Source organism: Amblyraja radiata, unplaced genomic scaffold, assembly GCF_010909765.2.
Source record: "Amblyraja radiata isolate CabotCenter1 unplaced genomic scaffold, sAmbRad1.1.pri scaffold_792_ctg1, whole genome shotgun sequence".
Lineage (NCBI taxonomy): Eukaryota > Metazoa > Chordata > Chondrichthyes > Rajiformes > Rajidae > Amblyraja > Amblyraja radiata.
In genome coordinates, this window is record NW_022630801.1 from 1 (window position 1) to 54,441 (window position 54,441).

The following is a 54,441-nucleotide window of genomic DNA, read 5'->3' on the forward strand; positions in this document are numbered from 1 at the left end:
TCCTCGAAAAACGCGTAGTATGACGTGTGTGATTGTCGACGCCATTTTATTGAGCATTATTTTGGGCTTCCCCCACACTGTCATGACGTCCTCATGTAAATCTTCATCTCACTGCTCCGCTATCAATTGTTCTAATCGTAAATCTAAACGACCTGTCAATCTTTAGGTTCCCCGATAAAAAAGAAAGGTAAGAAAATATTATTATTATTTTTTGTCGTTATTCTGTCGTGAAAATGTTATTTTCTGTTCTCCCATCAACGGCCATTGGGAAACTGGGTTTGTCGGTACATTAGAAAGTTAGTAGACTTATTTTTAATAGATCTTTACTTACCACTATAATAAAGGCAATTTTAACACTTCTGTACGTTTTTGGTTTTGTACTTGTAAGGGATTGGTCTCCAAAATATGGCCCGCGGGACACATTAGGCCCAGTGACCAGGAGATTTTTCGAGCTCAGATTCGAGTCCGAGAATGCGGCGGCTGTTACCCGTTATATCCCTCGAATTGTCGAGACATCACAAGCAAAGATCACAAGCCCGCCGTGAAGAAGGGTGCAATCAAATATTATACAACTCTGCTCTATCATCTTTGGGTGCAATGGTGGGCCGGGGGGTTCGGCGGCGGTGGCCGCAATCAAAGATACCAGAGTAGCTCTGCTCTATAATCTTTGGTCGGAATCAAGATCTTATCTTTGGTCGGAATGGGACGGCTGAACGTTATAACATGCTATCGTTCCACACCCTCCCTCTCTCCCCCTCTCTCTCCCCTTGCTACCCCCTCTCTCCCTCTCCCTTCTCCCCTCCTCGATCCCCTCTCCCTTCTCTCGAATCCCTCTCTCCCCTCTCTCTCTCGATCCCCTCTCTCCCCTCTCTTCTCTCTCGATGGTCTTTGTAAGAAGATTTTACTAAACTCTTTACACTTTAAGGTAAATTGACATATTAAGGCAAAAAGACATCGTCAATATACAGGTCTCTCCACACAACTGAAAACAATTGCACTTAAGTGATATGTCATCCATTGTGCAGGCATGTAGTTATGATCATTTTTTTTCTTATTAGTTAATCCTAAATGATATTCTCCTGTAATTTCAGATGTCAACGGTGGGTCCAGAATACTCGTCGACAAGATTTCCTGCACCGAACTACGGAGTACTTGTCAGCCAACTGTTGTCTTTGTTCTTTACACTTTGAACTTGACCAGTTTTCCAACAAGCAGACCAAGAACAGGCTAAATTGGAATGCAGTTCCAACGCTCTTCGACATTCCTAACCCGCCGAAACGTCTGTCTTCCCAACGCAGGTTACTCAAGAGGACGAATGAGAACCTCCCATCCTCACCAACGCCTTTAAAACAGCAAAGAGGCAAGTAATTGTCTCCTTTTTAAAATAAATTGTATCCAAACTGATATGATTGCTAATGGTCAATATGTAATAGCATGTATGGTACTTTAATTTTCATTTGTGAAATGTTCACAAAACTATAATCACACATAAGACTACACAGTGTGGCTGGTGGAATGCGTACTAGTATTTAATTCAAGTAAGAACATCCATTTAAAACTTCCTCAAGCATAATTATTACAACATTTAAATTGATTTAATTTATAAAAAATCTACAAAAATATCAAGATCATGATTTTCTTCTGGTAGATTGAAATTGGTGCATCACATATATTTTTAATTATAACTAGACCAAGTGCAGACCCGTTGAGTCTGTTCCCCCAACGTGCGGTTGTGGGGGGGGGGGGCGGCACGCAGCGTCACGCACACTAACTATCCCCCCCCCTCCCCCTCTCGCACTCACGCTAATTACCCCCTTGATATTAAATTAATATGATTAATTTGCTCCTTTTACCCCATAACCACCCTATCTACTGAAGGCATAGCCCCCAACTTGCAGTCACATCTAGAGGGGGCGGGGGGCGGGCGGGGGTAGAGAGTGAGGGCAGAGAGAGAAGGGGCAAAGACAGAGAGAGAGACAGAGACACAGAGAGAGGGGCAAGAGGGATAGGGGGTGGAGAGGAGGATAAGAAGGAGGGTGGGTGAGGGGGAAAGGTGGGGGAGATGGGGAGGAGAGAGAGAGGGGGAGAGAGAGGGGGTGCTGAGAGGGGGGTGATGGTGGGGAGCAGGGAGGGGGGAGGGTGGAGGGTACGGGGTGTGGGAGGGGGTGGGGGTTAGGGGAGGGAGGTGGGAGAGGCGGGGAGAGGACGAGGCAGAGGGGGGTGGAGAGGAATAGGGGGATAGAGGAAAGGGGGGGGAGAACCTCGGCACACATGCGTCGGAGGGGGTCTCTGAGCGAGACGGCCGTAGGTGGCGGCGTTCTCTCGGAAATCGCAGCACAGATGGCAAAAAAACCAGTCAAGAACAGACTTTCAGTAGTAGATGATGATTTATTCACATGTATATGATTAATCTTTTTAATTAGTATGCTTGCCATTTCATTCCCCCTTTTTCTTTTTTTCTTGTATTGGCAGTGCCACACAACATACAGACAGAACATTCTTACTGCTCAGCTGCAGACAAAGTTCCGCGGGAAGAAACCCATCAGTGTCTCTACAACTTCTGAAACACCTGATCTTCAATCACACCAAATGTAAATGACAGCAGAACTCTGAAGAAGGAAAGACAGCGTACTTTCCGCCTCAAAAAAAAAGTACAACTGATCAAATTATCAATGGGAAAGAATACTACAGAAAGTAAGACAATCAGTGACTTGATCAGAGGGGCTGGTGAATTTTTACAAGAACCAGCACTGTCTTTCTTTGCGTCGCAGTTGCGTAATGCGTCTGGACGTAGAAGTGCAAGAGGAAGACGATGGAGTTATTCAGACAAGGTAGTTGCCTTGTCCCTCTACCACCAGAGTCCCCGAGCATATCAGTTCTGCCAGTGCATTTTCACACTTCCATCAATCTCATCACTATGTAGGTGGTTTGTGCAATATTGAAGTGCGGCCTGGGTTTCCCCCTAAGATCTTTAAACTTTTGAAAGACAGGGTTGCGGGGATGTCAGAGAGAGATACATTATGTGTAGTCTCCTTTGACGAAATGAGTTTACGTGCAAGCCTCTCTTACAATATTACTGAGGATTCAGTTGAGGGCTTTGAGGACTTTGGATCTCTAGGGAAGACGTCAAGGCCTGCCAACCATGCTCTTGTTTTCATGGTTAGAGGCTTGATGGGGAAATGGAAGCAACCTGTAGGTTACTTTCTTTCACGGGACTGCACAAAGGCTGACAAACTGAAAACATTACTCAATGAATGTTTACAGAAGGTTAAGGCTATTGGACTATAGCCTAAGGCCGTTGTTTGTGACCAAGGCCCAAGCAATGTTCGACTATACTCCAACTTGGGTGTGACAGAAGACCATCCTTTCTTCGTCCACGGGGGAACCAATATCTATTGCATGCATGACCCACCCCACTTGTTGAAAAACACTCGATCAAACTTGGAGAAATATGTTTTTGAGGTCAAGGGAGAGGATTGCATAAAAAGACATATCAAATGGGCACATATTTACGCATTTTATGAGCATGATTCACAGTTGCCCATTAGAAAAGCCCATAAATTAACCAGAGGCCATTTTGTTTTAAACAGCTTCTCTAAAATGAGAGTCAACAAGGCTGCGCAGGTGCTTAGCCATTCCGTAGCAGCAGGTGTCTACACCTATGCAACTCTTGGAAAGTTACCTGGGGAGGCTGTTTATACGGCAGAGTTTATTGACACGGTTGATGGACTTTTTGACTCCTTTAACAGCAGGTTTTTACACGGACGCCAAAAGTTAAGGAGGCCTATGTCTGAAACGTCTGCACATAAGTCATTCTTTGAATCATGCTTGACTGTACTCAAAAGCCTGACAGTGCTTGGAGCTAAAAATATGTTGTTTGTCAAGGGATGGCGGCTTGCAATTTCTTGCATTTCACAACTGTGGCAGCACATCAAGGAAAGCACAGACGCCCGTTTTATGTTCACATCCAGGATCAATCAGGATGTAGTGGAGAATTTGTTCTCCACTATTCGGCGAAAGGGCGGATTCAGAGAAAATCCATCTGCAAAGGAATTTCGATGTGCTTTTCGGATGGCTGAACTGATCAAGCCATCTGTGAGTGCAAACTGTTCCCCCGACTCAGACACATTTATCCTGACATTGCAAACACTTACAAAAAACAGATTAAAAAAACCATCTCCATCTGTCTCTCATACAAATAAAACTAAACAGCACAATGCAGTCTGCAGCATTTCAATGGATCTCCCTGAAGAAAATACACTAGCTTACATCGCAGGTCACATCTGTCACAGGATCATTACTTCACACGAACTGTCGTCAAAATGCATCACGTGCAGAGAAGTTCTCTTACGAACTGATACCACTTTAGTTGATCCTGCACTCGTATTCATACACCATAAAGCCTATGACACATCAACGTCTGACTTTGGCTCATTGATGGTGCCTTCGGAATACTTTATTGGGTTCTGTGAAGTGTGCGAGCAAGTGTTCCGCACAGAATTTGATGATGTTAACATGACCAGGGATAACATTTCCCATCTAATAAACACAGCAATACATAACACACAGCAATACAAAGACATGAACTTGTGCTGCAATAGAGTCAAGGTTAGAATTGTAGCTATCTTTGTGAGTATCCACATGCACTATGGACTCAAATTCAAGAATAGAAAAATGTATGACGTGACTGTTAAAAGGAAATGTAAAAAACTTCAAAAAGTGGGACATACGTAAAGTGCATAATTTTCGAAAATTATGTATTTGAAGTCATACTATTCAAGTTCAAGTTAGTTTATTGTCATGAGTCCCTGATGGTACAATGAAATTCTTGCTTTGCTTCAGCACAAGAGAACATAGTAGGCATTGAATACAAAACAGATCAGTGTGTCCATATACCATTATATAAATATATACACACATGAATAAATAAACTGATAAAGTGCAAATAACAGACAATGGGCTATTAATGTTCACCGTTGATCTGTTGTGGCGGTAAGCGAACTGCAGTGGGTCTAGGTTTTTGATGCCCTTTTGAAGCAGGTGGGAACCTCAGACCTCGGAAGTGAGAGATTGCAAATGTCCGTAAAAACTCCGGCCAGTTGGTCCGCACAGGTTGTTTATCTACGTAGTTGAAAATTTTGATTGTTACCCATACAAAATCGTGCCAATGACGATTTATTTAACTATATTACTAAGACTAATACCTTGACCGCTCTTGTCTTTCTGTTTCGTGATTTCCGAGTGAACGCCGCCACTTACAGCTGTCATTTTTGGCCAGCTCACTCAGACTCCCAGGGGGAGGGGCTATAAAACCGGGAAGTGTTGTGCCTCACGCAGTCTCTGCAAGACAGAGGAAGCGAGAGGGTCACGGCTCTCTGAGCGGCGAATAACACTGAACGCACGTCTACTCCACGGCGAGCCCCCTTGATGTGGTTGCAAAGTGTTTGCCAAATTGTCTTGGCTTTTAAAGACTCTTCAGAAAATGTGTTTGATGCTTGCAAAGTGTTTGCCAAATTGTCTTGGATTTTAAAGACTCTTCTGAAAATGTGTTGGCTGCTTGCAAAGTGTTGGACTAATTGGCTTGGCTCTTAAAATCGTCGCAACAGTATGCGGATGGATAAGGCGGCAATGTGGTGCTGAGTGCATCATTTCCGGTTCGTGGCAAGATGGCGCTGACTGCAGAAGGCACCGAGTGAAGACACCGCTGAATAATTCAAGAGAGCTGACTACTCTGTCAATGGTGAGTGTGATTGTTGGACGTTATTTAAAGCACGTATTTGCTTCAACAGCAGCAGCCTCTAAAGGAGGCTTTAAACATTTGAGTGAGTCTGTGTGTGTGTGTGTATAGATGTGTGTGTGTATAGATGTGTGTGTGTGTGTATAGATCTCCCCTCTCTTCTCTCGATGGTCTTTGTAAGAAGATTTTAATAAACTCTTCTACATTTAAGGTAAATTGACATATTAGAGGCAAAAAGCATCGTCAATATACAGGTCTCTCCACACAACTGAAAACAATTGCACTTAAGTGATATGTCATCCATTGTGCAGGCATGTAGTTATGATCATTTTTTTTCTTATTAGTTAATCCTAAATGATATCTCCTGTAATTTCAGATGTCAACGGTGGGTCCAGAATACTCGTCGACAAGATTTCCTGCACCGAACTACGGAGTACTTGTCAGCCAACTGTTGTCTTTGTTCTTTACACTTTGAACTTGACCAGTTTTCCAACAAGCAGACCAAGAACAGGCTAAATTGGAATGCAGTTCCAACGCTCTTCGACATTCCTAACCCGCCGAAACGTCTGTCTTCCCAACGCAGGTTACTCAAGAGGACGAATGAGAACCTCCCATCCTCACCAACGCCTTTAAAACAGCAAAGAGGCAAGTAATTGTCTCCTTTTTAAAATAAATTGTATCCAAACTGATATGATTGCTAATGGTCAATATGTAATAGCATGTATGGTACTTTAATTTTCATTTGTGAAATGTTCACAAAACTATAATCACACATAAGACTACACAGTGTGGCTGGTGGAATGCGTACTAGTATTTAATTCAAGTAAGAACATCCATTTAAAACTTCCTCAAGCATAATTATTACAACATTTAAATTGATTTAATTTATAAAAAATCTACAAAAATATCAAGATCATGATTTTCTTCTGGTAGATTGAAATTGGTGCATCACATATATTTTTAATTATAACTAGACCAAGTGCAGACCCGTTGAGTCTGTTCCCCCAACGTGCGGTTGTGGGGGGGGGGGCGGCACGCAGCGTCACGCACACTAACTATCCCCCCCCTCCCCCTCTCGCACTTACGCTAATTACCCCCTTGATATTAAATTAATATGATTAATTTGCTCCTTTTACCCCATAACCACCCTATCTACTGAAGCATAGCCCCCAACTTGCAGTCACATCTAGCGGGGGGCGGGGGGCGGGCGGGGGTAGAGAGTGAGGGCAGAGAGAGAAGGGGCAAAGACAGAGAGAGAGACAGAGACACAGAGAGAGGGGCAAGAGGGATAGGGGGTGGAGAGGAGGATAAGAAGGAGGGTGGGTGAGGGGGGAAAGGTGGGGGAGATGGGGAGGAGAGAGAGAGGGGGAGAGAGAGGGGGTGCTGAGAGGGGGGTGAGGTGGGGAGCAGGGAGGGGGGAGGGTGGAGGGTACGGGGTGTGGAGGGGTTGGGGTTTAGGGGAGGGAGGGTGGGAGAGGGGGGAGAGGCGAGGGGGGTGGAGAGGAAAGGGGGATAGAGGAAAGGGGGGGGAGAACCTCGGCACACATGCGTCGGAGGGGGTCTCTGAGCGAGACGGCCGTAGGTGGCGGCGTTCTCTCGGAAATCGCAGCACAGATGGCAAAAACCAGTCAAGAACAGACTTTCAGTAGTAGATGATGATTTATTCACATGTATATGATTAATCTTTTTAATTAGTATGCTTGCCATTTCATTCCCCCTTTTTCTTTTTTCTTGTATTGGCAGTGCCACACAACATACAGACAGACATACAACATAGACTGACCTACCGGACGTGAACACACAGTTAGCTGCAGACTCCGCCCAGGACAGGAAGGCTCTGCAGGAACGGAAGGGACGTCACGACCGCGGTGCCACAGGTGCTGTCGCCGAGGGAGGACGGACGGAGCCGCGGCTCGAGAGACTCGAGAGACTAACAGAGACTAACAGAGGCAAAGAGGTTTGCCACGCACTGCAAGGGAGCAGTGGACCAGATAGGAAGAGCGGAAGGAATTACCACTAGACAGCCAAACCAGTAGGTAATTTACGGCTGGGGTGAGTACTTTCCCATTTATAGGAGGTAGGATTATATAAATAAGGGGTGTATCAATACAGTAGGGGATTCTTAAATAGGACCAGTTAATTACTTATATAAGATGGGCGGTCAGGAGATGTGCCAATACTGCGAGATGTGGGAATTTGTCGACACCATTGATGTAGAAGATCCCTACAGCTGCAGTAAGTGTTTGAGGCTAGAGGAACTCCAGCTCCGCATTGATGAGCTGGAGACCCAACTTCATACGCTGCGGTACATCAGGGAGGGGGAGTATTACCTGGATGTTTTGTGCCAGGGGATGGTCACACCGACCAGTTTAACTAATTCAGTAGGCAGTGAGCAAGGAAAGGAAGGTGTGGCCATAAGCGAGGCAGGTAGGGGGAACCAGGAGGAGATGCGGCAGGAGCCACAGCCCTTGTCCCTGACGAGCATGACCGAGGCTCTTACTCAATGTAAGGACGGGATCAGGGGCTGTGGGAGGGATGAGCAACCTGGCTGCAGCACCGTGGATCAGGAGGCCATTCAAGAGGGGGGAGTTAGAAGAAATGCCGTAGTGATAGGGGATAGTATTATTCGGGGGGTAGATAAGGTTCTCTGCGGCCAGCAGAACATGTCCCGAAGGCTGTGCTGCCTACCCGGTGCTAGGGTTAAGGATATCTCTGCGATGCTGGAGAGAATTTGCAGTGGGAGGGGGAGGATCCAGTGGTCGTGGTCCATGTGGGGACCAATGACATAGGAAGGACGAGGAAGGAGGATCTGCTGAAGGAGTTTGAGCAGTTAGGGAATAAATTAAAAAGCAGAACCTCGAGGGTACTGATCTCCGGATTGCTACCTGAGCCACGGGCCAAATCGGCGAGGGTACGTAAAATTAAAAAGCTAATGCGTGGCTCAAAGGACTGGTGTGGGAATAATGGGTTTGGTTTCTTGGGCCACTGGCACCAGTACTTGGACAGGGGGGATCTGTTCTGTAAGGACGGACTTCACCTGAACGGTGCTGGGACTGGGGTCCTGGCAAATCATATAACTAGGGCAGTAGAGAGGTCTTTAAACTAAGTAGCGGGGGGAGGTATCAAGGGGGGGTAATAACGGCAGGGGTAGAGGAAATAGAGCAGGGTATCAGTGGGGAAGCGGTAAGTCAAAATGAGACAGGAGACAGAATGTGTGAAGATAAAGCTCTAGATGTAAAAGGGGCAAAAAACGGAAAGGAAGGGTAGTAAAAATCATCTGAAAGTGCTTTATCTAAATGCACGGAGTATTCGTAATAAGATAAATGAATTAACGGTGCAATTAAGTATATATAGTTATGATATCGTGGCCATTACGGAGACATGGCTGCAAGGGGATCAGGACTGGGAGTTAAATATAGAGGGGTACTCGACAATTAGGAAAGATAGACAGGAAAGAAAGGGAGGAGGGGTGGCCCTTTTAATAAGGGAGGGAATAACGGCAATAGAGAGGAAGGATATTGCGTTGAAGGATCAGGATAGTGAAACAGCTTGGGTACAGATAGAGAATATAAGGGGAAAAAAACACTAGTGGGTGTAATTTATAGACCTCCAAATAGCTGTGACGCTGTTAGTCAGAACATAAATCTGCAAATAGTTGACGCATGTAAAAAGGGAACTGCTGTAATCATGGGGGACTTCAATTTTCATATTAATTGGGCAAACCAAACTGGGCAGGGTAGACTAGAGGAAGAGTTTATAGAATGTATTAGAGACGGGTTCCTAGAACAGTATGTCACAGAACCGACAAGGGGGGAGGCAATCTTGGATCTGGTCCTGTGTAATGAAGCAGGATTAATTAAAAATGTCATAGTTAGGGACTCGTTGGGAACAAGTGACCACAATATGGTCGAATTCCATATTCAAATAGAAGGGGAGCAGGTTGAAACTCAGGCTAGGGTGCTTAGTCTAAATAAGGGGGATTATGAAGGTATGAGGACTGAGCTGATCAAAGTTGACTGGGATAGCAGACTCAAGAATAAGACGGTACATGAGCAGTGGTGTACGTTTAAGGGTATACTGTATAACCTTCAAGAAAAATTTATTCCTATGAAGAAAAAAAGGGGTAAGGGTAAGAACAGTCAGCCATGGCTCAGTAAAACTATAAAGGATAGTATTCGGCTGAAGGCAAGGGCATATAAGGTAGCCAGAGATAGTGGGAGGGTAGAGGATTGGGAAGCATTTAAAGGTCAGCAAAAATAACTAAGAGATTAATTAAGACGGGGAAAATAGACTATGAAAGGAATTTAGCGAACAACATAAAAACTAATAGTAAGAGTTTTTATAGCTATATAAAAAGAAAAAGGGTGGCTAAGGTGAACGTTGGTCCATTGGAGGGTGAGACTGGAGAGTTGTTGGTGGGGAACATGGAAATGGCAAAGGCATTAAACGAGTATTTTGTATCAGTCTTCACCATAGAAGACACAAAAAATATTCCAACGCTGGATAAACAGGGGGCGGTAGGAATGGAGGAGCTAAATACTATTAAGATCACCAAGGAGGTGGTATTAGGGAAATTAATGAGACTGAAGGAGGATAAATCCCCTGGGCCTGATGGATTACATCCAAGGGTCTTGAGGGAGATAGCGGTGGGGATTGTGGATGCATTGGTGATAATTTTCCAAACTCCCTGGAGGCAGGAACGGTCCCAGTGGATTGGAAAATGGCCAATGTAACACCTATATTTAAAAAAGGAAGTAAACAGAAGGCGGGTAACTATAGACCGGTTAGTCTAACATCGGTGGTGGGTAAAATGTTAGAGACAATTATTAAAGAAATACTAACGGGGCACTTGGATAAACATGACTTCATCGGACAGAACCAGCATGGTTTTGTGAAGGGGAAGTCCTGTTTAACGAATCTGCTCGAATTCTTTGAGGAAGTAACAACCCGGGTGGATAAAGGGGAACCGGTGGATGTGGTATACTTGGACTTCCAAAGGCTTTTGACAAGGTGCCACATAAGAGACTATTGCTAAAAATAAAAAATTATGGGATTGGGGGTAATATATTAGCATGGGTAGAGGATTGGCTAACAAATAGGAAGCAGAGAGTGGGGATAAATGGTTCATACTCGGGATGGCAACCGGTAACTAGCGGGGTTCCGCAAGGGTCGGTGCTGGGACCCCAGTTGTTCACAATTTATATAAATGATTTGGAGGAGGGAACCAAGTGTAATAAATCAAAATTTGCGGACGATACAAAAATGGGAGGAAAAGTAGGGGATGAGGAGGATAGGAAGAGTCTGCAAAAGGATATAGATAAGCTAGGTGAGTGGGCAACAACTTGGCAGATGAAATTTAATACTAATAAATGTGAAGTCATTCACTTTGGGGAAAAAAATGATAGGGCAAGTTATTTTCTAAATGAGGAGGAGCTGCGTTGTAATGCAACGCAAAGGGATCTAGGGGTATTAGTACATGAATCACTAAAAGTTAGTATGCAGGTGCAGCAAGCAATCAGGAAGGCCAATGGAGTTTGGCCTTTATTGCTAGGGGGATTGAGTATAAAAACACGGAGGTCTTGCTGCAGCTGTACACAGTATTAGTGAGACCACATTTGGAATACTGTGTACAGTTCTGGGGTCCATACTTAAGAAAGGATGTACTAGCCCTGGAGGCAGTGCAGCGAAGGTTTACAAGATTAATTCCTGCAATGAGGGGATTGACATATGAGGAAAGGTTAAGTGGGCTGGAACTCTACTCTTTGGAGTTTAGAAGAATGAGAGGCGATCTCATTGAAACATATAAGATCGTGAGGGGCCTTGATCGGGTGGATGCACCGAGGATGTTCCCAATGATCGGGGAAACTAGAACTAGAGGACATAGTTGCAGAATAAGGGGGGGCTCTTTTAAAACTGAGATGAGGAAGAACTTCTTTACCCAGAGGGTGGTTAATTTATGGAATTCACTGCCCCAGGGAGCAGTGGAAGCAGAAACTTTAAATATATTTAAGACTAAAATAGATGGTTTTTTAGCTGCCAAGGGGATAAGGGGCTACGGGGAGAGGGCAGGGATATGGACCTAGGTATGGTTAGTATAGTAAGACCTGAGTGATCTCCTGGACAAGTGTCGATCGCCTGGATTGGGGTCGGAGAGGAATTTCCCGGATTTTTTTCCCGAATTGGACCTGGGTTTTTTTCCGGTTTTTTGCGTCCCCCAGGAGATCACGAGGTTCTTGGGGTGGAGAGGGGTGATAGCGGTATAAAGGGGAGGGTAGTGTCTTGTGTTCTGTGTCTTGTGTCTACTGTTTGTGGGTAAGTGTGTCTGTTTAGTGTTCAGCCATGAGCGAATGGTGGTGCGGGCTCGACGGACCTGGTGGTCTACTCTCGCACCTACTTTCTATGTTTCTAGAACATTCTTACTGCTCAGCTGCAGACAAAGTTCCGCGGGAAGAACCCATCAGTGTCTCTACAACTTCTGAAACACCTGATCTTCAAATCACACCAAATGTAAATGACAGCAGAGCTCTGAAGAAGGAAAGACAGCGTACTTTCCGCCTCAAAAAAAAAGTACAACTGATCAAATTATCAATGGGAAAGAATACTACAGAAAGTAAGACAATCAGTGACTTGATCAGAGGGGCTGGTGAATTTTTACAAGAACCAGCACTGTCTTTCTTTGCGTCGCAGTTGCGTAATGCGTCTGGACGTAGAAGTGCAAGAGGAAGACGATGGAGTTATTCAGACAAGGTAGTTGCCTTGTCCCTCTACCACCAGAGTCCCCGAGCATATCAGTTCTGCCAGTGCATTTTCACACTTCCATCAATCTCATCACTATGTAGGTGGTTGTGCAATATTGAAGTGCGGCCTGGGTTTCCCCCTAAGATCTTTAAACTTTTGAAAGACAGGGTTGCGGGGATGTCAGAGAGAGATACATTATGTGCAGTCTCCTTTGACGAAATGAGTTTACGTGCAAGCCTCTCTTACAATATTACTGAGGATTCAGTTGAGGGCTTTGAGGACTTTGGATCTCTAGGGAAGACGTCAAGGCCTGCCAACCATGCTCTTGTTTTCATGGTTAGAGGCTTGATGGGGAAATGGAAGCAACCTGTAGGTTACTTTCTTTCACGGGACTGCACAAAGGCTGACAAACTGAAAACATTACTCAATGAATGTTTACAGAAGGTTAAGGCTATTGGACTATAGCCTAAGGCCGTTGTTTGTGACCAAGGCCCAAGCAATGTTCGACTATACTCCAACTTGGGTGTGACAGAAGACCATCCTTTCTTCGTCCACGGGGGAACCAATATCTATTGCATGCATGACCCACCCCACTTGTTGAAAAACACTCGATCAAACTTGGAGAAATATGTTTTTGAGGTCAAGGGAGAGGATTGCATAAAAAGACATATCAAATGGGCACATATTTACGCATTTTATGAGCATGATTCACAGTTGCCCATTAGAAAAGCCCATAAATTAACCAGAGGCCATTTTGTTTTAAACAGCTTCTCTAAAATGAGAGTCAACAAGGCTGCGCAGGTGCTTAGCCATTCCGTAGCAGCAGGTGTCTACACCTATGCAACTCTTGGAAAGTTACCTGGGGAGGCTGTTTATACGGCAGAGTTTATTGACACGGTTGATGGACTTTTTGACTCCTTTAACAGCAGGTTTTACACGGACGCCAAAAAGTTAAGGAGGCCTATGTCTGAAACGTCTGCACATAAGTCATTCTTTGAATCATGCTTGACTGTACTCAACAGCCTGACAGTGCTTGGAGCTAAAAATATGTTGTTTGTCAAGGGATGGCGGCTTGCAATTTCTTGCATTTCACAACTGTGGCAGCACATCAAGGAAAGCACAGACGCCCGTTTTATGTTCACATCCAGGATCAATCAGGATGTAGTGGAGAATTTGTTCTCCACTATTCGGCGAAAGGGCGGATTCAGAGAAAATCCATCTGCAAAGGAATTTCGATGTGCTTTTCGGATGGTTATGGTGGCTGAACTGATCAAGCCATCTGTGAGTGCAAACTGTTCCCCCGACTCAGACACATTTATCCTGACATTGCAAACACTTACAAAAAACAGATTAAAAAAACCATCTCCATCTGTCTCTCATACAAATAAAACTAAACAGCACAATGCAGTCTGCAGCATTTCAATGGATCTCCCTGAAGAAAATACACTAGCTTACATCGCAGGTCACATCTGTCACAGGATCATTACTTCACACGAACTGTCGTCAAAATGCATCACGTGCAGAGAAGTTCTCTTACGAACTGATACCACTTTAGTTGATCCTGCACTCGTATTCATACACCATAAAGCCTATGACACATCAACGTCTGACTTTGGCTCATTGATGGTGCCTTCGGAATGCTTTATTGGGTTCTGTGAAGTGTGCGAGCAAGTGTTCCGCACAGAATTTGATGATGTTAACATGACCAGGGATAACATTTCCCATCTAATAAACACAGCAATACATAACACACAGCAATACAAAGACATGAACTTGTGCTGCAATAGAGTCAAGGTTAGAATTGTAGCTATCTTTGTGAGTATCCACATGCACTATGGACTCAAATTCAAGAATAGAAAAATGTATGACGTGACTGTTAAAAGGAGATATAAAAAACTTCAAAAAGTGGGACATACGTAAAGTGCATAATTTTCGAAAATTATGTATTTGAAGTCATACTATTCAAGTTCAAGTTAGTTTATTGTCATGAGTCCCTGATGGTACAATGAAATTCTTGCTTTGCTTCAGCACAAGAGAACATAGTAGGCATTGAATACAAAACAGATCAGTGTGTCCATATACCATTATATAAATATATACACACATGAATAAATAAACTGATAAAGTGCAAATAACAGACAATGGGCTATTAATGTTCACCGTTGATCTGTTGTGGCGGTAAGCGAACTGCAGTGGGTCTAGGTTTTTGATGCCCTTTTGAAGCAGGTGGGAACCTCAGACCTCGGAAGTGAGAGATTGCAAATGTCCGTAAAAACTCCGGCCAGTTGGTCCGCACAGGTTGTTTATCTACGTAGTTGAAAATTTTGATTGTTACCCATACAAAATCGTGCCAATGACGATTTATTTAACTATATTACTAAGACTAATATCTTGACCGCTCTTGTCTTTCTGTTTCGTGATTTCCGAGTGAACGCCGCCACTTACAGCTGTCATTTTTGGCCAGCTCACTCAGACTCCCAGGGGGAGGGCTATAAAACCGGGAAGTGTTGTGCCTCACGCAGTCTCTGCAAGACAGAGGAAGCGAGAGGGTCACGGCTCTCTGAGCGGCGAATAACACTGAACGCACGTCTACTCCACGGCGAGCCCCCTTGATGTGGTTGCAAAGTGTTTGCCAAATTGTCTTGGCTTTTAGACTCTTCAGAAAATGTGTTTGATGCTTGCAAAGTGTTTGCCAAATTGTCTTGGCTTTTAAAGACTCTTCTGAAAATGTGTTGGCTGCTTGCAAAGTGTTGGACTAATTGGCTTGGCTCTTAAAATCGTCGCAACAGTATGCGGATGGATAAGGCGGCAATGTGGTGCTGAGTGCATCATTTCCGGTTCGTGGCAAGATGGCGCTGACTGCAGAAGGCACCGAGTGAAGACACCGCTGAATAATTCAAGAGAGCTGACTACTCTGTCAATGGTGAGTGTGATTGTTGGACGTTATTTAAAGCACGTATTTGCTTCAACAGCAGCAGCCTCTAAAGGAGGCTTTAAACATTTGAGTGAGTCTGTGTGTGTGTGTGTGTGTGTATAGATGTGTGTGTGAGTCTGTGTGTTTGTATATATGCGTGCTTATATAAAAGTGTGCTTCATTGAATGATGACCTGAGATAAATTATCAGATTTTATTGGTTAAAGTCTGACCGCTGAATCTCTCTATATTTAAATTGTCTCTTTTTTTTTTCAACAACAAAGAGACATAAAGACGCAGTGAGCAGCAACAAGAGGCACAGCAAGAAAGAATTATTCTCATCTTTGACATTTAAAATGTTGTTATATTTTAAGCGATTCACATGTTAAACTGTAATAAATCATTTTTCAACTTTTCATGCCTGCGTGTTCTTCATCACAATGGGAACCTAATGGGCAGGAATGGATACTCTGTGGGAGTATCTTGCTTCTGCCCAAAGATAGGATCTTCGCTTCGGCCTCTGCAGGGAATTCCATAAATTCACAAATTTCTCTGGGTGAAAAAGTTTCTTCTCACCTTAGTCTTAAATTACATGCCCTTTATTCTAAGACTGTGGCCCCTGGTTCTGGACTCAGCCAACATTGGGAACATTTTTCCTGCATCTAGCTTGGCCAGTCCTTTAATAATTTAATATGTTTCTATAAGATTCCCCCTCTTCCTTCTAAACTCCAGTGAATACAAGCCTAGTCTTTTCAATCTTTACTCATATACAGTCCCACCAACCCAGGAATCAATCTCGTGAACCTACGCTGCAGAAGAACCTCTTCGCTCTATACTGAAATCCTCTTGTTATGAAGGTCAACATTCCATAGCTTTCTTTACTGCCTGCTGTACCTCTAAGCCAACTTTCAGTGGCCGGTGTACAAGGACGCCCAGGTCTCGCTGCACATCCCCCTTACCTAACCTAACTCTATTGAGATAATAAACTGCCCCCTTGTTTTTGCCTTCAAAGTGGATAACCTCACATTTATCTATAGTATACTGCACATGCCATGCATCTGCCCACTCACTCAAGCTGTCCAGGTCACCCTGCAACCTCCTAACATCCTCTTCACAGTTCACACTGCCACCCAGCTTTGTGTCATTCGCAAACTTGCGAGTGTTGCTCCTAATTCACTCTTCCAAATCATTTATATATATGGTAAACAGTTGTGGCCCCAATGCCAAACCTTACGGCACTCCACTCGACACTGCCTGCCATTCTGAAAAGGACCCGTTCACTCCTTGCTTCCTGTCTACCAACCAATTTTCTATCCATGTGAACACCCTGCCCGCAATACCATGTGCTCAAGATGGACCACTCCTGCGAAAAACAATCGACAATCGGCAATGTAGGCAACACGACTTATCTTTCTTCAGGTTCCCCATTAAGGAGGAAAGGTAAGAAAACATTTATTACCTCTGTGGCACATTGAAAACTTTATTTGGCCTGTTTCATCTCTCACTGTAGTTAGTCACTCTCATTGAGCTCAGATAGTTGAGTCCTCATGGCAACATCCTTGTAAAAATCTTCTCAAAGCATTTTCTTTGTACATCTCTGTTATTTAATGCATATTGACTGCAGATTTTTTCTGTAATTTCAGATGTCGACAGTGGACATGATCTACACCGAACTGCGGAGTATTTGTCAAATAACTGCCCTCTTATGTACATTGTGTGGAATTGTGATTTGTTAACTGCACAAAACTAATGCAAATGGCGAATTATTTATTTTTGTATCTATGTTGGACATTTTGCTCTTTGGTGAAGCAGGGGTGGGGCTATCATTGTGTTACATACGTTAAATTGTACATCACTTTCACTGGTTAGCTGAAATGCAGAACACTGCAATCCTGTATAACTCGCGCACAGAATAATGTGAATTGTGTAAATCTTATCCCAACGGGTCCCACTTAGTCTAGTGATTGTGTATAAGTCGCAAATTTTTTCCTTTGTTTGAAATGTGTAGAATTTGAGATCACTTTTATTGATTATCTGATATTCTAAATACTGCAACCCTGTATATGTCGTGCACAAAATGATGTAAATAAAAATAGTTTTCCTTGTTTAAGAAGTTCAATTGAGAATTATTTGAAAATGTGGGGGTTTGTACAAAATACTGTTGACCCACAAATGTGTTGATATGAGACATTCACATTTAAAAAATCCATGTATCACAAAAAGCAAGAAGGTGCCCATGTTATTTGACCAACTTACCAGATGAATTTAAATATACATAATACACAATACAATTTATTTGTCACTTGAACCTCATAGAGGTTGTTGGAGCCCCCGGCGGGCGCTAGCAAAGTGCCGCAGCCGTTTAAGCCACGCCGGGCGATGATGTAAGGCCCCGCTCCAGGTCATCCTCGACCCCGCTACTCGTGCGGGAGAGGTCGCCGTTGCGGAAGACCCGAAAAGCGGTCTCCCAGCAGGGACCCGCAGGCTCTGATATTACTGTCTGCCAGGCCTGCGGTTGGAGTCTCCGAATCTCCGGGGGTCGGGTCACAGCAGCGCATGGGTACATATGTAGGTATGTATGCATTAGTTTTGCTCCTAATTTCCTTTTCCAAATCATTAATATATATGGTAAACAGTTGCAGCCCCAACACCAAGCCTTGCGGCAAAAAAATCCAGAAGATTAGTCAAACATGATTTCCCTTTCATAAATCCATGTTGACTTGGACAGATCCTTTTACTGCTATCCAAATGCCCCATTATTGCATCTTTAATAATTGACTCCAGCATCTTTCACACCACCAAAGTCGGGCTAACTGGTCTGTAATTTCCCGTTTTCTCTCACGCTCCTTTCTTGAAAAGTGGGATAGCATTAGCTATCCTCCAATCCACAGGAGCTGATCGTAAATCTATTGATGTGTATATATGCATGTATGTGTATATATGCATGTATATGTGTGTATATATATATATGTTTATATATGTATGCATATAAATGTATCAATATGTATGTGCATTTGTATGTGTGCATATGTATGTGTATGTATGTGTGAATATATGTGTGTATAAATATGGTTTATTTATTATATTTAATATTAATAAATATTATATTTATTATCAAAATATAATTATATATATAATTGCCTTTATGGTTTATGTACATCATCTTACTAGACAAATTAATTATTAGTGATGATTTAAATCAAAGTTGCTTCTGATACATGAGAATAAACTTTATTATCTCTAACTTGCCTCTCACACACAGACACACATTCATATAAATATATTAAATATATATACGTTAAATGTAATTTTGTGCAGTGTGTGTTAAAGCAATACAAGGGAAACTGCACAATACAATGCAAGGGAAACTACGCAAAGGAGGGGGCTGTTCCCGCTACAAGATACTCGAGGATCTTTGCTTTGGATCAAAGATTATAGAGGAGCTCTATAACATTTGCTTTGGATCACAGCGGGTGGATTACATACCGGAAGTCGCGTGTCGCATTAAGAAATGGCGGCCGTGACGTTCCGTCACGTACTACACGTCAGTCCATTGGATTTCGGAGGCGTGGTCTATCTTGCTCCGCTATAGGATCTTTGCTCAATGCACCAAAGAACCAACCCGGAACCAAAACCGCGGCGTTTCGCCCTCCACCCGGACGCCTGAGACCCGCCGTCCCACTTTCCCAGCGCCGGTGCGCCGCTCTAAATCGGCCCCCCTCCCGCCGGAAGCGCCTTTGTGGAGGAGAGGTACACAAAATTGCTGGAGAAACTCAGCGGGTGCAGCAGCATCTATGGAGCGAAGGGAATAGGCGACGTTTCGGGCCGAAACCCTTCTTCAGACTGTGGACGAGAGGTTCGTCACCCAACCGGAAGTTGTGCGGGAATGCAGCTGTGAAGCTCAGGTGAGGATAAAAGCTCTGCGAAGCAACGGGAGAGGCAGCAATGCAGCCAGTGATGCATGCATTCCCTTTAATGCAGCAGGGGGAGCATGCACAGGCACTGGCAGGCGGTTCCCCCTCTCTCCATCTCCCCCCCTCTCTCTCCCTCCCTTTCCCTCTCTCTCTCCCCTCTGCCTCTCCCTCCCCTTCTTTCTCCCCTTCTTTCACCCCCTCTCTCTCTCTCCCTTTCTCTCTCCCCCTCTCTCTCCCTAGCTCCCTCTCCCTCTCTCACACACTTTCTCTCTCTCCCTCTCTCCACCTAGCTCCCTCCCCCTCTCTCTCTCCCCTCTCTCTCTCCCTCTCTCTCTCTCCCTCTCTCTGTCTCTCCCTCTCCCACCCATCTGCCCCTCTCTCTCCCTCCCTCCATCCCTGGTGAGACCACACCTGAAGTATTGTGTGCAGTTTTGGCCTGTTGGCCTTCATAACCAGAGGCGTTGAGTATAGGAGCAAACAGGTCCTTCTTCAGTTGTACAGGGCCCTGGTGAGACCACACCTGGAGTATTGTGTACAGTTTTGGTCTCCTAATTTGAGGAAGGACATTCTTACTATTGAGGGAGCCCAGCGTAGGTTCACCAGGTTAATTCCCGGGATGGCGGGACTGTCATGCTGAGAGAATGGAGCGGCTGGGCTTGTACATTCTGGAGGTTAGAAGGATGAGAGGGCATCGTATTGAAACATATAAGATTGTTAAGGGTTTGGACACGCTAGAGGCAGGAAACATGTTCCCGATGTTGGGGGAGTCCAGAACCAGGGGCCACAGTTTAAGAATAAGGCATCGGCCATTTAGAACGGAGATGAGGAGAAACATTTCCACCCAGAGAGTTGTGAGTCTGTGGCCATTTAGGACTGAGATGAGGAGAAACTTTTCCACCCAGAGAGTTGTGAGTCTGTGGCCATTTAGGACTGAGATGAGGAGAAACTTTTCCACCCAGAGAGTTGTGAGTCTGTGGGATTTTCTGCCTCAGAAGGCGGTGGAGGCCGGTTCTCTGGATGTTTTTTCAAGGGAGAGCTTGATAGGGCTCTTAAAGATAGCGGAGTCGGGGGATATGGGGAGAAGGCAGGAACGGGGTACTGATTGGGGATGATCAGCCATTGAATGGCGGTGCTGGCTCGAAGGGCCGAATGGCCTCCTCCTGCACCTGTTGTCTATTGTCCAGTGAAGGTGATTTGACTTGTTGTTAGACAAAAATGCTGGAGAAGCTCAGCGTGTGAGGCAGCATCTATGGAGTGAAGGAAATGGTTCTTGAGTCTGAAGAAGGGTCTCGACCCGAATCGTCACCTATTACCTTCGCTCCATAGATGCTGCCTCACACTCTGAGTTACTCCAGCATTTTGTGTCTACCTTCGATTTTCCAGCATCTGCAGTTCATTCTTAAACATTTAGACGACATTGTTGTCTCGTTTATTCCATTCCATTGCGGTTCTTACAAAGAACAAGTCCTTATAAATATCTGTCCTGGCCAATGGCGTTTCTATTTGCAGATTATTTCTCTTTCTTGTCCTATGTGTTGAGTACGTTATGTATCTGTCTGCAGTTAGGCCCACAGTTGGCAGGAATGGGTCTATGTTCACCTAAATCCTCTGTCCCAGAGAGGGAGAGAGAGAGAGCGAGACCGAGAGAGACAGTGAAGGGGAGAGGGGAAGGGAGAGAGAGACAGAGGGAGAGACAGAGGGAGAGAGAGACAGGGGGAGAGACACATAGAGAGAGATAGGCTGCATCCCAGAGTACTTAAGGAAGTAGCTCCAGAAATAGTGGATGCATTAGTAATAATCTTTCAAAACTCTTTAGATTCTGGAGTAGTTCCTGAGGATTGGCGGGTAGCAAACATAACCCCTCTTTTTAAGAAGGGAGGGAGAGAGAAAACGGGGAATTACAGACCAGTTAGTCTAACATCGGTAGTGGGGAAACTGCTAGAGTCAGTTATTAAAGATGGGATAGCAGCACATTTGGAAAGTGGTGAAATCATTGGACAAAGTCAGCATGGATTTACAAAAGGTAAATCATGTCTGACGAATCTTATAGAATTTTTCGAGGATGTAACTAGTAGCGTGGATAGGGGAGAACCAGTGGATGTGGTGTATCTGGACTTCCAGAAGGCTTTCGACAAGGTCCCACATAAGAGATTAGTTTTACAAACTTAAAGCACACGGCATTCTCCCCATATCCTGAACTTTCTATCACAACGGCAGCAGACAGTCAGGGTGGGCAGTAGGACATCAAAAACCATAGCCGTGAGCACTGGCTCGCCACAAGGCTGTGTCCTAAGCCCCCTGCTGTTTAGTCTGCTTACACACGACTGTACTGCTAGACTCAACAACAACTTCATCAACAAGTTCGCTGATGACACAACAGTGGTGGGTCTCATCAGTGACAATGATGAGTCGGCGTACAGGATGGAGGTGGAGCTGCTCACAGGATGGTGCAAATCCCACAACCTCATTCTCAACGTGGGAAAAACTAAGGAGATGGTGGTTGACTTCAGGAGGGCGGGAAAACAACACCATACACCTCTGCACATCGATGGAGCTGATGTGGAAAGGGTCAGCAGTGTGAAGTTCCTAGGACTCCACCTGTCAGATGACCTGATGTCCACAACCAACACCACAGCACTGGTCAAGAGAGCCCAGCAGCGACTACACCCTCTCCGAAGACTATGTAAAGCAGGTCTCCCCACTACACATCTACGAACTTTTTATAGGGGGACAATCGAGAGCACATTAACCAACGGCATCACTTCCTGGTTCGGGTGCTGCAAAGCGTACGAACGGCACCAACTTGACAGGATTGTGAAGACCGCCAGCAGGATTATTGGTGCTCCACTCCCTTTCTTGCTTGACATATACAGGAAGAGATGTATCAACAGAGCCATCTCCATCATCAAAGACCCCTACCACCCATCCCATCACATATTCTCCATCCTGCCATCTGGGAAGAGGTACAGGAGCATTAGCTGCAAAACCAGCAGGATGCTCCTCAGCTTCTTCCCGCAGGCTATAAGACAGTTAAACGGACTTTGCCCCCTGCCAAAGTATCGCGCACCAACCACCAGCCTGGACAGAGCCACTGTCGTGCCGCTGCCGATCGGAACGCCTGTTGATGTTTAGTTGAGAGTAGTGTTAAACTTGTTCATGATATATGTATTTTTATTTCTATTTATTTTTTACTGCACACTGAATGGACACTGGTTCGAGTAACGTTTTTGTGTTTCCTCTGGCTATGCGAGTACTCAGGAAAATAACAATAAAGATATACAATACAATACAATACAATTGGGGGTTCAGTATTGATGTGGAAAGAGAACTGGCTGGAAAACAGGAAGCAAAGAGTAGGAGTAAACGGGTCCTTTTCACAATGGCAGGCAGTGACTAGTGGGGTACCGCAAGGCTCAGTGCTGGGACCCCAGCTATTTACAATATATATTAATGATCTGGATGAGGGAATTGAAGGCAATATCTCCAAGTTTGCGGATGACACTAAGCTGGGGGGCAGTGTTAGCTGTGAGGAGGATGCTAGGAGACTGCAAGGTGACTTGGATAGGCTGGGTGAGTGGGCAAATGTTTGGCAGATGCAGTATAATGTGGATAAATGTGAGGTTATCCATTTTGGTGGCAAAAACAGGAAAGCAGACTATTATCTAAATGGTGACCGACTAGGAAAAGGGGAGATGCTGCGAGACCTGGGTGTCATGGTACACCAGTCATTGAAAGTGGGCATGCAGGTGCAGCAGGCAGTGAAGAAAGCGAATGGTATGTTAGCTTTCACAGCAAAAGGATTTGAGTATAGGAGCAGGGAGGTTCTACTGCAGTTGTACAGGGTCTTGGTGAGACCACACCTGGAGTATTGCGTACAGTTTTGGTCTACAAATCTGAGGAAGGACATTATTGCCATAGAGGGAGTGCAGAGAAGGTTCACCAGACTGATTCCTGGGATGTCAGGACTGTCTTATGAAGAAAGACTGGATAGACTTGGTTTATACTCTCTAGAATTTAGGAGATTGAGAGGGGATCTTATAGAAACTTACAAAATTCTTAAGGGGTTGGACAGGCTAGATGCAGGAAGATTGCTCCCGATGTTGGGGAAGTCCAGGACAAGGGGTCACAGCTCAAGGATAAGGGGGAAATCTTTTAAAACCGAGATGAGAATAACTTTTTTCACACAGAGAGTGGTGAATCTCTGGAACTCCCTGCCACAGAGGGTAGTCGAGGCCAGTTCATTGGCTATATTTAAGAGGGAGTTAGATGTGGCCCTTGTGGCTAAGGGGATCAGAGGGTATGGAGAGAAGGCAGGTACGGGATACTGAGTTGGATGATCAGCCATGATCATATTGAATGGCGGTGCAGGCTCGAAGGGCCGAATGGCCTACTCCTGCACCTAATTTCTATGTTTCTATGTTTCTATGATACAGAGTGAGAGAGAGAGAGAGAGTGAGAGAGAGAGAGAGAGAGAAACAGACAGAGAGAGAGAGAGAGAGAGAGAGAGAGAGAGAGAGAGAGAGACACACATGAAGAGAGAAAGACAGACAGACAGAGAGAGAGGGTGATATATTGATATAGAGAGGGAGAGATAGAGGGAGAGATTGAGAGAGAGAAAGAGAGAGAGAGACACAGAGAGAGAGACACAGTAAAGGAAACCGGCTGAAAATTAGAAGCTGGTGTGACTTCATTGTGGGGGGAGAGAGAGAGAGAGAGAGACGGACAAACAGAATGAGAGAGAAAGAGACAAGCCCTTCACCCCAACCTGCCCACACCGGCCAAAATGCCCCATCTACACTAGTCCCACCCCAACCAACATGCCCCATCTACACTAGTCCCACCCCGACCAACATGCCCCATCTACACTAGTCCCACCCCGACCAACATGCCCATCTACACTAGTCCCACCTGACCAACATGCCCCATCTACACCAGTCCCACACCGACCAACATGCCCCATCTACACTAGTCCCACCCCGACCAACATGCCCCATCTACACTAGTCCCACCCCGACCAACATGCCCCATCTACACTAGTCCCACCCGACCAACATGCCCCATCTACACTAGTCCCACCCCGACCAACATGCCCCATCTACACTAGTCCCACCCCGACCAACATGCCCCAGCTACAATAGTCCCACCCGACCAACATGCCCCATCTACACTAGTCCCACACCGACCAACATGCCCCATCTACACTAGTCCCACCCTGACCAACATGCCCCATCTATACAAGAACCACCTGCCAGCAGCCCATATCCCTCCAAACTTGTCCTAGCCATGTACCTGTCCAAGTGTTGCGATAGTCCCAGCCTCAACTACCTCCTCCGCAGCTTGTTCCATATACCCACCACCCACTGTGTGGAAAAGTTGCCCCTCAGATTCTTATTCAATTTTTCCCACCCCCGCCTCACTCACCTTGAACACATGTCCTCAGGTCCTCAATTCCCCTACTCGGGGCAAGAGACTCTGTGTGTCTACCCGATCTATTCCTCTGGTGATTTTGTACACCTCTATAAGATCACCCCTCATCCTCCTGTGCTCCAGGGAATAGAGTCCCAGCCCTTTGCCCCAACCTCTCCCTGTTGCTCAGGCCCCTCGAGTCCCGGCAACATCCTTGTAAATCTTCTCTGCGCCCTTTCCAAGCTCAACGACATCTTTCCTGTAACACGGTGCACAGAACTGAATGCAATACTCTAAATGCAACCTCACCAACGTCTTGTACAACAGCAACGTGACCTCCCAACTTCTCAATACAGACTCAATACAGAGAGAGAGAGAGTGAGAGAGGGGGGAGGGAGAGAGAGAGAGACAGAGAGAGATAGAGACAGAGAGAGAGAGAAAGAGAGAGAGAGAGAAAGGGAGAGAGAGACCGATACAAAGAGAGATACAGCGTAACAGACAGACAGAGAGAGAGAGAGACAGTGGGACAGAGACAGACAGAGAGATGGAGAGAGAGATAGAGACAAAGAGAAAGACTGAGATGTAGAGAGGGAGAGACAGAGGGGGGGAGACAGACAGAGAGAGAGAGACTGCAAGAGACAGAGGGAGAGAGAGAGAGAGAGACACACAGAGAGAGAGGGAGACCAAGAGAGAGACAGAGAGAGAGAGAAAGAATGAGAGACAGTTAGAGAAGCAGAGAAATGGAGAGAGAAGAGAGAGAGTCAGCAAGAGAGAGAGACGGGGAGTGAGAGGGAGAGACTGAGGGAGAGAGAGACAGAGCCAGTGAGAGACAGAGAGTGACAGAGACTAAGGCAGACAGAGAGAGTGAGAGAGAAAGAGAGAGAGAGGGTGAAAGAGAGAGAGGGAGAAAGAGAGTGTCAGTGAGAGGGACAGTGGCAGAGAAAAACAGAGAGATAGAGAGGGATAGCGAGAAATAGGGAGAGATGCAGAGAGAGAGAAAGAAAGACAGAGAAACAGACAGAGAGAAACGGAGAGGGAGACAGAGAGAGAGAAACGGTGAGAAACAGAGGGAGTGACAGCGAGAGAGAGAGAGACACAGAGGGAGAGAGGGGGGGAGACATATATAGTCACAGAGAGAGGGGGTGAGAGACAGACAGAGATGGGAGAGAGAATGACAGAGAGAGTGAGAGACAGATAGAGAGGCAGAGAGAAACGGAGAGAGAGACATAGAGAGATACAGAGAGAGAGAGAGAGGAAGCGAGAGAGGGAGAGACTGAGGGAGAGAGAGACAGAGAGGGAGGGGGGGGTGACAGAGAGAGGGAGAGAATGAGGCAGAGAGAAAGAGAGAGAGGGAGTGACAGAGAGAGACAGGGAAGTCCAGGACAAGGGGTCACAGCTTAAGGATAGAGGGTAAATCCTTTAAGACCGAGATGAGAAAAACATTTTTCACACAGAGAGTGGTGAATCTGTGGAACTCTCTGCCACAGAGGGTAGTTGAGGCCAGTTCATTGGCTCTATTTAAGAGGGAGTTAGATGTGGCCCTTGTGGCTAAGGGGATCAGGGGGTATGGAGAGAAGGCAGGTACGGGATACTGAGTTGGATGATCAGCCATGATCATATTGAATGGCGGTGCAGGCTCGAAGGGCCGAATGGCCTCTACTCCTGCACCTATTGTCTATGTATCTATGAGTATGTGAGAGAGAGACAGACAGGGAGAGAGTGAGAGAGAGAGAGTGGGAGAGACGGAGAGAGAGAGACAGACAGACAGAGACAGTGAGAGACAGAGAGAGCGAGAGAGAGAGAGAGACAGAGCGAGGGACAGAGAGAGAGGAGGGAGACAGAGAGAGGAGAAGACAGAGAGAAAGTGAGATAGAGAGAGAGAGATAGAGAGAGTGAGAGAGAGAGACAGAGGGAGGGGGAAAGAGAGAGACAGGAAGACAAGATATTCTGGCAACCAAGGGAAAACAGAATATGCGGCCACTGTTTGACAGATGAGGTTGAAACAGAGATGCACTTCCTCCTAAAATGCAAAAAATTTGACAAAACAAGGAAAGCATACTTTGACAAACTCAGTGTGGCAACCCCTGATTTTAAAGAACTAGATGATACATCAAAACTAAGAATAATAATTGGCGAAGGAAATAAGGCACAATACGTAACAGCATGCCACAACCTGAGAGACAGCGAATGACCAACATGCACATGTGTATGCACACACTAATTGACATTAACTGACACTAAGAAATGAATATTGAATTGCTAAACTTGCTTTTGTGTTGTACTGCTGCAGCTGCAAGAACGTGTAGCATCAATAAAGGGCTATAGGCCTATTGCGAGTTTATGTATAGGGACATATCTATCCATGCACTGTAGACTTGTATTTATACTGATGCATTTTAAATATGTGTGTCATGTTATATACTTTGGCAATATAACAATGTGTTTTTTATCATGCCAATAAAGTTTTTGAATTTAAAAATTGAAAATTAAGCGAGAGAGACACAGTTGGAGAGAAATAGAGAAAGAGAGAGAGAGAGAGACAAAGAGAGACAAAGAGAGAGAGAGGGAGAGAGAAGGAGAGAGACAGACAGAGAAAGAGATGCAGAGACAGATATAGAGAGAGAAAAACAGGGCGAGACGCGTAGGGAGAGATAGGCAGATGGGAAAGAGACAGAGAGAGTGAGAGCGAGAGATAGAGAGAGAGAGAGAGAGAGAGAGAGAGACAGGGAGAAAGAAAGCAGAGAGAGACGGGGAGAGAGAGAGGAGGGACAGGGAGAGAGACAGCGAGAGAGACAGATGGATAGAGAGACAGAATGAGAGACTGAGAGGGAGAGACAGAGAGAGAGAGACAGTGAGATGGAGAGAGGAAGAAAGCGAGCCAGTTACAGAGAGAGAGAGACAAGAGAGGGCCATAGAAACATAGAAAATAGTTGCAGGAGTAGGCCATTCGACCCTTCGAGCCTGCACCACCATTCAATATGATCATGGCTGGTCATCCAACTCGGTATCCTGTACCTGCCTTCTCTCCAAACCCCCTGATCCCTTTAGCCACAAGGGCCACATCTAACTGTGGATAAATGTGAGGTTATCCACTTTGGTGGCAAAAACAGGAAAGTAGACTATTATCTGAATGGTGGCCGATTAGGAAAGGGGGAGATGCAACGAGACCTGGGTGTCATGGTACACCAGTCATTAAAAGTAGGCATGCAGGTGCAGCAGGCAGTGAAGAAGGCGAATGGTATGTTAGCATTCATAGCAAAAGGATTTGAGTAGAGGAGCAGGGAGGTTCTACTGCAGTTGTACAAGGTCTTGGTGAGATCACACCTGGAGTATTGCGTACAGTTTTGGTCTCCGAATCTGAGGAAAGACATTCTTGCCATAGGGAGAGTACAGAGAAGGTTCACCAGACTGATTCCTGGGATGTCAGGACTTTCATATGAAGAAAGACTGGATAGACTCGGCTTGTACTCGCTAGAATTTAGAAGATTGAGGGGGGATCTTATAGAAACTTACAAAATTCTTAAGGGGTTGGACAGTCTAGATGCAGGAAGATTGTTTCTGATGTTGGAGAAGTCCAGAACAAGGGGTCACAGTTTAAGGATAAGGGGGAAATCTTTTAGGACCGAGATGAGGAAAACATTTTTCACACAGAGAGTGGTGAATCTCTGGAATTCTCTGCCACAGAAGGTAGTTGAGGCCAGTTCGTTGGCTATATTTAAGAGGGAGTTAAATGTGGCCCTTTTGGCTAAAGGGATCAGGGGGTATGGACAGAAGGCAGGGAGTGGGATACTGAGTTGGATGATCAGCCATGATCATATTGAATGGCGTTGCAGGTTCGAAGGGCCGAATGGCCAACTCCTTCACCCATTTTCTATGTTTCTATAAAAAAAAAAGAGAGAGAGAGAGAGAGATAGAGGGAGGGAGAGAGAGAAAGAGAGGGGGAGAAAGAGAGAGAATGATAGGGGGTGGGGGGAGAAAGCGAGGGAGAGAGATTTAAAAAATGTTAATATTTTCTTAAGAAATGGATAGATGTTTAGATCTAGTAATTGAATTTTGTAATTAACTACAGTTGGGTAACTAACTAATTATATGCTTTAATTTCTGGTTATCCAAGTAAGATTGTTTCATATTTGTTTCAGAATGTTTCAATCTATAATAACTGAAAATTTCATTCAGTTCTCTTAATTTTTAAGAAAGTTATGGGCTTTTGACTGTCCTCGATCGCAGCTTTTGTGTTATGTCAATGGAAAAGCAATCGGGAACAAGATGCTAATTTCCGAGTATGAAAATGGCCATAACCTTTTTAATATGAAAGTGAATTAGGTGTCAAATTAAACTTCTTTTTATGTTTTATCTGATGGGATAAATTGCAGACTTGATTTTTCAAATCTCGAAATTTTGTAACATTGCTACATAATACCATCAGTTTTAATCAATTATTTGAGAGGGAGGCTCTAGGCTTGTGAAGCCCCTCCCAATCCCCAATGTTTATTAAAGAATTATACGCCTAATGGGAAATATTTCTTAAAGAATTGTTCCTTATTGACAATTATATTGCAAAATCTGAATCAAATCTGCTTCCAAAAACCATTTACAAAACGAGTATTCTTTTTCCTATCCTGAACCATGGGAGTCCAGAACCAGGCAGTAGAGGCCAATTCACTGGATGTTTTCAAGAGAGAGTTAGATTTAGCTCTTAGGGCTAACGGAAACAAGGGATATGGGGGGGGGGGAGCTACCGGGCTAGGTAGTTGAGGCTGGGACTATCCCAATATTTAAGAAACAGTTAAACAGGTCCATGGGTCGGACAGGAGGGATATGGACCAAATGCAGGCAGGTGGGACTAGAGTGGCTGGTAGGGTTTCGAAGAAGGGTTTCGGCCCGAAACGTCGCCTATTTCCTTCGCTCCATAGATGCTGCTGCACCCGCTGAGTTTCCCCAGCAATTTTGTGTACCTTCGATATTCCAGCATCTGCAGTTCCCTTTTGAACACTTTGTCTATTCCACTGCGATATCTCCTCAAGGTATGCCTACTTTGAAGAAGTTCTCCTCCTCTCTCCGGAGACAGTTTCACAACCTCCTCTCTAACTCCACACCCTCTGTGATCCCCCCTGCCCTCCAACTGTACGACCACATCCTTACCTAGACTCGATACCACAGCCACATCTGCTTCCTCGGGGCCTGCCTGCGCCAACATCTCATACCCCATGGCTTCCAGCTCCAGTTCCCTACCTCCCAGTTCGGACCCCAACCGGACCATCGGTACCGACTGGCTATCCACCGGCATACCCAGCAATTCTCCAACTGGGCACTGAGATCCACCCTGGTCGCGATGCGCCGGCACCAACAGGACCTCACATCGACACTCCCTGTACTTCAGGCCTCACTAACCCATACCTGCAACGGACCCCAGCTGTATTTCATCCGCCGGAAGATCCACCTCTTTAATTGGCCTACCTTAATTCCACTAAGGACCTTAAATTATCCCGACTCCAGGCCGCTCCCGACGCCTACACTCCGCGACTCGACCGCCCGCAGACTCCGGGCCCCAACTCTGGCCCGCATCGCCTGCCCGAGTCCCGCGACACCATCTTGGCCACTAGGAGCGACTTCCATACTCACCGGGACGCCGCCTTCACCGACCTCCACATCGATGCCGCCGCCGACCCTCACCTGCCTACCGATGACGCCCAGCCTCGCAGCCTCTACGGGAACTCGGACTTTCTCCCCCTCGCCGATTCCTCCGACATCGCCGCCCGACCCGACCCACCCGACATCGTCACCGAACCGGGGCTCCCCCAACATGGCCGCCGCTACGCACCCGCGCTCTGGCCCCGCCCCACACACACGCGCGCGCGCGCTCTGGCCCCGCCCACACACGCGCTCTGGCCCCGCCCACACACACACACACGCGCTCTGGCCCCGCCCACACACACGCGCTCTGGCCCCGCCCACACACACGCGCTCTGGCCCCGCCCACACACACACGCTCTGGCCCCGCCCACACACACACACACGCGCTCTGGCCCCGCCCACACACACACACACACGCTCTGGCCCCGCCCACACACACACGCTCTGGCCCCGCCCACACACACGCGCTCTGGCCCCGCCCACACACACACACACGCGCTTGGATCCCGGGTGGAGGCGGGAGAACGGGTCGAGCACACGGTGTCAATCAAATGCAGCTGATTTAAATTTATGCTTTTTATCCCTTTACCGTCACTTTCCAGGTGTCCGGAGCGGTTAACGGCGGCGATCAACGGTTGGTGAATGAGTGGGGGGAGGGAGAGGGTGGGGGGGAGAGAGAGTAGGAGTGTGGAAGGAGAGAGGGGGGTGGAGAGAGGAGGAGGGGAAGAGAGGAGGAGGGGAAGATGGGGGGAGGCGAAGATGGGGGGAGGCGGGAGGTTAACCGGCTGGAGAGCTTTGTCGGCGGGGGCGTCGAAAGCTGGAGCCGCCCGGGAGCGAGTGTAATACAGTTGTGGGGCCCGGGAGCGAGTGTAATACAGTTGTGGGGCCCGGGAGCGAGTGTAATACAGTTGTGGGGCCCGGGAGAGAGTGTAATACAGTTGCAGGGCCCGGGAGCAAGCGTATTACAGTTGTGGGACCCGGGAGCGAGTGTAATACAGTTGTGGGGCCCGGGAGCGAGCGTAATACAGTCCTCCTCCCACCACATCCCTCTCCCCCTCCCACACCCTTTCTCCCCCCTCCCACCCCTCTTCACCCCCATCTCCTCCTACCCCCTTCCCCTCTCTCTTGCACCACTCCCCGCTACCTCTCTCCCACCCCCCCTTCCTGCCCTCCCCACACTCTCCTCCCCCTTCCCATCCCCCTACCCCGCTTTGCTCTCCCTCCCAAATCTCTCCCATTTCCTCCTCCCCCTCCCTCCCCACCCCGTCTCCCCCTCCGTCCACCTGTATGTTTGGAGGGTGGTTAGTGTGAGTGTGATGCTGCAGCCCCCCCCGCAAACGCACGTTCTAGTTTGGCCCATAAATCCAGGACAATGAGATTTAAAAATCATGCTATATTGTGAATTCTTGTGTGAATGTAATTTGGACACTTAGGCTAATTAAAAATGTTAAATCTTTTCTAAAGAAATGGATAACAGTTCTGTACTCCCCCAACATGGGGAACATGTTTCCTGCATCTACCCTGTCCAATCTCTCACTCATTTTATACAATTCTATAAGAAATCCGCTCATCCTTCTGAATTCCAGTGAATACAAACCCAGTCGACCCATTCTTTCAACATATGTCAGTCCCGCCATCATCATCATTTCCTGAGAAGGCTGGCATTTTCTTTCGTTCTTGATAACACAACATGAATTCCGAAGAACACAGTCAGGTCAGGAAAAACTTGCTTTATTTGTTAGGCAAGGCACAAATACGTTAAGACTTTCTTTAAAAAAAACACGTTAAAACGTTAAGTGTTTGGCCAAGTGGCAGCCAGCTGGTACTGTGAGCAGTCGGCTGTGTGCAGCTTGGCTCACTTTTGCATTTTCACTTGGGTACAGTATGAATGAGAAGATGCTGGTACTGTTGCTTGTCTGCTCCTCGACAGGGCCAAGGAAGGCTTGTATTAGGAACACTTCTCCATCCGTTTCCCACCACGGATGGCTGACCTGCTGAGTTCTACCGGCACTTTGGAGGGGAATGGCCAGGCAACATGTAAACTGGGCTGTAAACTGTGAGGTGCTGTCCCTCCAGTTTGTGTGTCACCTCACTCTGGCAATGGAGGAGGCCCAGGACAGAAAGATCAGTGTTGGAGTGGGAAGGGGAGTTAAAATGGTTGGCAACCGGGAGATCCAGCAGGCCTTGGCGGACTGAGCTCAAGTGAAGGGTGAAATTTACGCCTAGTCCAGATACAGGAACAGGAGATGCTGGTTTACAAAAAGAGACACAATCTCCTGGAGTAACTTGCACCTCTGGAGAGCATAGACAGGCAACATTCTAGGTCAAGACACTTCTTCAGACTGCTTGTTGTGGGGGGTGGAGAATGTCGGAAAGGAGAGGTGGGAGTGGTCGCCTTAGATTGCCTTCCCTCTACAGATGCCGCCTGACCCACTGAGTTCCTCCGCCGCTTTATACGGAATGGACAGACGACGTTTTGAGTCAGGACCCTTCTTCAGACTGAGTGGAGAGGGTGGGGGGAGGAAGCTGGAAAAGCGAGTTGGGGGCTGGACAAAGCCTGGCAAGTGATAGGTGGATACAAAATGCTGGAGTAACTCAGTGGGACAGGCAGCATCTCTAGAGATAAGGAATAGGTGAAGTTTCAGGCTGAAACCCTTCTTTAGACGTGATAGGTGGATATAGGTGAGGGAGACACAAGAAACTGCAAATGCTGGAATCTTGCATAGAGCACAATTTAGTTACACGCACAGAATCACTTGCCCAGACTGGGGGAATCGAGGACCAGAGGACATGCGTTCAAGGTGAAGGGGAAAAGATTTAACAGGAATCTGAGGGGTAACAGACAGTGGTGGGTGAATGGAACAAGCTGCCAGTGGAGGTAGTTGAGGCTGGGACTATCCCAACATTTAAGAAACAGCTATAGACAGGTACATAGATAGGCAAAGTTTGAAGGGATATGGGCCCCGGGACATGTTGGTTGGTGTGGGCAAGTTGGGCCGAAGGTCCTGTTTCCACACTGTATCCTTCTGTGACTCTCACACAGAGTGCTGGAGTAACCCAGTGGGTCAGGCAGCATCTGTGGAGAAAATTGATAGGTGACATTTCACAGAGTGCTGGAGTAACCCAGTGGATCAGGCAGCATCTGTGGAGAACATGGATAGGTGACATTTCGGGTCAGGACCCTTCTTCAGACTGACACTATGTTGACAGATGAGGGGGTGATCGGCAGATGAGTGAAGTAGACGGGGGAGGGAAAATAAGGAGATAAAAGGATGTGAGATAAGGAGAGAGGAATATATATGTGCAGCTTTAAGGGACATTGGTCAGGTAGCATTTGGAGTATTGCATACAGTTCTGGTCACTCCATTACAGGACTGATGTGGAGGCTTTGGGGAAGGTGCAGAGATGGTTAACCAAAATGGTTTGAAAACAAGGAACTGCAGATGCTGGTTTACAAAAAAGCACACAAAATGCTGGAGTAACTCAGCGGGACAGGCAGCATCTCTGGAGAGAAGGACTGGGTGACATTTCGGGTCAAGACTGAGGAGGGTCTCGACCAGAAACGTTACCCATTCCTTCCAGCATTTTGTGTTTACCTAAACAGCGCCTATCTATCCACGTGGCGGTGTGCCAGCAGGCTGGAGGAGCGGGAAATGGCCTTGCCACAGAGCGGGCAGGTGAAGGGGCGCTGGCCGGTGTGGACTCGCCGGTGCTCCAGCAGGTGGTCAAGGCGGGTGAAGCCGTTACCACAGGACGGGCAGGGGAAGGGACGCTCACTACTGTGGGTACGCCGGTGCTGCCACAGGCTGGACATGCGGGTGAAACCCTTGCCACACTCAGCGCACACCGGCACCCTGGTCGCCATCAATGGCCCCGTCTCTCCGTCCACAGCAATGGCTCCTAAACCCTGCAGGAGGGATACACAGAGGGTCAACAAGCTGGCACACAGGACATTACTAGCACATATTGGGTGTGTTTATGGCGGAGGAAACCGTTATATAATTCTGCGCGGCCCAGCGGTACAGTTGCTGCCTCACCGCCAGAGACCCGGGCTCGATCCTGACTACGGGTGCTGTCTGTGTGGAGTTTGTATATTCTCCCTTTGACCCGCGTGGGTTTTCACTCTGGGTGCTCCGGTTTCTTCCAACATTTCAAAGACGTTCAGGGTTGTAAATTAATCGGCCTCCACAAAATAGCTAAATTGTCCCCAATGTGCGTAGGATAGTGCTAGTGTACGGGGTGATCGCTGGTCGGCGTGGACTCCATGGGCCGAAACATCTGTTGTTTCCGCGCTGCAGCTCTAATCTACACTAAACCAAAGAAGGGTGTCGACCTAAAATGTCACCCCTCCACAGATGCTGACTGACCTGCTGAGTTACTCCAGCACTTTGTGTCTATCTTCTCCACAGATGCTGCCTGACCCGCTGAGTTACTCCAGCACTTTGTCATAAAGTCACGGAGTGATATGGCGTTGGAAAGAGGCCCTTCGGCCCAACTCATACCCTCACTCCTGGATCCGTCGGCTCTACACATTCCGCAAGGCTCAGAGTTCAGATTCCTAATGAGACCACACCTGGAGTATTGTGTGCAGTTTTGGTCCCCTAATTTGAGGAAGGACATTCTTGCTATTGAGGGAGCCCAGCGTAGGTTCACCAGGTTAATTCCCGGGGTGTGGGGGACTGTCATATGTTGAGAGAATGGAGCGGCTGGGCTTGTACAATCTGGAGTTTAGAAGGATGAGATGGGATCTTATTGAACCATATAAGATTGTTAAGGGTTTGGACACACTAGAGGCAGTAAGCATGTTACCGATGTTGGGGGAGTCCAGAACCGGGGGCCACACAGTTTAAGAATAAGGGGTAAGCCATTTAGAACAGAGACAAGGAAACACGTTTTCTCACACAGAGTTGTGAGTCTGTGTAATTCTCAGCCTCAGAGGGCGTTTCTGTGGACACTTTCAAGAGAGAGCTAGATAGGGCTCTTAAAGATCGTGGAGTCAAGGGATATGGGGAGAAGGCAGGAACGGGGAACTGATTGGGGATGTTCAGCCATGATCACATTGAATGGCGGTGCTGGCTCAAAGGGCCGAATGGCCTACTCCTGCACCCATTGTCTCTTGTCTATTGCCCCAGCGCCCCCGCCATTCACAGTGAAGATCCTGCCCTGGTTTGACTTCCTAAACTGCAACAGCCTCTCACCCCCAAACAATGTGACCTCCTCCCTGTGGATCCCTGCCCCTTGCCCCTGCCGCCTCCTGCTCCTTACCCCCCCCTTTCTCCCTCCCCCCTCCTGCTCCTTCCCCCCCAAACATGTGACCCCCACCAGGCTCCCGCCCATTCCATGACTCATTGACCCCCCTCCCCTCCCCCAGTTCCCTGCCTCCCTATTCATCCCTCGGCACCAAACCCACTCCCCTTGAATACCTGCCCCCCCTTTGCTCCCTGCTTCCCCCCGCTACTCACTTCATCCCTTTTTCCCAGTCTCTCACCTCCTCCTCCTCCTCTCCTCTCTCTCTCTCTCTCTCCTCTCTCTGAACCTCTCCCATTATTCCTGCGCCTCTCAGCCCCCGCACCGCTCAGATATTCTCTCTCCCTCTCCTCCAAACTCTCTCTCCACACTCCCCACTCTCTCTCGCCCTCCTCTTCTCTCTCCACCTCTCTCTCTCTCTCTCCTCTCTCTCTCTCTCTCTCTCTCTCTCTGTCTCTCTCTCTCTGTCTCTGTCTCTGTCTCTGTCTCTGTCTCTGTCTCTCTCTCGTTTTCTCGTTTTCTCTCTCTCTCTCCCCCCCCCCTCCATCTTGGGCCGCGGAGCAACGTCATATCCGGGCTGAGAACGACCCCCACTCTCTGTCTCCGGGGCAACGGGTGGGGGCGGGATGGATGAGCCGTGAGTATCCGGGCCGGACAGGACCTGAGTGACAGACAGGCTCCGGTGGATCAGTAAGTGACTGGGGCTGGGGCTGGGGCTGGAGATGGGGCTGGAGCTGGAGCTGGGGCTGGAGATGGGGCTGGAGATGGGGTTGGTGTTGGGGTTGGTGTTGACGCTGGGGTTGGGGTTGGCGCAGCTCGGGGAGCTGGGCCTGGGGTTGAGGTTGGGCCTGGGGTTGGGTCCCGCCGCCGCCGCAACACCACCATCATTAATGTGTGTGTGTGTGTGTGGGGCTGATGGGTGGGAGCGTCGTGCGGCAGCTGGAGGTGCTGGAGGAGTCATGTCGGGGCTGAGGGGGGCGGGGAGTCGGCACATTCACTCACTGATGTCTGTATCTCTATCTCTGTCTGTATCTCTATCAAATTTTCAATTAAAAAAACGTTATTGGCATGATAAAAATACATTGTTATATTGCCAAAGTATAGGGGGTTGCACTTAAGTCACTGGGTGACAGGACTTGACGCACGGAGCCGCTCAATCTATCTGGAGGACATCCGTCACTTCCGGTATATATTATGAATGCAAGAAACGCGTACTTTCCTAACTGTTAAAAACGCGCCAAAATGTTGAATGTTTGCGCTGTCAAAAATTGTGCAAGTCGGGGTAAGTGTGAGAGACACGTACCCAAATTTACAATTCCAAAAGTGAAGCGAAATGAAGGTATAGAGAAGTGAGAACTGAAGGGACAACAGCAGCTAAAGTGCTTGGTGAACATTGGCCGTGCAGATATCGGAATTGAAAATATTGGGAATTATCGCGTTTGCTCACTGCATTTCTGTTGCGCTTGTATAGGTATTGTTGGCCAAAGGGACTAATTTCCAGAGGCCTAGTATGGACATTGTGGGCCGAATGGATTCGTGGGCTGGCAGCTCAGTCACTGAGGCCAGGCAGTACAGTCACTCAGACCTGGCAGGCTGGCAGCGAAGAAACTGCCAGAAATTCTGCCCAAAACAGGTGACAGACTCTGTGAGAGAGAGAAGGGGAGAGGGTGGACTGAATGGACAGTTCAGCCACTTTCACAGGTCACATTGCAGATTTTCTTCCCCGCTGTTAATTATGCTGCAATTGTTATTTATGATCTCTTTAAAAATTATAATGCACGCAGAGACAAAAAGGATAAAATCACCTGCCGGACAAATATTTTCAACATTATTTCAGACGGGTACACAGTGGGGGTGGGGCGTGGGCAGGCACGTCCAGGTTTTATCAGTGTTCTCGACAAACCAAAATATAGCTCGTGATGCCGAGTGAAATATCAATAACCGGGCCCAGATCTGGTCTTTGGTTTGCACCTTGTTTACGCTTCAGCTCCTGTCCTGTTGTCTCTCCCTGTTTTATTGTCAGCCACTTTGACATTGTTTCTTTTCAGGGATTTGAATGGGAACAACATCACAAGAATCACCAAATCAACCTATTCAGGATTAAGACATGTGTGAGTTCTGTAAATCCAGATTTTGCATTTTGCACAATTTGGATATATTTCTGCTGCTGTTTCGTGCTTCCAGCTGTTCACTTTCTGCCATCAGTGTTTCTGTTTGTAAATTGCAGCTTGTTATTTAATACAACTTTTCACAGACCCTTGTGAATGAAGTAAGTGCAGGAGTGAGGTGTTGTTGGGATTAGTACACGGCCAAGTCAGCAAAGACTATATTCCACATTATTGTCCCTCACATATTTACCCCTGAGTACTGTGAATTATGATGGGATGTACAGTGCCCTCCATAATGTTTGGGACAAAGACCCATCATTTATTTATTTGCCTCTGTATTCCACAATTTGAAATTTGCAATAGAAAAAATCCCATGTGGCTAAAGTGCACACTGTCAGATTTTAATGAAGGCCATTTTTATACATTTTGGTTTCACCATGTACAGTAGAAAGTAAAGCAGTGTTTACACATAGTCCCCCATTTCAGAGCACCATAATGTTTGGGGCACAGCAATGTCATGTCAATGAAGGTAGACACGCTTAGTATTTTGTTGCATATCCTTTGCCTGCAATGATTGCTTGAAGTCTGTGATTCATGGACATCACCAGTTGCTGGGTGTCTTCTCTGGTGATGCTCTGCCAGGCCTGTATTGCAGCCATCTTTAGCTGATGATTTTTGGGGGCTAGTCCCCTTCAGATTTCTCTTCAGCATTTAAAAGGCATGGGTTCAGATCGGGTGAATGACTTGGCCACTCAAGAATTTACCATTTTTGTTGCTTTAGCAGCGTGTTTGGGATCATTGTCTTCCTGTAGAATGAACCACCAGCCAATGAGTTTTGAGGCATTTGTTTGAACTTGAGCAGATAGGATGTGTCTATATGCTTCAGAATTCATTATGCTACTACCACCAGCAGTTGTATCAACAATGAAGATAAGTGAGCCAGTACCTTCAGCAGCCACACATGCCCAGGCCATAACACCCCCACCACCGTGTTTCACAGAGGAGGTGGTATGCTTCCTATCTTGAGCAGTTCCTTCTCTTCTCCATATTTGGCTCTTGGCATCACTCTGATATGTGAATCTTCATCTCATCTGTCCACAACACCTTTTTCCAGAACTGTGGTTGCTCTTTTAGGTACTTCTTGGCAAACTGTAACCCGGCCATCCTATTTTTGTGGCTACCCAGTGGTTTGCATCTTGCAGTGTAGCCTCTGTATTTCTGTTCATGAAGTCTTCTGCGGACAGTGGTCATTGAGAAATCCACACCTGACTCCTGAAGAGTGTTTCTGATCTGTCGGACAGGTGTTTGGGGGTTTTCTTTATTATAGAGATAATTCTTCTGTCATCAGCTGTGGGGGTCTTCCTTGTCCTGCCAGTCCCTTTGCGATTAGTGAGCTCATCAGTGCTCTCTTTCTTCTTAATGATGTTCCACACAGTTGATTTTGGTAAGCCTAAGGTTTGACTGATGTCTCTAACAGTTTTATTCTTGTTTCTCAGTCTCATAATGGCTTCTTTGACTTTCATTGGCACAACTTTAGTCTTCATGTTGATAAACAGCAATAAAAGTTTCAAAGGTGATGGAAAGACTGGAGGAAAGACTAGGTGCTGAGAGCTCTCTTATACCTGCATTAAGGAGGCAATTAAACACACCTGAGCAATTACAAACGCCTGTGAAGCCATGTGTCCCAAACATTATGGTGCCCTGAAATGGAGGGACTATGTATAAACACAGCTGTAATTTCTACATGGTGAGACCAAAATGTATAAAAATGGCGTTTAATAAAGGCTTCCAGTAGAATTGCAGGATGTTGCAACGTTGGTTGCCCGAAGTGCTTGCTTGTTGTAGCCAGTCAAGGTTTTGGAAGTGCATGGAAGGCAAGTTTCACTGTTGTCCAGGATACTGTGATATTTCAGCTGGGTCTGAGATCTTGATTTTCAAACCCTTTTCCTCAACCCACTGTGGGCTGTGTTGGAACAATGAATGAAGGCTGTGATGAATTGGACCATTGATTCTCTCCTCGCCAGGAGATGGCTTCCAAGGTACAGGACATGTCCCAGGCTATCACCATGAACCTTTGTTGGAGAGCGGAGTGCTACGCTGCGGGTTTATCAGTTGGAGACATGTGTAAGCAGGTAAGTAACAACATATTCAGTTGATGATTATAGGGAGAAAGGTGCTTTTTGGAAAGGCAGGACTGCTATTGAGCTATGGGGCTGCATGTATTACAATTTAGCATATCCCTCTGACTGGCTAAGTGGAATTACATTTCCTCCTGACAAAAATGGTTTATTTGCATTCTAGGCATCAGTTCAAGTATTCATCCCACGTGATGGCAGCCACGCCAACAGCCTGTCCGTCCCTTCAACTTTTTTTGTTATTTTTTAGTATGTTTTAAAATATGTTTTAATGTTTCTCAAAGTAGCAATGTTACAAAATTTTGAGATTTTAAAAATCAAGTCTGTAATTTATCCCATCAGATAAAGCATAAAAATAAGTTTAATTTGACATCTAATTCACTTTCATATCTCAAGTATTTAAAAAGTTATGGCCATTTTCATACTCGGAAATGAGCATCTTGTTCCCTATTGATTTTCTATGGACATAACAAAAAAGCTGTGATCGTGGACAGTCAAAAGCCCATAACCTTCTTAAAAATTAAGAGAACTGAATGAAATTTTCAGTTATCATAGATTGAAGCATTCTTTTTTGTTTTGTTTTTTGTTTATTTTATTAGAAGTACGGTAAATTACAATAACACACAACACATATATCTTAATACATTTTTTGTACCGCTTCATTTTTTTTTTTTTTTAAAGCTTTAAGAAAAAGATAGAAGTAAGGAAAGTAAAGAAGGTGCGCAAGAGTTGTGAAGTGCAGAAGAGTGTTGGGAAAAGAAAGCCCCTTAGAAAAGAAGTTAGAGAAGGAAGTAAAGTAAGAAAGTAGACCCTAGAAAAGAAAGAAAAAGAAAGTAAGGACAATCGCTCTATTATAACATTAAACTCCGCAGAAAGACTACCAACCAAGTCTGTTTTTGTTGTTTTATCTCCCAATGCCAGGTCCTGATACCATTTATTTATTTATTTATTTTTTAAAATTACTATTGCACCTCATGCTTGTAATAGGTCCATAAACGTAGACCACGTCTTTTGGAATTGGTTTGCTTTATCTGCTAAGAGGAATCTCATCTCTTCCAGATGTAATGTTTCAAACATATTTGATATCCACATTTTTATTGTTGGTGTGGGCGCATTTTTCCAGAATTTAAGTATGAGCTTTTTTCCCATTATTAGCCCGTAATTGAGTAAATTCTTCTGATACACGTTTAATTCAGGGATACCTTCCGATATCCCAAAAATGATCCATTCTGGTTTTGGTACCAGTTTTATTTTAATTAATTTTGAAAAAATATCAAATATTCCATGCCAGAATTTTTGGATTTTTGTACAAAAAACAAAAGAATGCGCTATGGTAGCTTCTTGACACAGACATTTATCACAGATTGGTGAAACATTGGGAAAGATTTTATTTAATTTAGTTTTTGAATAGTATAGTCTATGTAATGTTTTGAATTGGATAAGCGTATGTCGTACATTGATCGAGCATTTATACACCTGTAGTAAATGTTTATCCCAGCTCTCTTTTGAAATTTTTATAGCTAATTCTTGTTCCCAGTCTCTTCTAATTCCATCTGTTGTGGGTATTTCTATGTTTAAAATGATATTATATAAGTACGATATTAAGTTAGCTGATTCCGCCTTTGTCTTCATTGCTTCATCCAGTAAGTCGGAAGGCATATTATGATAGTCTTTTGTGTATTTTTTCAAATAATCACAAATTTGAAGATATTTAAAATATTGGTTATTTTTCAAATTATATTTCAGTTGTAGTTGTTGAAATGATAGTAATTTTCCCACTTCATACAGATCTTCGAGCATTTTGATTCCCATTCTTTCCCAATGAATAAATGATTTGTCTATGATTGATGGTTTAAACGATGGGTTATTGGCTATTGGTATTGAGAGAGATAGGTTTCTTAATTTTAGATTCTGTTTTATTTGTTTCCATGTTCTAATTGTGCTATGTATAATTGGGTTTTTATTATAATTTTTATTATTCAGATTTATTGGTGAGAGGATAATCGCTCCTATATTACTCGGGGAGCAATCCCCTTTTTCCATTACAATCCAGTCCGCCTGCTGGGCAGAATTGTCCAGCAGGTGAATCATATTTTTAATATTTACTGCCCAATTATAATACATAAAGTTAGGGAGCGCTAGACCCCCCCACTCTTTTCGTTTATTAAGGTGTGTTCTTTGTATTCTATGGGGTTTATAATCCCATATGAAATTTGTAATGTCTGAGTCCAATTTTTTGAAAAACTTTTTTGGGAGATATATAGGTATTGATTGAAATAGGTATAGAATTTGTGGTAAGAAAATCATTTTTATAGCGTTTATTCTGCCTATTAAGGACATCGGAAGTGTTTTCCAGAATTTAATCAAATTATTTAATTTCTTAAGTAGGGGATTATAATTGGCTTTAAACATATCCTGGTAATTTCTAGTAATTTCAATTCCCAAATATTTGAATTTTTCTGTAGCTATTTTAAAGGGGAATTTCCTGAGATGTGTTGAGTCTTTTGGTTTTATCGACATAATTTCACTTTTGTTCCAATTTATTCTATATCCTGAAAAGGATCCAAAGTCCTCAATTAAATTTAATATATTCGGTATACTAATTTGTGGTTTTGTGATGTACAGTAGTACATCATCGGCATATAGGGATATTTTGTTATTTGAATATTTTGTATTATAACCGTAAATATCCAGGTGTGTTCTTATTTTTTCAGCAAGGGGTTCAATTACCAAAGCAAATAACAGCGGAGATAATGAACAACCTTGTCTATTGCCCCTTGATAGTTCAAATTTCGAGGATAATATATTATTAGTTAGTATTCTAGCCGTAGGTTTGTTATATAATAGTTTTATCCATGCAATGAAGTTCTCTCCCAATTGAATTTTGCAATACTTTAATCATATAATCCCATTCTACTTGATCAAACGCTTTTTCTGCATCCAGTGAGATGATAGCTAACTCTTGGTCGTGAGATTTATGTGAGTGCATTATGTTAAGCAAACGTCTCAAGTTATTGAATGAATGTCTCTTAGGTATAAATCCTGTTTGATCCTCATTTATTAATCTACTAACATACCTGCTTAGTCTACTGGCTAGTGTTTTCGCTATTATTTTTTGATCCGTATTTAACAAAGCAATAGCTCTATATGAACCTGGTTCTTCTATATTTTTATCTTTTTTAAGTATTAATATGATCGTTGATTCTGCTAGTGTTTCAGGTAAGCTTTGCTCCTCAAAAGCATATGTATACATTTTCTGTAATCGTGGAGTAACTATGTCATGAAAAGATTTATAAAATTCATTACTGAATCCATCTGGTCCTGGTGTTTTGCCATTCTTTAGTGTTTTTATTGTGTCTTCTATCTCCTTAGAAGTAATTTGTGCTCCCAGTTCCTCTTGTTCCCTCAGTTCTAATTGTGGTAGGTTACAGTTATCTAGAAATTCTGAAATTTTATTATTGTCTATTAACGTTTTAGATGTGTATAGATTCTGGTAAAATTGAGCAAATCTTTTATTGATATCCTTGGGTAATGTTAATAATTCCCCTCTATCTGATTTAATCTTTAATATTGCATTCTCTTTTTCCCGTTTTTTCAGTTGGCGTGCTAAAAGTTTGTGGGGTTTATCCCCGAATTCGAAGTGTTCTTGTTTTGTGATTTGAAATAATGTTATAACTTTCTCTGACAGTAATTATTTAGCTTGAATTTCAATAATAGGATTTTATTATGTTTATCCATAGTTGGATCTTTAGCATTATCTGTATCTAATTGTTTTATTTGTTCTTCTAAATGTCTTTGTTCATTCTTATTCTTTTTATTTTGATAAGCTTGAAATGAAATAATGACTCCTCTAATAAATGCTTTGAAGGATTCCCATAATAGCGTGGGGGATATATCTGGTGTATCATTTATCTCAAAAAATAGGTCCATCTGTTTTTTTAGATATATACTCCCTTGTGGGTCTTTTAAAATTTGCGAGTTAAACCTCCAGAACGATTTATTCATAGACATTCCTTCTAGTTTTAAAACAAAAGTTAAGCGGGAGATGGTCTGAGATCGCATTAGTGTGGTATTTAGGGTTCATAGTGTGCGGAATTAATTTTGTATCCACAAGAAAATAGTCTATCCGTGAGTATGTTTTATGCACCGTTGAATAAAACGAATAATCCCTTCCCGTCGGGTTTGCAATCCTCCACACATCTACTATATTTGTGTTTTCCATATATGTATGTAAGAGTTCACTGGTTTTAGATTTCCTATTACCTTTTTGTTTTTGCATCGATTTATCTAGATAAGGGTCTAAAACACAGTTAAAGTCTCCTCCAATTATGACATTTTGATAATTACATTCTGCAATTATATTCAGAATTTTATTAAAAAATTGAGGATTATCAAAATTGGGCGCATATATGTTTACCAACGTAATTGGCGTATTATTGATCTCTCCTGCTACTATAAGGTATCTCCCTTCCTTATCTGAAATAATATTCTTTGATTTAAATGGAATTCCTTTACGAATAATGATAGCGGTACCTCTAGATTTGGAAGTAAATGAAGAGTGAAATGTTTGGCCTATCCAGTTCGCCCTCAGTCTCGTCTGATCTTGATGTTTAAGATGCGTTTCCTGTAGAAACGAAATATCCGTGTTGTATGATTTCAACTGAGCTAGTATCTTGCCCCTTTTAATAGGTTCATTAATACCCCTTATATTCCAACTGCATAGTGTGATTCCTCCCATTTTCTTTTGATTGTCGTCATACATTTCTACCTATTTTGATGACCTTATTTATTATGGTGCATTCATACCTCAGGACTCTGGTTATTTGGTAGCATTTATAATATAGACTTCCTTGGTAGTTCTCCTCTGCGATTGTCCTTGAAAAGAAAACACATAGATGTGACATATTGTGATAATAAAAAAAAAAAGTATATCAAGTAAATTTACGGTGTCTGAGTTTCGGACACCGTAGTGAGTGACCCACTCGTCTGTGGGGTACGACATCTATATCGCTTCCGGCGTAGATGTTAAAAAGTTAGCCCCGCTGCCTTTATTACCCAAACCCTAGGGGGTCGGTACCGTTTCCAAATAAGTTCTATTTCACCCCGTTGCAGTATATATATATATATGTTTCATTCCAACTTATCAAATCTAATCATGTATTAAGTTACATATATTCCTCACTCTTTATCTCTTAACTATTTGTAAATGGTTTTAGTATTGTTAAAAGTGAGTTGTTCGCTGAAAGGGGTTAACCGAAGTCAGGCTCCTGGAACTGTGCCAGGTGCCCGAGTCTCCTCCCCTCCCCACTCGAGCTGCGGAACATATGTGATTACGGTTGTCTGCGTATAAAGCAGGGCAACACATTTTTATCAGGTTTCAGTTGCTATTTCTATATTAGTATTGTTAGTTATTTATTAATTATTATTAATTCTCAATATTTTATAAAACTATATAAGCCGTGTGATGTTTTTCGCTCTCAGCTCAGCAGATTCACTCCCATGTTATCAGTCTTTCCTCGTTTGAGCACAGAATGTCCTTGAGTTAGATTCCGCAATGTTCAAGGCGAGATAATAATGTCTAGACACGTCTCTTGGAAAATCTGTTGCGTGTAGTAATTTTTAAAGATTGGTGTTGTTCGCTTATTTCACTTTTCTTGTGATATTCTTGTTGGGGGGATAAGCAAATTAATTTGTTCATGACGTCTTGGTGATCAATCTTCAGTTGTTGCTGCCTTGGCCACGATTTCTTGAGCGTATTTAAGAGATTCCACCGAGTTAATAAATGTTTTTGAGATTCCCCTGAAAGTAATACGCATTCTGGCCGGATAATATACTCCACATCTGACACCCTTGACCTCGTAAAGAGCTTCTCTGGTCTGTGAGAACTTTCTTCTCTTCAGAACAATCTCGTGAGGGTAGTCCCGTAGGAGTTTAATAGAATCATTTCCGTACATCATGTTCTCTCCGTATTTGATCTTTTTCATCAGCGCTTCCATTGTTGGGATATCCCGAAGTTTGATTATGATCTGTCTTGGGTAGGCATGTTCTCCTTGAGATCTTGGTTTAACTCTGGGTAGTCGATGTGCTTCTTCAATTACAGGTGCCTCAGATAGATTGAGCACGTGTTTAATTAGGTTGGCAGTGTACCCACGAGCATTGTCCCCCTCAGCTCCCTCTTTTACTCCACGTATTCGTATATTTTGAAGATTGAAGCATTCTGAAACAAATATAAAATAATCTTACTTGGATGACCTGAAATTAAAGCATATAATTAGTTAGTTACCTAATTGTAGCTAATTTCAGACTTCAATTACTAGATCTAAACATCTATCCATTTCTTAATAAATGATTAACATTTTTAAATAGCCTAAATGTCCAAATAATATTCACAAATATTCACAATAAAACATGATTTTAAAATCTCATTTACATTAATTTATAGGCCAAATGGAAGGAATTCAGTGTTCAATTGCTGTAAATAAATGCCCATTTAAATCAGCTTTCCAGTGGGTCCCTGTGGAACGCGCTGGTTAGAACGTTCACATTGCGGTAGATTTGTGCCTCAAATGCCGAGACAAATACTGCGCGATATAATGGGCCCAAATTGAGCTACTCGCAATATTAAATTTTGTATAAAAGGATCTTTAGAAGCCCTTTTGAATGTAAAAATATACAACCTACCTTCTGCTATTTTCTTTATGAGACCCTGCGGTTGCTGACGGTCGCGGGTTTAAAGATTGATTTTTAAACTACTATAACTATTATTCAAGGCCTTTAAACCTAATAATAGCTTTTGCGACGGGGTCTATCAGCGATTTTTCGTTAATAATTAACTAGGCTGAACATTTTCGATTGGAACAGCTTAGAGAAAATCGCGTTTTAAACCCGCCCCCTCTAAACGGCGCCAAAATCGCGCACAACCTCAGTGGCAGATATTCAGCGACGCTTCAGGTAGGCTTTGCAACATACCTACTCAAAGGTAGACAAAAATGCTGGAGAAACACAGGAGGTGGAGCAGCATCTATGGAGCGAAGGAATAGGTGATGTTTCTGATGGAGACCCTTCTTCAGACTGATATGGGGGTGGGGGGAAGAAGAAAGGAAGAGGCAGAGACAGTGGGTTGTGGGAGAGATGGGGAGGGGAGGGGAAAGAGGGAGAAAGCAGGGACTTCCTGAAATTGGATAATCATACATCAAATTGGTTTTTACTGATGGGGTGTAAACTTTCAGGGTATGTTTTATGTGGGGAGGTCTGGGGAAACCTTGTTCAAGTCACTTACCTCTGCGGAGAAGCGGTTTTCTCTGTGTCACGTCTCTGCCCCCCCCCCCCCCCCCCTGCGGCCTAACAACTTGGATTGGTGCGGCCTTTCCTGGAGACCAGCCCGGAGCTTCTGGGCGCGCTGCGGACTTACTATCGCGGAGCGGCGATCCTTTGCCGAGGATCGCTGTGGATGTGCTCCGACCGCGGGGCCTGTGGACTTTAACATCACGAAGCCGCGGGCTCCGGTAAGAAGAGGCCGACTCGATCTCCATGCCGCGGAGTGTCCGATCCACCCGACGCCGGAGTTTCCATCACCCCGATGCAGGGCTTGGACATTGGGCCGTCGGCAGCTGGCGACTGTAGAGGGTTCAGCACCGACGACGGTGAACAAGGAGGAAGTGAATGAACTTATTGTATTCCATCCCAGTAGGAATGTGGATTCCACTGTGGTGGATGTTTATGTTTAAATGTTATTGTGTAATGTGTTATTTTTACTTGTATAGGCTGTATGGTCATCAAATATCACTATAACTTAATTGGTTCATTGTGACAATAAATGTGACCTTGAACTGGAAGTTAATAAATTGGCTAATTTCGGGAGGTCGGCAATGTTGTCGACCCAGCATTTCATGTGACCTTTGTGTTTGCCAGTGGGGTTTTCTGGATTTAGTAGTAAACTGTCACCAGAATGATAGACTTGGAGGTCAGAACCAGTACAAGTAAAAGTGTTTGATTGTGTAGAATCGCATGATGGATTAATGATCACTATCACACTGCATGTTCCTGATGGTCAGCCGTGTATTCAGCATTGGTGTTTAAATGGGAGTCTCCTTGCTGGAATGTTAAAGAAAGAACTACAGACACTGGTAAAATCGAAGGGAGACACAAACTGCTGGAGAAACTCAGCGGGCGAGGCAGCGTCTATGGAGAGAAGGAATTGGCAATGTTTCAGGTTGAGACCCTTCTTCAGTGATATCAGAGGAGACGGCTGGATAAAGAAAGAATGTAGGCAGAGACAGTAAGGTCAGTGGGAAAACGAGGAAGGGGAAGGGATGGGATATGAGGTGCTGTTCCTCCAATTAGCGCTGGGCATCACTCTGCCAATGGAGCCCTAGGACAGAAAGGTCAGATTGGGACTGGGAGGGGGAGTAAGTGCTGGGCCACCGGGAGAGTCTGTGCTTGGTCTTGCCGATGTAGAGAAGATGAAATCTGGAACAGCGGATGCAGTAGATGAGGTTGGAGGAGGTACAAACTTGAATGTAATCTAACAGAGATAAGGATAATACTCTTAAAACAAGCTCATTAAATTGTTTATGTAGGAGCGGCACAAAAAAGAGAACAGACCAAATCACTTAAAATTCCAAGGAGTGAAGTGAAATGTGGAAAGATTCTTGCTAAGATTGAAAGTAAAAGGCTCTGGAAGTAATCTCGGCTGCGTCTCATTTTGAGATTAATCACTGAGGACCAATTGTCTTGTGGTGTCTTTTTTTTAAATCAAGTTTTGTTCAGATTGATGTTATGTTTTACAAGTTATTCACATGTTTAACTTTACAAAATCCCACCTTGACAACAATTGCTTCCATCAGCACACTGGCAGTTACAGCTCTGATGCCACAATGGGATCCAATCCTTGCTGGCCCTCCCCACTTAGTCCTGCGGGAAGTTTTTAAAAGTTTAAAAACAGGGAGGCTGAAGAGGAAGGGGAGGGGGGAGGGGAGTGCGAGGGGGAGGGGGGAGTGCTGTGCAGGGGATGTGCAATTTGATTATTTTTTAAATTCCTGGCAGAAAGTGCAATGGGGAGGCTGAAGTGGAGGGGAGAGAGTGCTGGGGGATAAGGGGAAATAAGCTGTCCCTGCACATTTGGGGGCTTTAGGTGAGTTGTGGATTATTGCATTGGTGGAACAGGTGAGTGGTGGAATATTGCATTAGGGGAACGGGTTGCGTTGGGGGACCAGGCCTACCATGTGACATGGAACCAACGGTCCCACTTGGTCTAGTACCAAGCTAAAAGTTTCTATCAGCAGAGATAAGCAATGTTCACCATTGAACACTGAAATGGCTTCAAACAAAAAAGTATGTTGTGCAAAATGTGTATAATAATTGCCCTTTCTCTTCTGCAACGTTGGTGACGGCTGCGTTAGAAAAAGGTGAGTGTTCACTAGGATTTGACCACAATTGAATCAATGGATCATATTTTGTACAGCTAATCCATTATTTGTCAGACATACCTTTCAGTACAAATCTTCAGTCTCTTCATAAAGGCAAGAGTGGGCATGTTGCTATAGAAACTCCTCAGAGGAATGACCCTTGTAGGAAAGGAAACATTTCCTAATCTAATCAAATCCATTAAACAAATAAAACACAAGAGCAGCCAAACGATATCGCCAGCTGCAGGAACTATATTTGAAGTAGTGGGGAGGTGTGCGACTGCCCTACGGCTACAGATATGCATGGAGGCGAGAATAATTTCTTATCATTTCTGGAGATGGTTTGCATTTTCTCTCATTATTGATAACAACATGAATTCTGAAGAATTACGAAAAACACAGTGAGGTCAGGAAAAAAATGGATTTATTTGATACGTAAGGCACAAATACGCCAAGACTCTTTAAAAAAAAAACACATTTAAATGCCTTTAAGTGTTTGGGCCAGTGGCAGCCAGCTGGTACTGTGAGCAGTCGGCTATGTGCTGCTTGGCTCACTTTAGCATTTTCACTTGGGTACAGTATGAATGAGAAGATGCTGGTACTGTTGATGGTCTGCTCCACGACAGGGCCAAGGAGGGGCTTATATAAGGAACACTTCTCCATCCGTTTCCCACCACGGATGGCTGACCTGCTGAGTTCTACCGGCACTTTGGAGGGGAATCAAGACTCCAGGACTTGATTAGGACGGGGGGGGGGGGGGGGGGGGGGGGGGGGGGGGGGGGAATCTCCTTAATTTGAAGAATTCAATGTTCATGTCATTGGGCTGGAAGCTATAAGGTGCTGTTCCTCCAGTTTGTGTGTCACATCACTCTGGCAATGGAGGAGGCCCAGGCAAAAAGGTCAGTGTGGGAATGGGAAGGGGAGTTGAAATGGTTGGCAACTGGGAGTGTTTGTGTTTGGTCCTTATCCGTCCTTAGCCTGGGCGGACCGAGCGCAATGCAGAGTGGGGGGATCGAGGACCAGATAGAAGGAACAGCAGATGCTGGTTTACAAAAAGACACAATCTCCTGGAGTAACTTGCACATCTGGAGAGCATGGACAGGCAACATTCTAGGTCAGGACCCTTCTTCAGACTGTGGGGGGTGGAGAAAGTTGGAAAGGAGAGGTGGGAGTGGTTGCCTTAGATTCCCTTCCCTCTACAGATGCCGCCTGACCCACTGAGTTCCTCCACCGCTTTAGAGGGAATGGATAGACGACGTTTTGAGTCAGGACCTTTCTTCAGACTGAGTGGAGAGGGTGGGGGGGGTGGGGGGAGGAAGCTGGAGGAGAGCTGGAAAAGAGTGATAGGTGATGCTGGGGCGGGACAAAGCTCTGGTAATGGGTGACAGGTTGAACAACAGAATGACTGGAGGTAACTCAGGTGACAGAGGATCAGAGAAGTTGACGTTTCAGTTTGATGACCCATCTCAGATGATAGGTGGAGATAGGTGAGGGAGACACAAGAAATGCGGATGCTGGAATCTTGCACAGAACACAATTTAGTTAGATGCACAGATCTTTTGCCCAGAGGGGGGAATCGAGGACAGAGGACATGGGTTCAAGGTGAAGGGGAAAAGATTTAAAAGGAAACTGAGGGGTAACATTTTCACACAGGGGGTGGGGAGTAGGGAACAAACTGTCAGAGGAGGTAGTTGAGGCTGTGATATCTAAGAAACAGTTAGACAGTTACACGGATAGGCCAAGTTGGAGGGATATGGACCAAACACAGGCAGATGTGACTAGTGTAGCTGGGACATGTTGGTCGCGTGTGTGGGAAGTTGGGCCGAAGGACCTGTTTCCACACTGTATCACTTTATGACTAACACAAAGTGGAGAAGAAACTCAGCGGGGTCAGACAGCATCGGTGGAGAACATGGATAGGTGACGATTCACAGAGTGCTGGAGTAACTCAGCGGGTCAGGCAGCATCTCTGGAGACAAGGAATCGGTGACGTTTCGGGTCGACACTGAAGATGGGGTCTCGACCCTGAAACGTTACCCATTCCTTCCTGCATTTTGTGTCTACCTAAACTGTGCCTATCTATCCACGTGGCGGTGTGCCAACAGGCAGGAGGAGTGGGCAAAGGCCTTGCCGCAGAGCGGGCAGGTGAAGGGGCGCTGGCCGGTGTGGTCTCGTCGGTGCTCCAGCAGGTGGTCAAGGCGGGTGAATGCCTTGCCACACTCAGCGCACACAAAGGGTCCTCTCTGGTGTGTATCCGCTGGTGCTCCCGCAGCCCCCGTCCTCTCTGTCACAGTGGGAGCAGCTGCTCGACGGCGTGGGTCCGCCTGTGTTGCCGCAACCCCCTTGAGCTGTCAAACTCCTAACCGCAGTACGGGCAGTTCGTAGGGCTGGCCATGGTGTGCACGTGGGGGTTAACGGGACATTGGGAGGCCATGGCAAAGTGCTCTCCACACACCGGGCTGGGGACGGGACGGTCGCTGGCGTGCAGTTCGCTGGTGGACAGCAGCCTGGTGGAGCGGATGAAGCCCTTGCCGCAATGGGCACAGGTGTGGGGACGCTCGCCGGAGTGGGTGCGCTGGTGCTCTAGTAAGTTGTTGGAGCGGGTGAAGCCCTTGCCGCAATGGGTGCAGGTGTAGGGACGCTCGCCGGTGTGGGTGAGCTGGGGGGAATACAGCCTAGTGGAGAGGGGTGAAGCCCTTGCCGCACTGGACGCAGGTGTAGGGGCGCTCGCGGGTGTGGTTGGCGCTGGTGCACCAGCAGGCGTGCTGGGGTGGGTGATGAAACCTTGCCGCAATGGGCGCAGGTGTAGGGGCGCTCGCTGGTGTGGGTGTGATGGTGCACCAGTAGGTTGCTGGCGCGGGTGAAGTCCTTGCCGCACTGGATGCAGGTGTAGGGACGCTCGCCAGTATGGGTGCGCTGGTGGGACAGCAGGTTGAGGGGCAGGTGAAGCCCTTGCCGCCACTGGATGCAGGGTGTATGGCCGCTAGCCAGTGTGGGTGCGCTGGGTTGCAGCAGGGTGCTGGAGCGGGTGAAGCCCTTGCCGCACTGGATGCAGGTGTATGGCCGCTCGCCAGTGTGGGTGCGCTGGTGCAAACAGCAGGGTGTGGAGCGGGTGAAGCCCTTGCCGCACTGGGCACAGGTGTAGGGACGCTCGCCGGTGTGAGTGCGCTGGTGAATCTTCAGGGGATGGACGACTTGAAGCCTTTGCCGCAGTGGAGCAGGTGAAGGGCGCTCATTGCTGTGCACCCGCCGGTGATGACCCACAACGCCGACAACTGGGCAAAACTCTTGCCGCAGGTGGAGCAGCCATGGGGCTTCTCGCCTGTGTGCACCCGCCGGTGGATTCAGCACATCCGCCGTCTTGAAGCTCTTGCCGCAGTCGAAGCAGGTGAAGGGGCCTCTCGCCGGAGTGCACGCGGTTGTGCTGCTGCAGCTTGTCATAGCAGGTGAAGCTCTTGCCGCACTCCAAGCAGTCGAAGGGGCGTTTCCCGTGTGCACCCACCGGTGGATCTCCAGCTGGCTCGGGTACTGACAGGCCTGCCACACACGTCCCAACTCATAACGCTTCTCTTGTTGTGTCCCGTCATGTGGGTCTTCCATCGCAGCTCAGCCCCTCGAAGCTCAAGCCCCACCACCGAGCAGATGGGGACGCTCACGTCCTCGTCTCTCTCCATCCACGGCAACGGCTCCTAAGCCCTGCAGGGGGAACACAGAGCGTCAACAAGCTGGCAAACAGGACATTACAGATCCGATTTTGGCCGGAAGCAAGGTGGAGAGGATGGTTGCTAAAAGGGGTCCTATAATCACCCATGAATCTGCCCATGACCGCTCTAAGTGTTTTGCGTAGGAGTAGGCCATCTTGCTCTGCTATAAGATCTTTGATGGCTCTAGCCCAAGTGAGAGGAGAGTTAGAGTGGGTCAGAGGGGGGGGGGGGGGGAAACCGTTGAAAAGGAGAGGCAAAGCACAGGCAGACTTTACTCAGAGCTGCTGTGGATTTGGAAGCAACAGCAACAAAGATAATCAGGAGAAAACACTGATTGGCTCTAGCCCATGTGGGAGGAGAGTTAGAAGTGAGTCAGAGGGGGAAAACAATTGAAAACTGAGGAATTTGGTTTGTAAACTTGTAAATTAGGCAATTTTATTTTTGTTTATTTTTTTTTGTTTATTTGATTAGAAGTTAGTGCAATACAAAACAATACATTGGGACCTAATTTTAGGTGCCAACTATGTCATAACGTAATACATTCTATGTACAACCTCTAGTTTTATGTTTTTGAAAAGGAAATAAGAAAGACAGGAATAAGAAAATGGAGAGGAGAAAAAGAGGTAAAAAATAGATAGTAGAAAATAGAAAAACGTGAAGTGTGTATATAAGAAAAGAAAAAGTGGAAAGTAGAAATAGACCCTTAAAAGAGACATTTTCAAATCTTTATTCGGAGATGTAAATCTATCCACGACCTGACCTGACATCAGTAATCTTTACAGTACCGCTGCATCACATGATTCCAAAAAGTCGATGAAAGGGGACCAACTCCTTAAGAATTGGTCATATTTATCTATTAGTCGGAGTCTCATTTCTTCAAGGTGCGCTATGTCCATCATATTCCTAATCCATATTTTAACCGTTGGTATAGCTGTATTTTTCCAAAATTTAAGTATCAATTTATTTCCAATTATTAACCCATAATTAAAAAAAACCTTTTGGTCTTTATTTAAATTGATATCTTCTATTATTCCAAATATAATCCATTCCGTATTAGGTTCTATTCTTGACTTGAAAAGCCTTGTAAATATATCAAATACTAGACCAAGTGCAGACCCTTGGGTCTGTTCCCCCAACGTGGCGGTTGTGTTGGGGGGGGGGGGGGGGGGGGGGGGGGGAGGTGGCATGCAGCGCACACACACTAACTATCCCCCCCCCCCCGCCCGCACCGCTAATTACCCCCATTGATATTATATTAATATTATTAATTTGCTCCTTTTACCTCCATAACCACCCTATCTAATGACGCATAGCCCCAACTTGCAGTCACATCTAGAGAGGCGGGGGGGGGGGGCGGGTTAGAGAGTGAGGGCAGAGAGAGAAGGGCAGAGACAGAGAGAGAGACAGAGATACAGAGGGAGGGGGGCAAGAGGGATAGGGGGTGGAGAGGAGGATAAGAGGGAGGGTGGGTGAGAGGGGAAAGGTGGGGAGGAGGGGG

General features: G+C 45.6%; 1 long non-coding RNA gene across 1 annotated transcript; it reads left to right on the forward strand.

The window, feature by feature from the left end:
* The first annotated feature begins 15,280 nt into the window (after window positions 1-15,280).
* On the forward strand, window positions 15,281-15,804 carry LOC116970361. The gene is made up of 2 exons (XR_004411118.1): window positions 15,281-15,398; window positions 15,673-15,804. It is a non-coding gene; the product is annotated as an uncharacterized LOC116970361 (long non-coding RNA).
* Window positions 15,805-54,441: the final 38,637 nt, after the last annotated feature.